At 42.1% G+C, this 72,089-nt stretch overlaps 1 protein-coding gene and 1 pseudogene across 2 annotated transcripts; both read right to left on the bottom strand.

Annotated features, from left to right (window-relative positions):
- Positions 1–11,012: 11,012 nt before the first annotated feature.
- Positions 11,013–11,130, bottom strand: LOC126164109 (5S ribosomal RNA; annotated as a pseudogene).
- A 15,592-nt stretch (positions 11,131–26,722) lies between these two features.
- LOC126146479 (uncharacterized) lies at positions 26,723–62,526 on the bottom strand. Of its 2 annotated transcripts, XM_049915624.1 has the most exons (4): positions 62,452–62,526; positions 62,278–62,357; positions 36,130–36,216; positions 26,723–27,075 (listed from the first exon to the last, which is right to left on the bottom strand). In XM_049915624.1, the coding sequence occupies exons 1-4, from the start codon at positions 62,483–62,485 to the stop codon at positions 26,896–26,898; spliced, it is 381 nt and encodes a 126-aa protein (XP_049771581.1). In that variant the 5' UTR covers positions 62,486–62,526; the 3' UTR covers positions 26,723–26,895. The 2 variants fall into 2 exon arrangements, with proteins under 2 accessions (XP_049771581.1, XP_049771580.1); XM_049915623.1 differs by lacking the exon at positions 62,452–62,526 and having other exon boundaries at positions 62,278–62,440.
- Between the last annotated feature and the right edge of the window lie 9,563 nt (positions 62,527–72,089).

The raw sequence follows: 72,089 nt of genomic DNA, 5'->3' as shown, positions 1-72,089 counted from the left end.
TCCCCTTGCTTTCAGCCATTCGCAGTACCAGCACAGCAAGGCCGTTTTGGTTAATGTTGCAAGGCCAGGTCGGTCAATCATCCAGACTGTTGCCCCTGCAACTACTGAAAAGGCTGCTGCCCCTCTTCAGGAACCACACGTTTGTCTGGCCTCTCAACAGATACCCCTCCGTTGTGGTTGCACCTACGGTACGGCCATCTGTCTCGCTGAGGCACGCAAGCCTCCCCACCAACGGCAAGGTCCATGGTTCATGTGGAAGGCTCAAATCGTTATGTATGCTGAAAGCTGGCTACAGCCAGAGATAAGTTCACGCAAAATTTTGCAAAGGATCTAAGAGTACAAAGAAGAGGGAGACTAAAAACAGTTGGTGGTGGAGTGTTCATTGCTGTTAGAAGTAGTTTCTCTTGGAGTGGAACTGGAATATGGTAGATAGATCCTGTGAGTTAGTATGGATAGTAGTTACACTTAACAACGAAAAAATTAAGAATTGTTTCCTTTTACCAAGGCATCAACTCAGATGATTCAAACGCTAAACAGGTGAAGGAAAACTTGAGTCTCATTCCAAATAGGTTCTTTGCTCACACAGTTATAGGGCAGTGACTTCAATCTGTCATCGTTATGTTGGCGAAAATGCATGTTTAAAACCAGTGGAGGGCATAAAATATCTTCCAAAATTATGCTAAATGCTTTCCTCCAAAAATTATTTTGAACAATTAGTTCAAGAGCCACTCAAAGTGTAAATGATTGCGAAAACATATTTCATTTCTTAGCTACAAATAATCTCGAGGAAATAGGAAGCATCATGACAGATACAAGAATTACTGGCCAAAAGGTCTTTGTAGCGAGACTGAATACCATAATATCCAAACCTACCAAAACGTAAACACATCTACATGTACATATACACTCGGCGAACCTCTGAGAAGTACATGGCAGGGAGTATGTCCCACTGTACCAGTTACTAGGGCCTTTTCCCGGTTCATTCATGTGTGGAGTGCAGGAAGAATGAGTGTTTAAGTGCCTCTGTGTGTGCTGGAATTAATCTAATCTTGTCCTCCCGATCTCTGTGGGAGGATATCTGAGGGGCTGTGGTATGAGGGGCATTTAATAAGAAATGCAACACATTTTTTTAAATGCAGGTTGGTTTTATTCGGGATTCCAGTACATCATGTTATTCCCCACTCTTTTTGCTACAAAATTCTATTTTTTCAAAATAATCTCTGTTCAATGCAACAGCCTTACGCTCCCATTACTGGGAAGGCCTGTATGCCCACATGGTACCATTCTACTGGTCGACGTTGGAGCCAACGTCTTGCTGTGTCAATAACTTCCCCATCATCCACCTACTGCTTCCTGTGAAGTACATCCTTTATTGGGCCTCACTGATGGAATTCAGACAGTGTGAGACCCAGGAGTAGTACGGTAGAGGCGGTGTCAGCGCAATTTTGACATCAAATTGATATGAAAATTAATTAAATTGATCAATTTATCACCCCTGCCCCCTCCACCCCCGTCCCCGACCGCGCCACCACCGACCCCAACCTACCCTACTAGCGAAAATTTCGAATTATGGTGTCCCACCACAACCCCCACCCAGGAATTGGCGAGAAATTAAAATTGGTGATGCCCTTTCTGGGATTCTAACCCTGGTCTGCCTGGGCCAAAAGCCCAAGTGCACCCCTCTAACACAATTAAACCACCAGAGGCGCTTGGCATTGATAGGAAATTAAAAATGGCGGTGCCCTTTGCAAGGACTCAAACCCTCATTCTACTGGATGGAAAGCCCAAGTGCACCCCTCCCCCCACAACAAATGGAAACTGTCTAGATGCTGGAGAGGAAGGTTAGGTTAGCATACTTTATTTATTATGGTCGGGAAACTAACGCAAAGATCGGTACAATTACGTAATTAATCATAAACATTGGGCCTAATTACACAACCATATGCACAGAGCTACAGAAGGATGGCATAAAATCGCAGTACAACTCAAAAATTGATGATGCCATGCAACTGGTATTATCATGCTGGGGAAAAAAAAATACCACTCGAAACTAATGACACTCAAAACTCTACCCTAAACCTTCAAGCTGGCGGGAAAAAATCGGGGGTGTAGGTTATTATCTTTATTATTTATGGTGGGAAATACGTTCATCTGACGAGATGCCGGTGTTGGACAGAGAGGAATTTAAAAAGTGTGTTACCTGTAAGCACACAGTATCTATCGCTGTTTGGTGTCAGAGTTCGCTACAGACACCTGCTCAAAAATCATCCTACAGCCCAGGTAATCGAAGCCGACACACACTATCACAACTGATGGAGAAAAATGAGTCACAATTCTAATTACACTTCGAAATTGCCATGAAAAAAACAGTACTCGTAATGGACGGACCATAATGCAGCACATGTACTGGGGAAAATCGTCATCCTAAAAGACTACAAAGGGAGCCATAGTTGAACGTCTGTTCTCCTCGATAGCCGTCCACAAACTGCCGAAAATCGAGGCCCTCTTCCTCCCTTCCTCCATCCCCCCCCCCCCCCCCCCCCCCCCATCCACCTACGGTGAGGGAGAGAGGCTTCATTGAAACGGCCAGATGCTCCGCTGAGAGCCTCGCGCCTCCTGCTACCAAACCTCTAAGGCCGCTGGCCGCACCAGGTGTTTCGCTACCTTCGGCAGTCCCTCGCGATATACGGGGCATGCCTTGAGGCAGCGCCCCTTAGCACAAAAGGGAAATTTAGTAGCATAAACCCGCCCGTCTGGATGGTGGCTCAGATGGTCCGCAGCAGTCAACTTTCCACCATCTGGTCGCCGTATTAAAGCGAAGCTCCTCGGCTAACACAATAGCGTGTATATTCAACTAAACAATAGGAGGGCCGCCTCAAGTGCAACTTGTTCATCTGAAGTATAGTGACACAGTCGCCTCTAATGGTTAGGGAGCGCACATGCGGCGCCGACCTAACGCAGAGTAGGCAGGCTCCCAACGTCTCCAATAGGACTCTCGTTCTGCGATGGAAAACACTTTAACTTCAACTATTTTGGTGCGAATTACGATCACCGCACAATGTTTTCGTTATCTCGAAAACGTCCTCAGAGTACAGAAAAAGCGAGAAATAAACTCGAAAGAAGAAAAAATAATAATCTATATTAAGCAATTCCTTTCGCCTTGTTGAACAAATTACACGACCTGAGAGCATCTCTTGCGTTCAGTGTCTGTAAATAAACTGTAATGCAAGAAATAACATTAGAGAATACAGTTCTTCATGCCATTGGCTCACATGTCGGAAAAAAAAACACACATTCATTTTATGTTTCACATCAGCAAGCTATAATTCAAGAGAACATAGCTGTTGTGTACACTATGACAGGTCCCCTTTTACCAATGTAATGCTGTATCATATTAGCATTTACTAAACAAATCGTGAGAGCCTGTCTCGCCCTGTGCAGATGGTTCTTGCCTGCAAAGGGACTTCTGGCTGAAGGTGTCTACTCCTCCTGCTTAGGGTCGGACAGAAGGGCACCAGTTCGCAAAATATGTTACCTGGCCCAGGCATCAGTCCACTGTGAAAGTCAGCCAGATGGATGAAAGTGGGTGGACGAAGCTATTTAAGAGAGACTGAGCTTTTGTGTAAACAGTGGAAAGATTAGATTGCTGCATAAACGAGGGACTGTGGTCCCATCTGGGTAGACGGCCACACTGTGAGAGCAATGCTTACCTACCCTAAAGTCTTTCATTTTCATACAAGAGAGATTTGGAGGCGGTGATTGGCCCCTCTCAGTATATGCAAAGGAGAAGCTTGATCCCCAGTGTGGGAACCCCACGCCAACAGAACAGTGAAGAGAGGAGATTCAATGAGCAGAGCATTGTTCCATTGGTTTGTACAATGTGGGAGTAGTTTTGTTCTGCTAATTCACTTCTTGTACTGAGGCTTGATGGAAAGTGGTGGTGATTCTTGGATGGAATCATCATCTGTTTCTCCCCTGGTGGAGAAATTCATGTCTGTCCCTAGTGGGTAAGACTTACGGTCTGTATCTTATGGTGGAGAAAGAGCACATGGCAGTTTCCAACTGTACGAACAGTGGAACTGCATATCATCACAGTCATATCATGTGTCATGAGAGTGAACTTATTCATCCTGATTCAGCTGCCTGATGTTTGGCAATTCCAGCATGCACCGTTGTGCCTGTGAGTCAAATTGGTTTAGCCAGACCAGTGTACAAGCGCATCTCACACTGAAATCTGCCGGGATGTCAGGGCTATGATAGGGAAATGTCCCACACACTGATAATTAGAACGCTGAAGCTCTTAATTTGCATATTTCCATGGACGCGTCAGACTTTACAGCAGCTGCACTGCACTGCTTCTCACACACAGTGCGTCGTTTTCTGCCACCACCTGAATCATGGTGAAAGGAAACTACTGCTACACTGGTGTAGAGTTGTCAATGATATTCACAGCTTCCTGTCCTCAGGTGAACCATAGTTTGTGGTATAGTTGATTCCATTTGAACAGAGTTGGGTGTCACAGTGGATTCATGTACACAAAGTCAGATTGTGTTTTAGGAGGGATTATTTCAGGGGAGAATTTATATAGCTTCCATCCAAATGTATGCTTTGCCTATCAAACACCATTCCTTAACTGATTTACGTTTGTAATTTTTATACGACATTTATCAGCTGGTTCTACAGGAAGTTGTAGTTACTAAAGGTATACTAAAACTTATTTTGTGAACTTAAATATGCCACTGTTTTCGTTCATACTTCCTAAACTATTCACTGTTTTTATTTTATTGTGGTGTTACATGAGAACATCAGAAATTAAAGTTTCAACAGTATTAAATTAGTTAATTTGACTGCTTATTTAACTTCTGAAAGTGATTACATGCATAGAGCAAGAAAAGTACCATGTGTAAATTCACTAATTCGTATAAAATACTCATGTGAATAGCACATATTTTGAAGTTTCTGCTAAGATAATTTTTTTTGTCTAAAGACAATAACATTTAGCTTTACTCAGACATATATTATTGATTAACACAAGTGATGGGATGCAATTGGTGTCCCTTGGCCAGGATCTCGAATCGTGGTACTTTTGTGAGATGCTTAGCGTGTTATCTTATGTAACAGGCACAAATAGTTCAAATGGCTCTGAGCACTGTGCGACTTAACATCTGAGGTCATCAGTCCCCTAGAACTTACAACTACTTAAACCTAACTAACCTAAGGACATCACACACATCCATGCCTGAGCAGGATTCGAACCTGCGACCGTAGCAGTCGCGTGGTTCCGAACTGAAGGGCCTAGAACCGCTCAGCCACCGCGGTCAGCATGTAAAAGGCACATGTTTTTCTTTTTTTTTTCAGAGTGAGACTATGGTGCACCGAGAAATTCGTACTCAGGTTTGGCACTGTGCATTGTATCTCAGAATGTTGTAGTCATTTTATTTTTAGTGTCATTTATTTTTCTTTATTTGTTTCTTATTTTATGGAAGTGACTTCTGCATCACCTGTTGTCTGATGATGGGTCATTGCTAACAGAGTTATGCATCCTTTTGTGGAAGGTATTTGATTGTCGGAATATGTACGACATTTTAGAGAAAGTTATGTTTCATAGAATTAGGCATAAAAGTGTGCATTATTTAAAAGAAGATCAGAGTAGAGGTGTGGTGCATGATCCATTAGAATTGGAAACTGGCAGAAGAAGCAATTGATTTGAATGGTTTTGAGAAGCAAAGCTCTTTTGTACAGTGAGAAAGGCTGCAAGCTAATGTCATCCAAAATGGAACATGAGCCAGACATTGAGGCAGAAAAAGATAGAATGATGGAAGACATCCATTTAAATCAGTCTGCAAATAGGGCGCAAATATCAAAAGCAGAATACTAAATGACAACACTCAGTTCACTCAAGAAATGAAAGTGAAAATGATGCCAAGGTGGCAGGTCTTGTAGGTTCTGTAAATACATGAAAGAGATACAGTTGAGGAAAGTAACAGTCTGATTTCACGGGCAAGGTGTCGTAGTTGAGTCGTGTGTGTCTAGTCCTGGGTACGTTACTGGAAGTATGTAATCGATCATTCAGTTTATGCAAGAGGCAGGAAGAGATGATGGCAGGGAGACCAAAGACAGAGAATCCTCATTAATGAAATCAGAGAAACTGAGAAGTGACAAGAGGAGGAGGAAAATAGACAGGATGAAGTCACACAAGAAATTAAGGAAATTCGAAGGAGGTTAATGGGTTTGTCAGAAATGTAAATCAGTCAGGAATGAAGGTAAGGGTGTAATATCAGAGGTTGAAGGCATTAGGAAAATGTCAGATAAGAAGTGAGAAGTAGCGGTAGAGTCCAAATGTGAGGCTAGGACAGCCAGATAAGTAGCATGAGATGCACAAAAAAATGCCAAAATTGCACGAGATCAAGTAGTGCTGGCAAAGGTTGAAGTGAGTGCAATCAGTCATTCCTGCACTTAAAAAATAGGGACAGTGATTAGTTGAAAAGACAAAGGATTACATGTTAGAAATCAAAGATGATATAACACATCTCACTACCCTAGAAAGAGCCGACGCATGAGATAAGACAAATGTGCAAACGGGTCACTTGTGTAGGAATCCAGCCCGAAGCAACAGCATGTCGCTGTGAGTTCATTGGTCATCAGGAATGTCAAATACAAAATTTTGTAACTCAGTCTGTAGCCACATTCCCAGCACAGGCCAATATATGGCAAAAATGCCCATGTAATGGTGTACAGCTCTCGGTGGACCACGCATAGTCAGTGGCACGTAGCGCACAAAGTAATCAGCCGTGCCATGGTTGCGTGCTACTCAGACATAAAGAAACATTACCATGTGACTCTGATGACACGAAACGAGGGTACAACTGCATTCAGGGATCAGTTCACCATGAAATCTTGGGCACACATGTGCCAGAAGTTTGAGAAGTCCAGTGGCGCAAAATGATCAATATTTTGACTTAAAACATTTTCTCTCAGTTCAGAATTTTCAGGATTACACGGACAACTGCAACTCATTACATTCCATGTCATTGAGTGGTCAGTATGATAGGGTACTACCCAAGTCATGGTCACTAGTATATGAACTGGATTTTGCCTGTGGATACCTGGAAAGTTCAAAAGCTGAGCACATGCATAGCTCTGCAGCAAATTCCTGCAGCTATGGTGAATTCAGAGAGACTTAACTAAAGACTTATTGGTCTCAGGACACCCAAGAAAGGATTAAACAGGAGTTTATGTCAGGTGAAGATTATGAAGAATCACGGTGCTGCAGTTCAGTACAGTTTTTCAAAACACTTGTCAACATGAATCGTTATCTGGACCAACTGTATAGTGATAAGGAGATAATGCAACACTGCTTCATGGAACTGCCATTGAGGTATGCTTTTCCTATCAAACACCATTCCTTAACTGATTTCTGTTTGTCATTTTTGTGGAACATTTATCAGCTGATTCTCCAGAAAGTTGTAGTTACTAAAGGTATATTTACAACTTGTCATTATTTTGTGAACTTAAATATGCCACTGTTCTCATTAATATTCCCTCAACTATTCACTGTTTTTATTTTTTGTGGTGCTACAAGGGTACACCAGAAATTTAAGTTTCTGCATTATTAAATTAGTTAATTTGATTATTAATTTAACTTCTGAAAGTGATTACATGCATAGGGCAAGAAAAGTGCCATGATTAAATTCACTAATTCATGTAGAATATTACTGGTAGTGCCCACTTCAGTGTATATATGAGGGCTATCCACAAAGTAGGCCTACATTACGTTTTCGTTTGTGTCCGTTAGGGACGGGGCTAGTGTGGCCATCTTGGTGTCATGGCATTCCACCGCTCAGTCGGCATCCTTCCGTGCTAGTGAGAGGTTCGTGCTGTACTCCGCTGAGTTACTGTGACAGTTTGAAATGTCAGCGTTAATTGAAAATGCCGCGAAGTGTCAAGTGCGTGCTGTAATAAGGTTTTTGACTGCAAAAAACTGTACACCGATAGAAATCTATCGGCAGCTTTGTGAAGTGTATGGGGACAACATAATCACTGAAGGTGGAGTGCGTCAATGGGTCATAAAATTTAAAAATGGCCGAACTAAGGTTCACGATGAAGAGCGAAGTGGAAGACCCATCATAGTGACTGCCGAACTTGTCGAAAAAGTCGATGCCGCGGTCCGTGAAAACCGTAATTTCACAATAACAGAACTCTCTGAGTTTTCCACAAATTTCACGAAGTTTGTTGCACGAAATCATTACCAAAAAGCTTGGTTACCACAAGTTTTGTGCAAGATGGATACCAAAAATCTTGACAGAGATTCACAAAAATCAGCAAATGGCTGCAGCGTTAACGTTTTTTAGGCTTACGAGAAAGATGGCGACTCATTATTCGATCGCATCGTTACTGGTGACAAAACATGGGTTAAGCATGTGAACTGTGAGACAAAATTGCAGTCAATGCAGTGGGGGCACACAAATTCCCCCCAAAAACCCAAGAAATGCATGCAGACAATGTCGGCAAGGAAGGTGATGGCGACTGTCTTTTGGGACAGAAAAGGTGTGATTTTTGTGGATTTCCTGGAAAGAGGCACTACAATAAAGTCTCAAAGGTATTGCCAAACTCTGCACAACCTCAGAAGAGCAATACAACAACGCCCGGGCCCGCACGGCAAATGCCACTCGTGAAGTTCTCGAATCTTTTAAGTGGGAGTTGTTTCCTCATCCGCCGTACAGTCCCGACCTGGTACCGAGTGACTTCCACTTATTCCCAGCAATGAAGAAGTGGTTGGCTATGCAGCATTTTGATGATGACGCACAGCTTCAAGAAGAGGTAACCACGTGGTTGAAAGCGCAGGCGGCCGAATTTTACGACGAAGGAATTTCCAAGCTCGTCCATCGCTACGATAAGTTCCTTAATTTAAATGGCAACTATGTAGAAAAGTAGTATTTAAGTGTGGCTTTCATCTGTATATAATAAAAAAAAATTCCAATACTTTATTTATTTTTAATTCCAAAACGTAATGTACTTTGTGGATAGCCCTCGTACATGGTGCTGATGTACCGAATGGCATCATCTGGAATGCTGCATTATATTTTCATATGAGCTGTAAGAATTGTCTCAGCTGTGGCTTGTCCCTTTGTGTCAATGCATGTAATTTGGCTGGTGTGGGTGCAGGGTGTGGCAGTTTAACCTTACCATCCCTATATCACATGCTAGATGGTTCACTAGAAACCACTTTACACAAGCAATGCGAACATAATGCTGACATTTCGTCCACACAAACAAATGGTACCTCTGCATATATCTCACAGGGTACATAACAGTAGGCCAGCATGGATAGGTGTTAATATGCCTCTGCCTGATGATGTCTCATGTTTTTGAGAAGTGTCTCACATTGTAGTGGAGTCCATGTACTAGCAAGTGTGAGACACACTGTCTTAACTGTTTAAGCCTTGCAGCACTGTCGCCAGCAGAATCTAATACTCTGCATGTTGCTGCAGTTGTTAGAATCTGTGCATGAGGTGGTTTTACGTCTTCAGGATGTTCCTGCGTACACAATAAATATATATATTATATATTCCACAGGGGAACACTTAATCTACTGGCATATGCTTCCATCTCAGTAAGTTGCACACATGTATATCATGTGTGTTGCAGTAGAGGAGTTTGAAGTGTGTTCAGGTCCAGTGTCAGGAGGTAACAATGTCGTTCAGTGACATCGCACAGTGTACTGTGCCATGCTTGCCAAACATTTAATAAATGTAGCATTTGTACATACTTACAAGGGGAGATGGAAACACACAGTTATTTCATATTGGATGAATATATTGGGACATACCTGTACTAAGAGCCTGGCATATATCCAGTGACCTCACAACATGACGAACATTCCAGTTGTGTAATCGCAAAGTACGTAGTGGGCTTACAGTGATGCACTGATGATCATCACCTTGAAAATGATACATTGTTGTCTGCAGAAGGAAGGGAATGGAGGGGGTACGCAATACAGCTGTGTATGGCAGGTTAGCTACTTGACTGCCCATAATGGGCTGGCATGTAGCTTGCCCTGTAGAGCAGGTCGATAAGGCACATCGATACTATTCCCATGCAACACATCTGTTGTGCAGTGCAGTCTATACAGTGTGGGCTTAAAAAACCTTGTCTGTATCTCCAACAATATTAAAGCTAGATGTTATAAACCTCCCCTCCCTCGCCCTTGTTGCTGGTCCTAACAGGGCAAGGATTTCCTGTGACAAACTTATTCCACTTCAGTCCAGGGCCCTGGGAGCAGTTTCAAACATACATATTCTCAGCTTTACATATCTTATGATAGATATAGATATAGCTGAACATCCCAGCTTCACCCAGTTATTTGTTGCTTCCTCTTCCACATGCCTCCTCACAACCTGTCCCTTTCCCCCTACCTCCCTACACAAGCGCCATCTGCCTGCTCATATTCTTTTTCTGTCAATCCCCCCCCCCCCCTTGCCCAAAAACCACAGCTGCACTTGTGTGATTGTAATCCGCCCCAACCATCCTTGTGCCCCACACTCCACCAATCAGTAGCGATTGGTGGAAATCGATACAGACATGGAATGAAGACATAATGACTGATATGTAGGGATACATTGATTCACAATAGTACAGTATTATATACAATAGCTGGCTTACTATTCCTAGGTGTTGTGATATGTAAATTGCTGGGTGAGCTAACTCTGCTGCATGCCACATGCAAATAGCCACACGAGAAACAGGCTATTGTAAGGTTGGTAAGTCATTCATACACGGTTTGCCCCCATGTTTTATTTATAGTGATTTAGCACTCTTGTCATCAGGCCACAAGTGGCCCATTGGGACCATCTGATCGCCGTGTCATCCTCAGCTGAGGATGCGGATAGGAGGGGTGTGTGGTCAGCACACCGCTCTCCTGGTCGTTACAATGGTTTTCTTTAACCGGAGCTGCTACTATTCGGTCGAGTAGCTCCTCAATTGGATCACGAGACTGAGTGCACCCCGAAAAATGGCAACAGCACATGGCAGCCCGGACGGTCACCCATCCAAGTGCCAGCCATGCCCAACAGCGCTTAACTTCGGTGATCTGATGGAAACCAGTGTATCAACTGCGGCAAGGCCGTTGCCCTTATATATAGTGATGACAAATGCCAATTTTACAGTGATCTACAGTCTAAAAAATGGTACTAGGACATTTGATGGCATTAGGGATATGCGAGGTATGTGTATCGTACATATATTGAATCACCAGCAAGCCTACCTATTATGACAGTTGCTCCTGTTACATTTAGTAATATCTTCATCATGCATAGTCATGTTCCATTGCACACATTTTGTGCACTCTGATTTCACAGTAACACAATGCATATGGCTGCCTTCAGTGTAAAATGGTATGACGGCAGACAAGGTGGTGTCAGCGACTGCAAGCATTCAATCAGTAATTGTACCATACCGTCAACATGGTGTGTAATCACAAAGCATATAGCATGCTTGCTTTAATGTACTGATGATCTGTGCCCTGGAGCTAAACACTGATGGCTGGGGGGGAAGGAAACACATCAATGTATTGTGGGTTGCCTATCTGAGTGCCAATGAGAGATCTAATAAAGATTTTGCACGTTTGTATCTCTGTAAATATTAGAGCTAGAGCTTTATAAACCCCCCTATATTCGTCCTCTTGGGGCAAGGAGTTTGTGTGTCAGATTTGGCCCATTGCAGTCAAGGGGATAGGAGAAGTTCTTACACATACATAAATTTTTTCATCTTTATATAGCTTTAGACTAGCATTTCCTCCATATCATCACCCATATACATGTCCTTCCTGCCCTTCCCCCTGTCCATCTCCTGCCCCTCCTCTCTATACCTCCCTCTCCCCTTAATCATTTCCTCCTCCTCCCTTCAACTCACTAAGCTGCTCCTCCCACCACTCTGTATCCTTCTACTCCCTCCTCCTCCTTTGCCTCCTCTTGCTGTCCCTCCCCTCCCTCTCCCTGATCTCCTGCTTCCCCTCTCTCGCTCCGTCCCCTCTAGCCCCCTCCCTTTCCCCCTAACCTACCACCTCCTGCCCCCCTCTCTCTGTCCATTCCCTGTTCAATTCATCTCAAACGTCCCCCAACCATGCCAATCTGCAGATTTAGCACCTGAAAAACAGATTGAAACCGATAACAGTGGCTAACGGGCAAAAATTCTAACAATCAAGGAAGTAAGGAGCCACTAGGATCGGGCAAGTGCTGGTAGAAGTAACACAACACCTTATTTCTAATGCATTTATTAAAACTAGCTAAAACATAATATACAATCTGCCAAGATAATGAATATAGGGAGAAGCAAACCTTAAGAAACTAGATCATCAACAATTTAACATTGTACCATGCAACAGTACTGTGTATGCCTTAAGGGCTACAACTGCAAAGAAAGCCTGAAGGGCCAATTTATTAAGAATACATATAACGTGTTGAGCCTGAAGGGCCACCAAAATAGTTAACTAGACTTTAGTTAAAGAACAGATTTACCAACAGTTTAGGCAAGGCAGTGTGAAACAATAAAGAGGCCTGAAGGGCCGTGCAACTTCCAAGTAAGGGGCCTGAAGGGCCAAATTAACAAGATACGAAAATCTTAAAAATATCAACTGGAAAATAAGTGCTTATTAACAACTCGACCTTGAGGGCCAGGTAATAAATGAAATTAGTCAAACAAATTCTGCAATAAGTAAGTAATGCCCAGGAATTTCAGTAAGCCGGCCTTAAGGGCCCCAGTACACTAACAAGGGAGGTTAAGTATTAAAACTGGATTTCAAAGCCTTAAGGGCTGTAGAGCTTTCAAAAGGGTACCTGAAGGGCCACTTCATCAAGGTACTTAATAAACAGCTCAGCCTGAAGGGCTGGTCGATGGTTAAGGTTAGGCAAGTTCTCAAAAATAGAAGGCAAATGAACAAATTTATCAGTAATCGAGCCTTAAGGGCCACAGTACATTTAGAATCCACATTAAGCATTAAGATCTATCATACAGCGAAGCAATTCCCTAAAACTTAGCAACCTTAAATAAATCAATTGATCCTATCAAGCTTAAAACCTAGGGACAACAATACATGCATATACTTCTAAAAGGTAAACTTGCATAAAATCTAAATTTAAAGTGCAAACAATTGCACACCAACATGGCCAGCAAATTTCCGAAAGTTTAACCACAGTTACTGAGTGTGAAATACAAGCAGCTGCAAGGCTACCAATCAGTCATCGTGCCCCAATATCATGATTTACAATCGTCAGATAGTACGAAACAGGAAAAATACAAGGCGAGCCCCAAAGAGGAATTAAATGATGCCCTTCAATTACAAATCATTAAACCGCAGTGTAAAGCTGCCACATTTCACAAACTGGCGTAAAAGCCACCGGCTCAATCGACACTGTTCATATAGGCAAACATACAAATCAAATTTTCTAACCCTGTAAAATTTTCAGTCTAAAGGGGGCTGATAATAACATATGGTATTAAAACAATCTTTAAGATAAACACATGCACCAACAACTTTTAAGGTGTGCACAGCCACGTACTTCACAAATTTCTTTTCTTTCTCTCACATACATAGAACATGAAGGCTTGGAACTGCCTACCAAATTGGTCACAAGAATCAATAGATAGCCACCAATATATCAGTACCTAATTAGACAGTCTCCTAGTGTGACATGACAGAGCAACAGTTCACATTCACAGCCTTTGATTCAACATGTTCTACTATCCTCGTTGTACAGCATCGACCATGCCCGGAGTGCCTACTGCAAATTTTGACCAAGCAATTCACGCTCACGTCAACGCCTAACCGAGGAACCAGCCCAGCAGTACAAGAACAACCTACACACTCTAAGTCAAACTCCGCAAACACAGTGCAGAACTAACATTCAACCTTTTCTTTCATAGGTTCAGAACTGGCGAGCTAAACTGGTGGACGGAAAACACACAATGTCGGCGGCAGCAACATAAAGGAAGTCACAAACACCACCCTAATACAAAGCAATAGCAAGTCAAAAGCCCAACGGCAATAGCGAAATATACTCAAGTTCAGTCCCGGAAGAAAACCTGCCGCCCTCAGTGCTCAAAACATTCCCAGAGCAACTGTCCTTGGCGACTCCCATTATTCTCCAGAACAGCAACATCACAGCTCCTTATTTCAATTCTCTTCCAACCAGAACAAGCATTATCGGAGCTAACGGTTTCTCCAAGTTAGACACGCTATGCCGTAGAACCTCACGGTGGAATGAGCCGACCAACACCACACAAACCACCGCAAGTAAGACAAACAAGCACTTCTGGAGCCGATGGCATACTGCCACCCACTGACCTAGCGGGCGAGGCATGAGACGAGGAGAACAGACGGCGCCGCCACGCAGAAAAGCGCCGGCGGGAAGCCAAGGTGTAACTAGGGCGCGTGTTTAAACGAGACTGACAGAAGCACGTCTCACAGATCAGTAAGGCAAACCTATACTACAACCACAACATGCCTGTCATGCAAAGGAGGCTACACGCTAGTAGTGGAAAACCATTTGTTGCTACAAAGCATGTCTGACATACAGTGAAGCCTAAATTGCAGGGGCTGAGAAACAACACTTTTTGCCTCTATATCTGCTCCTATTGGAGCTGGGAGGTTATGAACCCTACAGTACTGATACTTGTGAGACTTGATATTTTTCTGCTAAATTTTGTTGAAATCGATCCAGGGCTTTGGGAAGATATCCCAGACATACAAAGATGAATCTCACATAATTCGCACATCTCTTTGTCCTTTTCCTCCTCTACACTCTTTCTGCCCATCACCTTCTCCCCTCCCTGTCTGCCCAACTCATCCTCCCACCTCTCTCTGTCCATTCCCTCCTCTCTCCCTGTCCATTTCCTCCTCCCCCTCCCTCCATCTTCACATCTCCTTGTCCTGTCCTCTCTCCCTATCCATCTCCTCTGCCCGCTCCACCCCCCTCTCTCCCCTCATCTGTCCATCTCACCATTTCTCAGGCATGCCCACACACACACACACACACACACACACACACACACACACACACACACACACACACACACAAAACAACAAAAGGTTTTTTTTCACTCAAAAACAAGTTCACTCGAGCAATATCAACCCGATACTCCAACTCGTTCCACACTCTCTGTAGCATATCAGGCGTAACAGTTTGGATAGCTGCTGTTATTTCTCGTTTCAAATCATCAATGGTGGCTGGGAGAGGTGGCCAAAACACCATATCCTTAACATACCCCCATAAGAAAAAATCGCAGGGGGTAAGATCAAGGCTTCTTGGAGGCCAGTGATGAAGTGCTCTGTCACGGGCTGCCTGGTGGCCGATCCATCGCCTTGGGTAGTTGACGTTCAGGTAGTTACGGACAGATAAGTGCCAATGTGGTGGCGCTCCATCCTGCTGAAATATGAATTGTTGTGCTTCTTGTTCGAGCTGAGGGAAGAGCCAATTCTCTAACATCTCCAGATACTGTAGGCCAGTTACAGTAGCACCTTCGAAGAAAAAGGGACCAAAAACTTTATTGGCTGAAATGGCACAGAAAACGTTCACCTTAGGCGAGTCACGTTCATACTGAGTTGTTTCCCGCAGATTCTCAGTGCCCCATATACAGACACTGTGACGGTTGACTTTCCCGTTAGTGTGGAAAGTTGCTTCATCACTAAACACAATCTTTGAAACGAAAGATTCATCTGTTTCCATTTGAGCAAGGATAAAATCACAGAAATCGATTCTTTTAATCTTATCAGCTGCAGACAGTGCTTGAACCAATTTCAGACGATAAGGTTTCATAACTAACCTTTTTCGTAGGACTCTCCATTCAGTTGATTGTGGAATTTGCAGCTCTCTGCTAGCTCTGCGAGTCGATTTTCCTGGGCTGCGAACAAATGCTTGCTGGATGCGTGCTACATTTCCATCACTCGTTCTCGGCCGTCCAGAACTTTTCCCTTTGCACAAACACCCATTCTCTGTAAACTGTTTATACCAACGTTTAATACACCACCTATCAGGAGGTTTAACACCATACTTCGTTCGAAATGCATGCTGAACAACTGTCGTCGATTCACTTCTGCCGTACTCAATAACACAAAAAGCTTTCTGTTGAGCGGTCGCCATCTTAGCATCAACTGACGCTGACGCCTAGTCAACAGCGCCTCAAGCGAACAAATGTACAACTAAATGAAACTTTATAGCTCCCTTAATTCGCCGACAGATAGTGGTTAGCTCTGCCTTTTGTCATTGCAGAGTTTTAAATTCCTAAAGTTGTGGTATTCTTTTTGAATCACCCTGTAAATTGTTGAGGCTCACATTAATGTACTCGTATATGGCTGTACACTACTATTACCTCCACTATGAACAAGACCGACTCCCTCATGTCAACCCTAAAATCAGTTTCATACTATGCTTCATGTTTGTGCAAAATACAGAGGAATTTTAACCAAAACCATTGGTGGCTTGCCAATATGGGTTAGATACTGCATCCAGTCTTTCTTACTGTGCTGCTTAGTGCTACTTTGTGTATCAATCTAATTATCACACTTGTTCTGCACTTCTGGCAATTTAACCTTTACAGCTCGTTCCACTGGCTTCCCTTTCTCTTCACACTAAATGTACATGTTTTCCTTTTACATTCATACTGCAAGATTACACTCTTATTCTCCCTGGGAATCCAGTTCGCTGGAATCTGGGCTATTGATGGTTCATGCTGATGCTCAGCTCTCTGCCTCAAAACAATGAAAGTCGCACACAGCAGAGTTAGAGCCACTGTGTCACTTGGTATTGCAGCAATATAAAATCACTGTCATGCATCAGTGTCCTACGAACTGCTCTGTGTGTTGCATTAACTACTCGGGAATTGATCCAGGGGATGGATTAGGTCAGATTCTAGAGTTTGAGTTAGTAATGTTATATTAGGTGCTGGCAATAATTCCAAAGGTACATCTGGCCAAATACAACTGTGGTTGTGAGATGTTCACTTGCATGATCCCCATAATTGTGGCTGGTAGATGGAATGCCAGTGCTGTTCTATCACATGTAGTGTTGTTAATTAATAACCTGTTTGCCAAAAGTTCAATCTGGCTGGCTTCAGTGGACTACACCTGCTTTAACAACTTGCCACTACTGCTGCATCATCATAGGTGGAATAAATCCAATGACAACATGCTTAGTGGAAATACAGTCAGGTCCCAGGACATGCGTCAGACAATATAGTTCCTTCTGTCGCGCTAGTAACAATTGCACCGCACATGTGCCCAACCTGGTTTGTATTACCATGGTCAGACATACCATTACTTCCCCCCTTCAACAATGTATCTCTTCCTCCATCATCACTGCACACCTGCTATCATCTTCAGAAATTAATAATATCCTGTAGATCCTCATCTGCATGAAACTCCCAAGAATTCCCAGCTTCACTGGGTATGTATGAATGATGTAACACAAACTGTGCATGTGTTCCTTTACCGGAAATGAAATTAGAGTACATAATCCTGATTGGTCAGTTTCCACTTCTGTTTGTATTATGTGGTAGTAGAAGGGTAGGTTTCATCTACCAGGTTCTATGTTTAAGCTTAATTCAGGCAGTAGCTGGTTCCATACTTTCTGTAGCCCTGAAAAGTACTGTTCAGGTGACAAAATTTAATACTGCTATGATTTAAATTCCTTCCAGTCTTGCCCTTGATGTATTGCAACCTAAGGACAGAGACAAATATCACCCTTTCTCTTTCCTCAGAAGGCTGCTCCCACTAATAGGCCCATTCAAATACAATAAAGAAACACACAAAAAATCTTTACAGCAACATAACTTATTCACTACAATTGCATACATACACAAACACAAAAAAAGAAATCCTTGACAGACATATTCTTGACCTTAATGAATACAGTACCTCACACTTGGGCTCAGCCACATCTTCTCTCATCCTGTGACTCCTCCTCCTAGCTTGCATCTCTGGATCCACTCATGGTACTCACGGAGTCAACTCCAGACTATCCCATGAAAAGTCATAGATGTCCAACATGTACTGTTGTCATTCTTGTTGGCAGCAGAAGGTTCACGGTGTCTGGTGAAGTAGTCTCCTCAACCTGATAGGGCCCTTGTGATAAACTTCTTTGTCTTCCCTTTTGGCGTGCAAGGAACTGGATATCACCCACTGCCCTACTTCATAGGCAGTAAACTTACTGTATGTTTGACTGATTTCTCCTGTTTGTTTAATACCTTTGTATTCGCCTTCTGTATTTCTTTCCATACTTCTCATACTGTTTCTACAAATTCAACACAAAATTTGTGCCCTGATCCGTAACTAAGGTATAAGGTACTCCAAATTTAAATATGGTATCCAACTGTACTGTAATGGCCTGCTTACAAGAATATCCACCATTCCTAAGAACCTCAAAAAGTGATCTATGATTTATTCCCAGTGGATGTCCTATTGAAAGGTTCTAAAATATCAAGTCCTCTCGTTTTAACAGGTTTAAGCATCTCTATATCTGTTGTTACAAATGATGGCAATCGAGTTTAGACTTTTTCTGTGCACCTATGTGCACATTCTCCAACAGCCAATAAGCATTCAGTAGTCTTCTCAGTGCTCTCCTGTGAAAGTCGTAGCCAATGCATTAATTAAACATAATCATAGCAAATTAATAGTGAATTTTTAACTCATTTGTTGTGAGCTGTCACGGTGATGATAATCAATAAAATCTGCACAAGCAAGTGAGAGACAATTTTTAGTTTACAAACTTTCTTCAAGCACAGAGTGTGTTTGCGCACTTACCACAACTGTTGCTTCTAACTGGCAACAATGCAATACCTATCTGTGTTTTGAGCTGCGCGAACCACCACCATTTGTGGATTAAACTATAGTAATCTACAAACTGACATGGCCCATAGTAACACAAACCCACTAAAAAGAAGACCTTTAATGAAGAAACAGTTCACACGCCACAATACATTGTACTAGTGCCCCTAGATGGCACTACAGCATGGCTTCATTGCCAGCAAAATTTTGAGGTAACAGCCACTCTGACACAAATGTTACATGCCAGCACCACTTCCTGATGCTAATGTTATGACCAGGGGTCATGTCGTAATCAGAAAGATGGGTGACATTGACATGTGAGGGTGAGGGTGAGGGTGGGTAGCTTAGTTCACACCTCTGAGCATGCGTTATACAGTGTGACCTGTAAATACATTCATTGGTTGAGCAGAATTCACAAAAGTTTAGCTTCCAAATATGCAGGCATTGGGAGGGCGCATGTGCTGCGAAAGAATGAAGACACTCTGTCAGCATGTCGTGATGTTGCTGCCACAGGTCAGTGCCTCAGTTGTGCGCAGTGTTGGAAGCAATGGCACGTGAGTGGGTGCCAGATGGATGACAGTGACACAGATCAGCCACCACCTCAGCACTCTTTGTGATCTCTCCATCTTGGCACATGTGGAGTCTCTCTACTGTGGTACAGGATGCCAGTACTCAAGCAGAGAGGACACGGTCACCCACCATGGATTGACCAAGACTGTAGCAGATGTTCACAAGTCAGCCAGGAAGCTGCGTGGCTGAGCTTGGACTTGTAGGTGCAAAGATGGCAGCTTGTAGATCACGCGTGATGACCCAGATGATTGGGGGCCTGGCTGCTCACCAGTCTCCTCATCCATGATGACCCAGTAGGCAGCAATGGCAGACCATGGCTGTGGTAAGCATCAGGTTTCGCTGCCTCGGTGCTGAAGTCAACAAGCACGTGGCAGACTGATCTATATCGAACAGCTCAGCTCATGATTTCACTGAAACTCATTAGACAGTCATTCTCTCTGGTTCTTCGAGACAGGCAGAACTGCAGAGTGACAGAATATGTCTTGTGCTCTGAAAACTGTGTTATTTGTAGGAACCAAGCCCCCAACCTATGACACAGTGGTTCTGAGTACATGAGTGTATTTGTCCCCATTTACTAAACTGGTTGGCACTCCAGGCCTTGCTGTGGTAATTTCAGTAATGATTTTAAGTCACCTAGCTTGGTCCTTTTGTTACTCTGAGACAGTCAGCAGTTACGCAGTGCCTTGCTAAGCAGTCCACAGTCCACAGGTGTTTGCATTTCACCTGTTCTGATGTCTGCTGCATTGGTGGTATGCCATGTTGATACACTACGTGATTAAAAATATACTGGCACCCCCAAAAAACACATTTTTCATATTAGGTGCATTGTGCTGCCACCTACTGCAAGGTACTCCATATCAGCGACTTCAGTAGTCATTAGACATCTTGAGAGAAATGGGTCACACTGCAGATTTCACAGACTTTGAACATTGTCAGGTGATTGGGTGTCACTTGTGTCATACATCTGTACGTGAGAGATCTACACTCCTAAACATCCCTAGGTTCACTGTTTCCGATTTGATAGTGGAGTGGAATCATGACACAGGAATTCCAAACTGCATCAGGATCTACTGCAAGTACCATGACAATTAGGCGGGAGGTGAGAAAACTTGGATTTCGTGGTCAAGCAGCTGCTCATAAGCCACACATAGCACTGGTAAATGCCAAACGATGCCTCGCTTGGAGTAAGGAGCGTAAACATTGGGCGATTGAACAGTGGAAAAACGTTGTGAGCAGTGACAAATCATGGTACACAATGTGGTGATCTGATAACAGGGTGTGGTATGGCAAATGCCCGGTGAATGTCATCAGCCAGCATGTGTAGTGCCAACAGTAAAATTCGGAGACTGTGGTGTTGTGGTGTGTCTACATCTACATTTATACTCCGCAAGCCACCCAACAGTGTGTGGCGGAGGGCACTTTACGTGCCACTGTCATTACCTCTCTTTCCTGTTCCAGTCGCGTATGGTTCGCGGAAAAAACGACTGCCAGAAAGCATCCGTGTGCACTCAAATCTCTCTAATTTTACATTCGTAATCTCCTCGGGAGGTATAAGTAGGGGGAAGCAATATATTCGGTACCTCATCCAGAAACGCACCCTCTCGAAACCTGGACAGCGAGCTACACCGCGATGCAGAGTGCCCCTCTTGCAGAGTCTGCCACTCGAGTTTGCCAAACATCTCCGTAATGCTATCACGCTTACCAAATAAACCTGTGATGATACGCACCGCTCTTCTTTGGATCTTCTCTATCTCCTCTGTCAACTCGACCTGGTACGGATCCCACACTGATGAACAATACTCAAGTATAGGTCGCACAAGTGTTTTGTAAGCCACCTCCTTTGTTGATGGACTACATTTTCTAAGGACTCTCCCAATGAATCTCAACCTGGTACCCGCCTTACCAACAATTAATTTTATATGATCACCCCACTTCAAATCGTTCCGTACGCACACTCCCAGATATTTTACAGAAGTAACTGCTACCAGTGTTTGTTCCGCTACCATATAATCATACAATAAAGGAACCTTCTTTCTACGTATTCGCAATACATTACATTTGTCTATGTTAAGGGTCAGTTGCCACTCCCTGCACCAAGTGCCTATCCGCTGCAGATCTTCCTGCATTTCGCTGCAATTTTCTAATGCTGCAACTTCTCTGTAAACTACAGCACCATCTGCGAAAAGCTGCATCAAACTTCCGACACTATCTACTAGGTCATTTACATATTTTGTGAAAAGCAATGGTCCCATAACACTCCCCTGTGGCATGCCAGAGGTTACTTTAATGTCTGTAGATGTCTCTCCATTAAGAACAACATGCTGTGTTCTGTTTGCTAAAAACTCTTCAATCCAGCCACACAGCTGATCATATATTCTGTAGGCTCTTACTTTGTTTATCAGACGACATCAGACTGTATCGAACGCCTTCCGGAAGTCAAGGGAAATGGCACCTACCTGCGAGCCTGTATCTAATATTTTCTGGGTCTCATGAACAAATAAAGCGAGTCGGGTCTCACACGATCGCTGTTTCCAGAATCCATGTTGAGTCCTACAGAGTAGATTCTGGGTTTCCAGAAATGACATGATATGCGAGCAAAAAACATGTTCTAAAATTCTACAACAGATTGATGTTAGAGATATAGGCCTATAGCTTTGCGCATCTGCTCGACGAGCCTTCTTGAAAACTGGAACTACCTGTGCTCTTTTCCAATCATTTGGAACCTTCCGTTCCTCTAGACACTTGCGGTACACGGCTGATAGAAGGGGGGCAAGTTCTTTCGCATACTCTGTGTAGAAATTAAATTGCTATCCCGTCAGGTCCAGTGGACTTTACTCTGTTGAGTGATTTCAGTTGCTTTTCTATTCCTTGGACACTTATTTCAATGTCAGCCATTTTTTCATTCATGCGAAGATTTAGAGAAGGAACTGCAGTGCGGTCTTCCTCTGTGAAACAGCTTTGGAGAAGGGTGTTTAGTATTTCAACTTTATGCATGTCATCCTCTGTTTCAATGCCATCATCATCCCAGTGTCTGGATATGCTGTTTCGATCCACTTACTGATTTAATGTAACACCAGAACTTCCGAGGATTTTCTGTCAAGTTGGTACGTAGAATTTTACTTTCGAATTTACTGAATGCTTCATGCATAGCCCTCCTTACGCTAACTTTGACATCGTTTAGCTTCTGTTTGTCTGAGAGGTTTTGGCTGTGTTTAAATTTGCAGTGAAGCTCTCTTTGCTTTCACAGTAGTTTCCTAACTTTGTTGTTGAACCATGGTGGGTTTTTCCCGTCCCTCACAGTTTTACTCGGCACGTACCTGTCTAAAACGCATTTTATGATTGCCTTGAACTTTTTCCATAAACACTCAACACTGTCAGTGTCAGGTCAGAAATTTTCGTTTTGATCTGTTAGGTTGTCTGAAATCTGCCCCCCTATTACTCTTGCTAAACAGATAAACCTTCCTCCCTTTTTTTATATATTCCTATTTACTTTGTGTGGTCGCGTTTTTCAAGGAGGGGGCTTGCACCCATTGTTTTGCATGGCACTATCACAGCACAGGCCTACATTGATGTTTTAAGCACCTCCTTGCTTTTAACTGTTGAAGAGCAATTCAGAGATGGCGACTGCATCTTTCAACATGATCGAGCACTTGTTCATAATGCACCGTCTGTGGCGGAGTGGTTACACGACGATAACATCCCTGTAATGGACTGGCCTGCACAGAGTCATGACCTGAATCCTATAAAACAACTTTGGGATATTTTGGAATGCCGACTTCGTGCCAGGCATCACCGACCGACATCAATACCTCTCCTCAGTGCAGCATTCCGTGAAGAATGGGCTGCCATTCCCAAGAAACCTTCCAGGACCTGATTGAAAGTATGCCTGCGAGAGTGAAAGCTGTAATCAAGGCTAAGGGTGGGCCAATCCGGTACTGAATTCCAGCATTATCGATGGGTGGCACCACAAACTTTTAAGTCATTATCAGCCAGGTGTCCAGGTACTTTTGATTACATAGTGTATCACAATTGGCACATCAGTTCAGTTCTAAACTACTTCATTCCCAGCTCACCTGGAGGAACTCTAATAAAAATTTTGCACCCACACAATAAAATTATTCTGCTCTGCAGCAACATGTTTGCATACCATTACACCTGTTAATTAAGAAATGTAAAGGAAAAAATTAATGATTGTATACATACTTATGTATAAATTTTTTTCATGTACGAGGTGCATTCAAGTTCTAAGGCCTCCAATTTTTTTTTTCTCCGGACTGGAAAGAGACAGAAACATGCGCATTGTTTTAAAATGAGGCCCCATTCATTGTCAATACGTCCCAGAGATGGCAGCACCGTACGGCAGATGGAATTTTACCGCCAGCGGCGAGAATGAGAACTGTTTTAAATACTTAAAATGGCGACGTTTTCCTTACTTGAACAGCGTGCAATCATTCGTTTTCTGAATTTGCGTGATGTGAAACCAATTGAAATTCATTGACAGTTGAAGGAGACATGTGGTGATGGAGTTATGGATGTGTCGAAAGTGCGTTCGTGGACACGACAGTTTAATGAAGGCAGAACATCGTGTGACAACAAACTGAAACAACCTCGGGTTCGCACAAGCCGGTCTGACAACATGATCGAGAAAGTGGAGAGAATTGTTTTGGGGGATCGCCGAATGACTGTTGAACAGATCGCCTCCAGAGTTGGCATTTCTGTGGGTTCTGTGCACACAATCCTGCATGACGACCTGAAAATGCAAATAGTGTCATCCAGGTGGGTGCCACGAATGCTGACGGACGACCACATGGCTGCCCATGTGGCATGTTGCCAAGCAATGTTGACGCACAACGACAGCATGAATGGGACTTTCCTTTCATTGGTTGTGACAATGGATGAGACGTGGATGCCATTTTTCAATCCAGAAACAAAGCGCCAGTCAGCTCAATGCAAGCACACAGATTCACCGCCACCAAAAAAATTTCGGGTAACCGCCAGTGCTGAAAAAATGGTGTCCATATTCTGGGACAGCGAGGGCGTAATCCTTACCCATTGTGTTCCAAAGGGCACTACGGTAACAGGTGCATCCTACGAAAATGTTTTGAAGAACAAATTCCTTCCTGCACTGCAACAAAAACGTCTGGGAAGGGCTGCGCGTGTGCTGTTTCACCAAGACAATGCACCCGCACATCGAGCTAACGTTACGCAACAGTTTTTTAGTGATAACTTTGAAGTGATTCCTCATGCTCCCTACTCGCCTGCCCTGGCTCCTAGTGACTTTTGGCTTTTTCCAACAATGAAAGACACACTCCGTGGCCGCACATTCACCAGCCGTGCTGCTATTGCCTCAACGATTTTCCAGTGGTCAAAACAGACTCCTAAAGAAGCCTTCACCGCTGCCATGGAATCATGGCGTCAGCGTTGTGAAAAATGTGTACGTCTGCAGGGCGATTACGTCGAGAAGTAACGCCAGTTTCATCGATTTCGGGTGAGTAGTTAATTAGAAAAAAAATCTGTGGCCTTAGAACTTGAATGCACCTCGTATTAAAGGTATTTCGTTTTTCCTCGGGTGCAGTATTACACCTCTCTTGTCAGTGACTTCACTAATTCACATTCCACTCTAGGTGTGTGGTTTTCCATTTTTTTTGCTGTAACTTGGTTTCATAATTTTAAGTTATAGCTGAAAGAATAAATTGCTCACTAGAACTGTTTGAACCTCGAATTCCTGGATGATTAACAGGAATAACAAAAATCTAAATAGGGACGTCTAGACTTCCTCGAATTCCTGGATGATTAACAGGAATAACAAAAATCTAAATAGGGACGTCTAGACTTGAATTTGCAACTGGAAATGGTGTTTTGAAGGTAACACAATACAACAAATAATGACATGGTGTGTAAAGAAGACATTAAGTGAATGATAGAAATAGAGTCAACCTTGATATAAAGTACAGAAAGAGAACAGCTAGAATGACATTCATGGTAACAGAACACCTGAAATAATGAGAGCATGAAGACCTCTTAGGAAGGCAGAAAGGGGATACTGTATTTTATGGACTGTAAGATGTACTTTTTTCTTCAAAAAATTGCCTCCAAAACTGAGGTGCATCTTATACTCTACATTAATATCAAAATGTCCTGTGTTTGATTTAAAATTCCCACTAGTCTTAAAAACAGCCATATTTTGATGCCATGGGAAACCTATCTGTACCTGCCAACACTGGATTCAACAAGCAGCACCAATGCTATTTTCTGTATATTCCTCCTGTCTTAACATTACACGCAAATATGATAATTTATATTAATTGGCTATATAAGTGACTGTACATAGGTGGGTACATTAGAATGTCAATGGCAAGTCTCGAACTAACAATATCCGAAATGCAATTACAACATAACTTGTCATAAAACTGGGCAATCCAGTAGAGATAGAGTTTGTCATCTGTGAAGAGATGAAGGCTTGCAATCTGTGCTGAAGCATTTGTCTAATCAGAGTACTACTACTGGAGTGAACTGAAGAGAGGACACCTTGATATGCTGTACAATTAGCCAGGTACAATTGTCAATGATTAAATCATTAACGATTTTCCGGCTTGAACTGCATATGATATGTAACAGTGACCTAAGGCAGTACAGAATCATATATTTGTTGATTATTGTCATTCAACTGCTTCTATAGTGTGGCAGGCACATTCAAACTTGGGCACAACCAAACTGAAGAGATGAGTAAATACCAGTTAGTGTGCTTAGTCTACTAACAAGCCTATTACGCCCAGATATAGCTTTGACTTAACACCAAGGGCTCCTGAGCAAGGAATGAATTTACACACTATTCATGATGCTGGAAATGGAAAGAACGCGAAAGGAGTCCAGAAGAGAGGAGGAGGGAGTAAGAGAGCACAGTGCCACACAACACTGCTCCATTGTCCATTGTTATACTGCACTGGTCATTCAAAGAGTGATCCTCTCCCCACAAGTGTTTTTGCTGTTATACTTATCATTTACATGCCGTACACTAATTGGAAGTTCTGCAAGTTCACTTAATTTGCATGCCTCTTTCCTGGCATTTCAATTTATACAAACAATTGTGCGTACGACGTTTTACCATCACATCAGCTTGCCTAACAGGAGAAATTACAAAATGGATGGATTTCTTAAAAGACTGTACCTATGTTAAGCTACAGTGAAATTTATGAAACATGTGAAATAGTGCAGAGGTTAAGACAACTGGATTAATATACATTTTATTTTACATGGATACTTAGTACTTAGATTTAGACCCTAAATATCATTTAAGGAGGAGGCTGCTTTTGTAACGCACAAAAAACATTTTTTAAAAGCCCATCATATATAATATTTATTCGAATACAAAGAGTTACATGGATGGCACTTATGACTACAGTGGCAGCAGCAGCAGCAGCAGTAACACTGAATGAAGTAGTCATTTACATCACTCTTCGCAAAAGGAACAGTTTGTTGACATTGTGAGGGCAGCAACAATGTCTTCACTATTCATTCTTCTTAATGCCTACTATTCTTTCAATATCAAGAACTTTTCTCTTTACTTTCTGACTGATAGCTAAAACACTGTCTTTGATCTTATTTTGTGCAACATCTAAGTTGTGTTTACGTGTAGCTAAATCAGTTCTCTCCTTTTTCAGTTGAGATATTTCGGCAAATGTTCTCACCTGTGGATTACAAAATAAGAATGGCTTTTAATAATACTGCACTTAAAAAACAGAACACAACAAAAATTAAAACATGAAAATACGTAAAAAAATAAAACATATGTAATGAAACATAAAAACTAGACTATTAGCACCACATCCAAATTTTAAAAAATCATTTGTGTGTTCATCCCTTCTAATTTGAGCTTTCTTCACTGAGTGGTAACACTAGCAAGCATCAAAGCAAAGTGCAGATAATTCATATCTAGCTTCCAGAGGCAAATAGCAAGTACAAAGTCTGTTTCTAGACAAAGTTCTTTATTACCACCACGTCACTTTTTCACTCCTCCGGGTTAGTTTCTGCGGGGAGGGGGGACAAAGCAACCTTCTGTCTGATGCCATTCAGCACTCATTGACCAATTCTAAATTTACCGAAGCAAATAGAGGTAAGTTAAAACAATTCCATACATCAATTAGAATACAGTATTTAACATCATTTTCTTATGCGTCTATGGAAACATGAAAAAAATAATACAATTCCTACTTAGTGTCTACCAGCCTCCTGCCCACCCTTTCTAAGAAAAGTAGTTTTTACTCTATTCATCCTTATTAGGTGACCAAAATAAATTAATATATGACAACAATTGCAGCACACTGATCCACTGATATTTAACCCAGCTCTTACTTATAGAATCTATTGGACATTGATTTCCTTTTCTTTTTTCAGTAGTGGTTCAGAGGTGAGCGCCCACTCTTACAGCCAACAGTAGTGACATAACACTTGGGGGGGTTGGGGGGGGGGGAGGGTGAGGGTATTCTTGTATCAATGACGAGGTAATTTGGTTAATAAAGTATCAGATGTATAAATAAAAAAAGGCAAAAGGCAGCATCTGAAACCTGAAACAAACAGCTCCATTGGGGTGTTTGCATTGTGTATCCTGTGTTGTAAAGAATACAGTAGGAGTATCTTCATTAATCCATTGTGCTGAGAGCTATTTGTTCATTACAAACATTGACCTTGCTTCAAACATAATAAAGATATGAAAAATCTACTTCTCAAGCATCAGCAGAATGATATAAAGATAAAAGGAACTAACACAGGCACTAGCTTATAATATAACACTTTAATTTGTCCAGAAAAAGTAGATAAAGGTTACAAGAGTGGCCTTTTAAGTAAAGAGAAAAAATGTAGAAACATTTTTATTGCTTCTCAAGATATTGCACTTTAAAAATTATTGAGTAAGGTTGAGTGAAGTGGTCAGGGTGTGAAAAGTTGCCCTGAACAGTGCTGCTGCCTGCCCAGAATTGGTCAAACTACTACTAATACACACAATCCTAGTTGTCAGTGAGTTTGATAGAATATGGATGTTCCATAATTTTTTAGCTAAAACTTTTCTGATTTTCAGTTGCTTGATGTATGGGAAGTCATTAGTATTGTTGCATCCTAGAATCATATTCCAGGTAGATATTAAAATTTGCTAACATTTTCCCTGTACAGTGCCAGAGCCAGAGAGGAAATCAAGACAGGTAAATGCACAATGCCTACATGAGAAAGCTAACCCGGAAGAACAACCAATATTAACCTGGAAGAACAACCAATATTGCATGTAGTACGGGCACAGCACCAAGTCAATTGCCTGCATTTCACCTGAGCCACACGACCAAGATGCCGATGCATCAGAATGAACAATCTCAATGAGAAGAGAACATAACGTCATTCTAGTGACCATGCACGATGAAGCAACAATGCCTAAGTCTGATGCAATAATGGCTTTGCAGCACACTGACACTGTAGAAATAAACAGGCTGAAGGCCTGAAAGAAAGAGTTGTGACACTGCAGCATGATGCAGAGTGCTGACAAGCTCAGAAAACTGGGGCACATTCTGTCATCGGTGCTGAAGGGTAATGTCAGTGGCATAGCCCAACAAGTACAAATATCCTGACTTGTACAGCTAGAACCTCAGTCTTGCAGCTAACCAGTTCAGAAGTGGGCACTGTGATGCTCCATCCACAGCCTACTGAAACGACTACTACCTATAATGCCACCACCAACTATAGCTGATGGGGTCTGCTGTCAAGAGCTGCTGCAACCTCATCCTGACTTTCACTGATGGAAAGACTTTGGTGCCTTCCAACGTTACGCCGCTGCAGGCCTCACTGTTGTTCCCTGGTGAGCTGATCTACCACCATGGTAGGGCTTTGTAACCATTATAGAAAAATTTGTAATGGATTCTGCCCAGATAGCCATGCCTTTGAACCATTTATTAAGAAAAGGAGCAAACTCTGAATGGCCTACTGACTGCCTGACAGCATCTGACACCTTGAAATAGGCACTGTCATCGGATTCAGTTTTACTATTTACCAACTTTGAAAATGAATTCATTCTGACCTGTGATGCAAGCACTGTGACAGTGGGATGCATTCTCAGCCAGAGTATCGATAAAAAGAAACGTCCAGTAGCATACCCATCCAGACAACTGAACGAAACTAAGAGAAATTATTCCACTACAGAGAAGAAAATGTTAGCAGTTACCTATGGCAATTCTTACTTCGATTGTTATTTGAAAGATCTAAAGATCTAAAGTTTGAAAGTAGTGATGGATCACAATGTATTAAAGTGGTAGTTAGGTTTCAAAGGTCCTCCCAATAGGTTAACAAGATGGGCACTGAAGTTAAATGAATGTGATAAAAGGAAGGTGCACAAACCAGGACAAAGCATATATATTAAAACTTGTTGGTCTTTTACCTGGAGAGCGCGACAGCCAGAGTGGAAGTCAAGGAAGGCAAGTGTACAATACCTCCGTTGGAACGCTACTGCAGAAGAACAGCTGATATTGTTTATAGTATGGGCACACTGCAGAGTCAATTGACACACTAACATCAGTCTGGTGACCATGCACAACGAAGCAACAATAATTGGATACAATAATGGCTTTACAGCATACTGTTGCTGCAAAAATAAATATCTTCATTGGTGTTGCCCGACAGGTAAAAATTCCTGGACTTGTACAGTTAGATCCTCAGTATTGCAGCCAATCAATTGTGAGATTGAACGTGTTTCTACTTGGATGACTACAACCTAAGATGCCTCTGCCAACCAGATCTGAATGGCTCTGCTGCTGCCTCATCCTGACCTTCACTGATGGGAAGACTTTGGTGCCTTCCAGCGTCATGCCCTGATGGTTTCTGTCAAGCTGATCAACCACCATCGTTCCTGGGAAGTTCAGTAATTGTTGCCACACTGACTGCAGCTATTATCAGACTCCAGCGTCATGGACCATTCTTTTGCAGAGAGGCCATGACATGATTCTTCATGACTACAACTACACACTGCAGAGCTGATGGGCATCTTTCCTGGCCATTGTCTCTGCATGCACTAGAATGTCGTGGAAATCTATTAGCAGAGCTGCTGTGTTTGCAGTGTTACAGGTGACAATCTTTCATGACATAGCAACTACTGTGTGAGCTGCTGCTGCCGTGCTGACACTGTGGGGTGAGCTCGTGTCAGCAAATATTGGCTGGTTCACCTGGCTATCAGCAATTTGTGGAAGATAATGCTTTACTTGGCAGTAATGTTTTAGTAATGCCTTTGAGCATCTAACATATCCTCACCACTGTGTTACACATGACTATCACCATGACTAAAGGCTCTTGTACTGGTCATCTGTAATATTATTCTTAGCTCACCTATACTTAAAGAAATACTTTTTTTTTTTTTTTTTTTAAACACCATCTTTTGGCCTACAAATTTTGTTCCTTGTCATTTCTTTCTGTTTGATAGTTTCATCTGTGAAATACTAATGCTGAGGTGGCATCTGATAGGCAAAAGGGGCTACACTCCTAGCCAGGAAAAGGGCCCGAGGTGTTTACTCCAATAAGAGTTAGCTATTTCCAAACCTTCCACAATACTACCGATCAGACTGGTTTCTATATCTGTTTTACACACAAAGCTACTTTTCATCACTAAATCCCTTTGTAACAACTTTGAATTAATGTTATTTAAAACCATCTCTCTTCTGTTGTATTTGATTTAATAAACAATCTGATTAAAAATTGTGTGCTGCAGCCATCTGATATTGTTTCAGATACCAGACCACCAAGATGCCTAGACTTATGTCTGGAAATCAGAACAACAAACATGGGATCCTGTTACAATGGAACTGGCTGCATTCTCTTCTTAGGATGGAAAAGTGATCGCTATGTAAACCTTCACAAAAATGCATTTAGAGTGCCTTTATATTATTTTCTTTTTAACTGAAGAATATTTGATTTGATACCTTCTAATCCATAAATTCAAACTGTGCAAGTGAAATATTATGTCCATAACCATGGTTTGGTGAAAATTCAATTTCCCTAAGAATGGCCACTTTACTTCACCTTCCCCTACAATTCTACATGCATTTGAACCCAGGACTGGGCTGGGGATGTTGTCTGAATCAAGAGTGCACCGCTTATCTTGGACAGTGCTGTCACTTCCCCAAACTTATTCTCAAGATGTTCAACATAAAACTGAGGATTCATAGGTAGAAAGGAGTCCCCCTCCATTCTGCTACATACTAAATACTGAGGCGAATATGGCTCTCTACTTTCAGTAGCCCTATGTTCCTCCCATGGTGTAGCAGTGGAGGGAAATGATTTAGAGTCATATCTGTCAGCATTGCTCTCGATCTCGCCCTTCTTGGAGACTGCTGGCACCGTACAGTCACCAGCAAGAGATGACTTAGTCCGCTTCATTGCAGGTCATCCACCCTCATGCCACCCACTCCGATCAGGGGCTCTCTGACAGGCACCACCCAGCTACAGCAAAGGCCACCTGGCATGAAGGCTGTTGCCAGGAGTCCTGATGCTCCAGGAAGACAAGTATCTACTCCTTGGCATACATGGGGAGTTTACAGCTCAGGCATCAGCACTGCGATCCCTGTGTTGTCAGGGGGCACATAACGGCCTCACCACAACAGACTGGCTACCATGCTGGATACTGGGTGCAGAGAAATCCAATGCTGTCATGGGGGGCAAAAGCGGACAGGAGACAACAGAAGAAGATGACATACCCCAGAAAGTGTTCTTGCCAAAATAGTTGAATTGCAGGTGAAGATGCATCATCATGACAAGAGGTCCAGAAGATTGAATCTAAGGGCACTATCGATAACTTGTGCACCACATAAGGCATCCTTCCCCTTATGGCCCGCTTTTCTGTAGAATTTGGAAAGTGGCAGGTCAAACCACAAAATGGGACCAGAACTTATAGGACCAAAAAGTGTGAGACTCCGTTTAGTCACCTCTTGTAACAAGCAGGGATACCTAGGGCCTATTCTAACTCCCGGACCTGCAGGAGGAGGGGGGAGTACTTTGATAGATAAGTCAATGTAGTTCCTGGCCAGGCTAGTAATAAATTTGGGGTATTAATGCAAGTCTTTTAAGCAAAGCTGGATGTGCTAAGTACGTAAATATTCAAACAATGCTATTTTACTGACATGAGAATGACTGCGAAATCTTCAAGCTACAAAATCCTGTAATTCCATGTAATGTTGTGAAATAAACCACCACAATATCAATACCAGTTGTTACAAAATCTTGCATCATTTCATTCATGAACGAGTGAAAAATATTGAATCAGTGCTTACATAAGTAGACATTTGTAATAACAGTAAAAGTAAAATGTAATTTGGAAATCCTGTGGGGACATGGTCTTGTGACTCTACTAAAACTTTAATGATTTATTAATTTACTGATTGTGTCAATCCAATAATAGGTTTCTAGATTAAGGTTATTGCAGTATAATTTATTTTCTTGTATAATAGGAATTTGTAGGTTTGATTTATTAAATGGTGACAACTGGTATGGGTCAGTACTATCCCCACAGAGTGATAAACTGATATGGTGCTTGTACAAAGAGAACTTAACATCGTTTTGAATATTCTGAATGATAATGTCTGCTAGCTGTCAGATTCATCCACTACAACCCCACCAGAGTGACACCATTCCAGAAATCCAGCAGGACCTCTAGTATCTCTTCAAATCCTTAGGGACAACCCAGAACTTCTCCCAAGAGTTAAGAGTCAGTGTCTCTCTCTGTCTCCCCACCCTCCAACCCCTCTCACCCCAACCACTCCCTGCACTCCTACCCTCTCCATGCTCCCTCAGGTCCATAAACACAACCACTTAGGACATGCCATTTAGGCCGGTTACAGTCCCCCATTCAGAGAATATCTGCTCTCTTAGATCAACACCTTAAGCCTATTAGCTGCAATCTACTCTCCTCTATAAAAGATACCAACCATTCCTCCACCGGCTCTCCAAAGTTTCTGCTCCTTTACCACACGGTGCCCTGATCACCACTGTTGATGCCACCTGCCTTCCACTAATGTCCCTAATAACCACGGCCTAGCTACTATTGAACATTACTTTTCCCAACACCCAATTGATTCCAAATCTACAGCCTCCTTACTGGTCACCATGACAAACTATATCCTTACCCAAATTACTTTTCCTTTGAAGGCATCACCTACAAACAAATCCAGGGTACAGCAAGGGGCCTCCACATGGCACCATCCTTTGCCAACCTATTCATGGGCCATCTAAAGGAATGCTTTCAAACCACCAAGAACACCAAACCCCACACCTGGTTCAGATTTATTGATGATTTCTTTGTGACCTGGATTAAGAGTGAGGACACACCATCCACAGTCCTCCAGAACCTCACCACCTTCTCACCCATTCACTACACCTAATCCTCCTCAACCCAACAAGCCACCTTCCTTGATGTTGATCTCCACCTCAAAGATGCTACATCAGTACCTCCACCCATATCAAACCTACCAAACCACAAGCAACACCTCCACATCAATAGCTGCCTCCCATTCCATACCAAGAAGTCCCTTCCATACAGCCCATCCAACCATGGCCGTTCCATCTGTAGTGACAAGCAATCCTTCTCCAAATATATCAAGGATCTCACTGAGGCCTACGCAGACTGTAATTATGCTCCCAACCTCGTACAGAAACATATCTCCCATGCCTTATTTCTCTGGTCACCCACCACTTTACGAATCTCACCTTCCAGCCACAGAGGAGCATTCCCCACCTGACTCAGTACCATCCAGGAATGGAGCATCTGAACCACATTCTTCACTAGGGTTTTGACTACCTCTTGTCGTGCCCTTAAATGAGAAATGTCCAACCCACTAACCTCCCCACCCCAGCCACAGTGGTATTCCATCACCCACCAAAACTACACAATATCCTTGTCTATTCCTACACAACAACCCCTGCTCCGAACATCTAGCCTCATGTCTCCTATCCCTGTAACAGACCTAGATGCAACACCTGTCCCATACACCCTCTCACCACCATCTACGCAGTCTGGTCACAAGCATCACATATCCTATCAAAGCCAGGGTTACCTGTGAAACCAGTCACATGTTCTACGAGCTAAGCTGCAACCACTGTGCATCGTTCTATGTGAGATTGACAACCAAAAAGCTGTCTGTCCGCTTGAATGGCCACGGACAAACTGTGGCTGAGAAACAGTTGGACCAACCCATGTCTAAGCAAGCTGCCCAACACAATGTTCTTCATTTTAATGACTGCTTCACACCCTGTGCCATCTGAATCCTTCCTACCAACACCAGCTTTTCTGAATTGCGCACATGGGAACTCTTCCTGCAATATATCCTGCATTCACTTAACCTTTCTGGCCTCAACTTCTATTAGTCATTGTCCTTCACCCACTTATCCCCTTTCCTTCTCCCAGTCCACAGCCTTCTATTCTGCAAGTGCACCAACAGTGTTTACTTCTCTCCTCCTCCACTCCACTCCCTCCCCTCTCCTCCCCCGCTCTCCATCTAACCTCCTGACTGCACCTAACTGCCCTACCCTCTCTCTACCTCGTCCCTATATGCTCCCATGAACAGCACTTTACCATCCCCCACCCACACCCTGCCCCCCCCCCCTTGCCATCCCTGCCCCAGCCTCTTCCTTACCCCCACAACCCAGACTGCCTCTTCCATCACGTGCAGTCGCTTGCAGTCCGGCCCGGCAGCCAGAGACACTGGTCATGTGCATGTGAGCTGCATTTGTGTGAATGTGTTGTCTATTTCAGAAGAAAGCCTTCTAGCTGCAAAAGTTTACACGTTTAGTAGTCTTTTTTTTGTGCCTATCTGTGACCCTCATCTACACTATATGGTGAGTAGTATAATATTGACATTTCATTGAGTAACATCATCTAGTTACAGGTACATTCAAAACCTGTTTCCGCAGCTCTGTCCAAGTTGTACCAGTGTCCAAATAGCTTCTAGTCTAGGTACTTTATGATTTTGCAACACTATGAATTTAACATTTTTGTAACTACCAAACATCAATTAAATATTTTAGGCAAAAGTGTAAAATAAATCAGTTATATAAATACAATACGGTGCTGTCATTGAAAAGTGAATATAACTTTTTTCGTAGTGTAAGCAGATGATTGTGGTTTGGTCACTGAAAGGCTAACAGAACTTTGTATTGTGATAAGTGGAGGATTGTAAGAGAGCAGGTGCGACAGATCCCAGAAAGTAGAACTGGCTGCATACAGTGCACCTTAAGTTTCCGTGTAGAGAAGAGATAATGATTTGGTATCACACTATATATATAATTGCTGTATAATCTAGCATACACCAAACAATATCCAAAATATCAGAAGTACATTCCCTGTACAGAAAAAACAACCACGACCTTATCACAATCCATTTGGCTTATAGCTCAATATAAATATTACAAAAAAATTATGTTTGCAGACTTAAGGTGGCTCATCCTAACTACATACCAAACATTACCATCTACATCTAAATCTAAATCTACATGGATACTCCACAAGTCACACTTAAGTGCCTGGCAGAGGGTTCATCAAACCACCTGCACAATAATTCTCTATTATTCCAATTAGAAATTCTTAACAAAGAGCACTACATGGGGATCTGCATTCACAATACAATTAATCAGTGAAACAGTAAGCTTAAGATTAAGATTTAATGCACTAAATAACACTAATTGTCAGCACAGAAGACTGCACTTGTTATATATTGAGGTACACTTACATTTACATCACATGTGCCAAGACGCGGTCTTGCAATTTCTGCCAATCTCCACTCCACAGCAGCTATCGTGTTATTTGCCTTCTGTGCCTACAATTTAATGGAATTATGAATAAAACATATGATTGACGGTTGCGAAACTAGACATATTTTTCTCGGGGTATCCAACAGGCATCACACAACATAAGTAGTCAAAGTAGATGTTGATGTGAAACATAAGTATTACTTTAACAGTGGGTAAGTTTTTAAAGTATAAACCAATGCAAAAATTATTGTGTAGTAGTCGTACACTGCCTTACAAAATATGCATCCTGACTAAAGGATGAGTAACAGCACGACAAGTACTTTTTTTATGCTCAATAGCATCAACTAGTCGGTGACACGTGACCTTCTATGTAGCTGCCAGGTTGCTTTTTGCCTGTATTAAAGAACACATTGTGCCACATGACAAATAAACACAAAGATAGTTACTATTCACCATATAGCGGAGCTGCTGAGTCACAGATAGGCACAGCAAAAAGACTGTCCCTGGATTTTCCACTGTCAAACAATAAGACAGAGAGACAGAGGGTGGCCTAATTAGGGACCCATCCCTATTTAGGCCACCTCCTCTATGTCTAACTGTCTTATTGTGGGAGGTGGGGGTTGGAGGGAGTGGGGTGGGGGTGTCAGCCTAAACAGGGACAAGTGGGTGGCCTAAGCAGGTTGGTTGGAGGGAGGGGGGGTTATGGGACTAAATGGCGATTCAAAAGTTACAAGCGTAAGGTAATGCTTTCTGCTAAAAGTGGGTGGATCTGATCAGAGGGGTCAACCTATGAAGCGAGAAAGCAAAAACACACACAATAGGGTAGGCCAAATCTAAAAACCAGAAAACAGAGGAATAAGAGCAATCTTTGCAAGGCGGAGTGGTCATGAGCACTACTGCCAGAAAACACGAAGAGAGGCCCCAACCACAACCACCCTGCCCCTACAACATGAGTAAGGCAAAACCTTATAACTGAAAATGAACACTACTTTCATGTAGGAAACAGGTCCAATTCAAGCATCCATGAATTGTCTGCTAATATAAAGACAAGAAATCTGGAAAGCTATACTTGGTACAAAGGCCTAGAGACATTCCACCAATATATGGGATACTGCCAGCATGGCTCCACAGCCACACTGTGGGGTCTGGTATGACCAATGTGTAGATGGCATAAGACAGTGGAATTCTTCCAAGAGGAGCTGGGAGAGGGAGACCCATGGCAAATACACAAGGAAGGGAGTTATTCTGCATCTGGTTCACACTATAGATTTAAAATATAGAGATGGAGGTCAAGCCCCTAAGGAGGACCAAAAAAGAAAAGCCAACAAGGAGGAGGAAAAGCAAGCAAACCAAAACCTTCAGACAAAACAAAGTCAGGAGGACAGCCGGGTGAACATAAATAACACCTAGAGAGGGAAAGAAAGGGGCAAAGGGAAAGGATTAAGGACAGGGAGGAAGAAGGAAGGGGAAGATAAAGCAACCCAGAACAAGAAAGGCTGCAATAGCTCAGGGACCTGTGCATGCCACACATGTACCCACAAAAGAGCTGTGACCCCTCTGGCAGTGGCCTAAGCAGGGGCAGGAGGCAGGAGGGGGGTGGGCGAAGTGTGGGAGGGGAGAATGGGATGCAGGGAACTGGAGAAAGGGTAGGGATGAGGATTGGGCAATGATGGGAGCTGGGAGAGGTAAATAGGCATAATCAAGCAGAGAATCAAAAATAAAATGAAACCAGATAAAAAAGGCCCATCTGATAAATCTAAATATATATTTGGAAAGCCACAGTACTAAGTATAGAGGAGGGTCTTCATATTAACCCTATATTGCATGACTTTTTTTTAGGAAACCAGTTTCAATGAAAGAAACATCTGGGGAGGCAGGGCCTAACGCGCAAAAATTATGATCCAGGTTGAACATAACAATTTTGAATAAATTTTGATTAACTCAATAACTTAGGTTTGTTGCCATCCAAAAATATTGATTAGTTATTAATCATTTTGTCGCAGAGAAATGGAAACATAATCTGTGCTAATACTAAGCATCATGTTACATACCTTACAAAACTAACTAGATGTGATCTTAGTGGCATAAATAATTCTCTATTTCAGCTGCTTTCGTGTTTGTTTATGTACACTCTATTTACAGCAAAGATGATCAACTCTGGATTGTTTCTGCCAACATAATTATGCTAAACACAACCTAGCTCACTGTAGCTAGACTGTGTGTGTTGCCAGATGGCATCATCATGCATAAGCGAGTGGTTTCCTTGAAATTGTATGTAAATTTACAGTTTGTTATCAAATGTCAACAAAATGCAAGAGAGATTTAATTTCAATAACTTTCTGTCCTGTTCCAATCACACATTGTGTAAGAGAAAAATGACTCTCTCTGTGTCTCAGAGTGTGACCTATAACTTCTTGCTTGGTTCTCATGATCCCTGCAGGATCTGTGTGATGGTGGCAGCAAAATAGTCTAAAGTCTTCTTTGACTACACATTTTTTAAATCTACCATGTTTTCATATAAACTGCATCACCTTTCTTCCAAAGATTTCTCTTTAAGTTCCCTGATAATTTGTCACAGTTTCTTAGACTACACTGATCTCTCTGATCTTATAAGTATCTCTATGAATTCATTTGATATCTGTTGTCACATCTACTTGACGAGGACTCTGAACACTGGAACAATACTCTAAAAAGATAAAAACAGCATCTTCTATGTTATTTCCTTTACAGTTGCACTACACATACACACACAAAAGAAATGATAAACGAAATTCTTAAAAGTACCGTTGACTAGTATTATGTGAATGGTCTCATCCTCAATTTTAAAAAGACACAACATATTCAGTTCTGCACATCTAGGGGTATTACACAAGTGATAAGTGTAGCACACAACGAGGAAATGATATATTGGTTTGGAAACATCGAAATTCTTAGGTATCCATATTGATGAGAATTTAAACTGGAAAAAGCACATTTCAGAACTCCTAAAACAACATAGTTCAGCCATATTTGTGCTTAGAATCATTGATAACCTTAGGTAGAGACAAATCACTAAGCTGACATATGGAATGATGCTCTGGGGTACCTCATTTTTAAGGAAAAAAGTCTTCATTGAATAAAAATGTACCATAAGAATATGTGGTGATCACCTACAATCATCTTGTAGATATCTGTTTAAGGAGTTGGGCATTCTGACTACTGCTTCACAGTGTATTTATTCCTTCATGAAGGTTGTTATAAATAGTCCACTACAGTTGAAAAAGAACAATGATGCACACAATTACAATATCAGAAGGAACAATGACGTTTATTACTCCACATTTAGGTTGTCTTTAGGACAGAAAGGGTGCAAAATGCTGCAACAACAATTTTTGATCACTTGCCTAGTGATATAAAATGTCTGACTGATAGCAAAGTAAAGTGTGAAAAACTGAGAACGTTTCTGCTGTACAACTCCTATTCTGTACAATAATTTCTATTACTGTAACTTATAAAAGGTGGTTGCTAGGACTTATTAACTCACAACATTTTTATATCTTTTTTTTCTTTTTGGAAAAACACCCTTAGAAATGACCAGAATATAGCCATAGGTACAAATTAATTTGCAATGTGGATGTAAAATGACTCATTCCACATCAGTAAGATCTATCATGCAAAGTGATCTATGGAACATTAAACTAACAAACCAGAACTGTTCCAATAAATCCAAGTTTTCCATTTGCCTTCCTTAATAGAAATGTTACGCGATCACCCCACTTCACAATGCTTGTTGGTACTGCCCATAAATATTGCTCAAGATCTTACTCATAATCTGATATTACTGAGTTCCCTCTATTATAAGTGATATCTTGCATCCATCTATATTTAGAGAGAGCTGCCATTCATTCAGTATACCAAGCAAAAATTTTGTCCAAATTTTCCTCCATTTCCTTACGACTGTCAGACGACAATCCTTTTCTACAGAAAACAGCATTGTCAGCAATAATCTTATAGTGCTGCTGGACCTATCTGATAAATTCTTCACATATAGTGAGGACATTATAGATACTATTACACTTCCTTCAGACGTATCCAGTCCTCCTTTTGTTTCTGAAGAACATTCAGCGTCCAGTATACCATACTGGGTTCTACTAGTCAATTTTCATTGAGACAATCACATATCTATGACAATACTTCATGTATCTATATCTTTGTTAGTAGTCAGTGATTGGGTATAGTGTCTAATGCTTTTCAGAACTTGACCAGATGAGCCAATAGCTGTGAAACAGCACTATTTTTTTCTCACTTAGTTTCAGTAGGGTGCCCGACATATAAAAGTTTATAGGACACATCACAACTGATTATATGACAGGGAAAATGTACTCAATGAAGCATGTCAACAGACAATTACTAAAACATAAAATATACTTGGCTTAAATGTACAAGCTGAAGAAGTGCCAGGATATGGCACAGCAAACTGCCAAAGGAGACAGTTATATTGACTGAAGGGAGATGCAACCAACAAAATTTGGCATTTATAATCTCTAATTACTCTATCACATGGTTAAGATTTTTCACCACAGCTGTATGGAAGTGACAAATGTACCACTTTGGTGCTATTTTTATCTATTATTTCACACTAAGCCTTAACATCATTTTACTGATATCAGATAGCACTAACAGCTGCCTATACACAGCGAAAGTTAAAATCCTGTTGATATTAAACAATGGCATAAGCAGGTTAACATCTCAAAAGTCAAAAGATTATGATAAATTACAGGATTTGCTAATAATGTAGTATTACACTTTGTTTCTGAATATCTTGCCTTTCCTGTGTTATGCCTGCCAATAAACAGTTATAGACTATTGCACCAGAATATTACACTGCATTTTGAACCCTAGACAGGGAAAACTATATAATTTGTATACTTATATTTCCAGGAAAGTGGATATAGGAGGCAGTTTGGCTCAATTATAGCCTCAGGTTTGTTGATGGTAAGTAATTCTCTTATGTCATAAACAGTGTGAAGGGAAAAAAAGGTTGTTTTTCTCTACAGGTGACCAATAGTTGTGACAATATTAAAGCATTTCCACTGCCTAGGATAAGTAGGATGGCTGGTTTTCAGATGTGGTGGTGGTGTAGCATGCAGGTAGAGTTAGGGTGGGGAAAGGAGGAGGCAGGGGGGGAGGGGTGGCGATCTGAGCCTGCTCCAGGCTGACACTGCAGGGAGAGGTTCACCCTCCATGCCCATCCCTTACACCAGCTCATAAAGATGGGGAGTTTTGCTTTATTGTCAGCGTGTGTGTGTGTGTGTGTGTGTGTGTGTGTGTGTGTGTGTGTGTGTGTGTGTGTAAGTCTCCAACTTTAGTACTCTGCTAATGTTGGCCAAAGTGGTGCATTCTTCAAGTGTATGGGCCACTGTCAATGGGGGGCACCTCGTTCAGAATGGGGTAGATTCATTTCTTTCAGAATAAATTCATGGGTGCAATGAGTAGTCTGTGTAGAAAAACTGAATTTCTCTGAGAGACACTCTGAGACATCCTCCATACAGTGATGGTCCTGTAAACGATCTTCATTTGTTGGGTGGTGTTCCCGTTCACTTTCTCTCTTCTCATCCTTTTATTTGTCATAGTCCTGATGGTCCTGACAGTGGCACGGTTTCTAGGTCTGTTTTTGTTTTGTTTTGTTTTAGGGCACAAAAACAACTTGGGTCATACGCACCCATGTCAAAACTATAGAACATTAAGACAGGGGGAAGTTATAAAACAACTACACGTCAATCCCAATCAACATAAGAGAAGACAGCTAAAAACAGGGACATGGAGAAAGGTCTATAGAATACACCATAGAGAAATGGAGGTCCACAACTTAAATTTGAATGGCCTTCTCCATATTGCTGCAATGGATGAAAAGTGAACCACGGTCGACAACCCGCCCATAATTTGCTATAACAGCTGATAACTCGGACAGCAGTCCCAAGCGGAAATGTAAATGATTAAAAAGTGGGCACTCCGTCAGGAAATGGCGGACAGTTAACACTTGGGTGCAATGTGTACAAAGTGGTGTGGGAGTGCCACTTTAACGACGATGGCTAAAAAGGCAGCGCCCAATACGCAACCTATTTAAAATGTCCACCTCGCGGCGGGAGGACCGAGAGGGGGTCGTCCAAACCGCTGGGAGAGGCTTAATTACCTGGAGTTTATTCCCTTGGAGGGAGGACCAGTGGTGATGCCAACATGACACCACCTTCTGGCAGGTGGCAACAAAGAGATCATCAGAGGGAATATAAGAATTAGTGGGCTGGGGCACGAGGAGTGCTGCTATGACAGCAGCATGAGCAGCGTCATTTCCTGTCAGACCGACAAGACCAGGAACCCACATATCAATTACAGTGGCTCCATCAACAGTGAGCAAGTGACGGTTTTCTTGGATCTGTTGCATTAAGGCTCTTCTTTTTTTCTTATTATAAATGGCTCTGAGCACTATGGCACTAAATATCTGAGGTCATCAGTACCCTGTTGCATTAAGGGATGGGCATTGTACAGTACACAGAAGCTTTGTAGGGTGCTGAGAGAGTCTGAGCAGATAACAATTGAAAATCTTGTGTCGCCGGATGCACTCAGTGGCCTGATACAGGGCAAAGAGTTTTGCTGTACATATGGAGCAGTGTGGTGGAAGCTGTACTGAAAAACGCCAATGACGAAGGCACACCAGACACCAAGGTCTGTCCGGGAACCATCAGTGTACACAAAGGTATAGTCGTGAAGTTCATGAAACTGAAGGTGATAGAGCAAGACTGGTTTAGTGTCCTCAGGAAGTGAATCAAGAACAATGTGAAAATGGGCTGCCACACTAAGCCAAGATGGTGAAGGTTTTACACCCACTGGAAAAGTTGCAGGGAGCGAGAAGTTAAACTGGTGAAGCAATAGCCAAAAGCGAACTCCTGGAGGTAACAGGGAAGAGGTATGCACCCCATACAGGTGATCAAAGGAGTCATCAAAGAAGGAGGCATAGGATGAGTGGCCATGCATGGCAGACAAACTGCATACATATCTGCTGAGGAGAAAGTCACAGCACTAGGACAGCAGTAATTCGGCAGCTTCTGTATACAGACTCTCAACCGGTCTAGTGCAAAAGACACCAGTGAATGGCAGACAGTATTGAGACACTGTAAGAGGGAAAGACGTGCAGATGCATAAACAAATCACCCATAGTCTAGTTTCAAACAGACAAGGGAGCGGTACAAACAGAAGAGAGTAGCTCGATCTGGATCCCAGGAAGTACCACTGAGGACATGTAGAACACAGAGACCATGTACAGTGGACTGCCAGGTAAAACACGTGGGAAGATCACGAGAGTTTCCTATCGAGCATGAGCCCCAGGAATTTTGTAGTTTCAACAAATGGAAGGGCAACAGGCCCAAGATGTAAAGATTATGGTAGAAACCAAGTGCGAGGCCAGAAATTCATACAAACGGTTTTGTCATTGGAGAAACGAAAGCCATTGTCGACGCTCCATGAGTAAAGACAATCGAAACGTCACTGAAGACATCGCTCAATGCGACAGGTCTGTGGAAAACTGCAATAGATGGCAAAATCGTCAACAAAAAGGGAGCCGGAGAGGCCTGATGGGAGACAGACCATTATAGAGTTAGTGGTGATAGCAAAGCGGATGAGGTACACTGCTTTCCTGGATAAAGGTGTCAGGTAAGGCAGAAACCACATGGACCTTGAAAACTCGGTCTGCTAAAAATTTCTCAAGGAACCGGGGCAGGCGGCCACATAAGCCCCATGTGTAAAGAGTACAGATGGTACCAGTCCTCCAGCAGGTGTCTTAGGCTTTCTATAAATCGAAAAACAGTCTAGGATTTCCGTGGAAAACCATTCATGACTTGGATCGACAAAGTGACTAGATGGTCAACTGCAGAATGGCACGCTCGAAATCCACACTTTGCTGTGGATAATAAATTGTGAGACTAAAGCCATCATACCAGCTGAGCATGAATCATACGTTCCATCACTTTGCAAACAGAGCTGGTGAGAGAGATGAGGCAGTAGCTAGAATGAAGGTGTTTGTCCCTACTTAGCTTAGGTATGTGTATGACAGTAGCTTTGTGCCAGCATCTGGAAAACGTTCCCTCTGCCCAGATGCAGTTGTATGTGTTAAGCAGAAAGTGTTGCCCACAAAAGAAAGGTGCTGCAGCATGTGAATGTGGACAGCGTCTGGACCTGGGGCGGAGGTTCGGGATGAAGTGAGAGCATGATCTAGCCCCCTCATAGTAAAGGAGGCATTGTAGCACTCACGATTCTGAGAAGAGAAGGATATCGTCTGAGCCTCCTCGGCTCATTTCCAATGGAGTAAGGCAGAGTGCTAGTGGGAAGAGTTCGAAATTTCTGCAAAATGGCAGCCCAAGGTGTCAGAGATAACAATAGGGGCCACAATGACATCATCTGCTACTGTCAGGCTGGAAATAGGGGAATGGATCTTGGTCCCAGAGAGCCATCAGAGGTTGACCCACATGCAGAGGAGGGACTGGAACTGTTAAAAGAACTAGCGAATGAAATCCAGCTAGCTTTTTTGGTATCCCAAATAACACGACAACACTGCGTACACATCTGTCCATAATTAATGCAGTTTGCCATAGTAGGATGATGGTTAAAAATGCAGAAGCACGTCTCCACGTGTGAATTGCATCACGGCATGCCTCAGTCCACCAAGGGACCGGACACGGTGCTGTAAAGAAGAAGTGCAGGGAATAGAACGTTCTGCAGCAGTAAGGATAAGGTTTCTGAAATAGTCCACCAGGTCATCACAACTCGGGAAACTGTGCACGTCGAATTTCACCAGGGAAGAGTAAAGCCACCAGTCAGCCTTAGTAATCTGCCATTTGGGTGGGCTCATAGAGGGGGTAGGTGTCAGCAAACGGATAGCACATGGGAAATGGTCACTCTAGTAGTGTCAGAAAGAATGGACCACTTGGGACGATGGTCTGGTTGGGCATAGCAGAAGGATAGGTCCAAATGGGAATAGGTGTGTGAGAAGGCAGAAAGGATTGTGGGTGCTCCTGTGTTTAAGGCAGAAGAGGTTAAGTTGATTAAGGAGGTCAGCTAAGAGGACACTTCTCTGACGGGTTCTGGGAGAATCCTAAAGGGGAAGGTGTGCTTTAAAGCCACAGAGCAGCTGAAATGGGTGAGGCAGCTGCCCAATAAGCTGGAAGTCTGCCCTGGTAATATCGAATGATGGAGGGGCATAAATGGTACAAAGGGAAAACATCAGGTGAGGAAGGAAAAGGCGAACTGCGAAAGCTTGAAGACTGTTAGCCAGGGACATGGGTTTACTATGAACATCATCCTGTATGAGCAGCACGACTTCCCCATGAGATGGAATGCCTAACTCATGGGGAAAGTCAAAATGGACCAGGAAGAAATGCAAAAGTTCAAAGCAGTCGTGAGGACACCATTTTAGTTTCCTGAAGGCAGAGTACAAGGGGGCACTGCGATTCTAGAAGCAGCTGTAAGTCCTCTTTGTTGGACTGAAGGTCGCAAACGTTCCATTTGAAGAGAGTCATAATGAGGAAAAAATAAGGGGTGTCACCTCGGCAGCTGCCGAGTGCCAGCCTGTGAAGTCTCGCTGCTACAGGGCACACAGCAGAAAAACAGTTGGCGGTTTGTACGGACGACACGAAGGCCGGCCAGGTGACATTGTCAGAGAGGATCTTCGAGTCAGCGAAGGAGAAAACCGTTTGCCTTTGTTGGACTTCTTCGAGCCTTTCTGGTTAACAGAGGAAAACTCGGGTGTTGGTTGGCTGGAGGGATGTAGGAAGTCTTCAGGGGAGTACTCCTTCTGTCCTTTTCAGCCTGCTGATTGTTTAGCTAGTGACTTCGCCCCTTGAGGTGAGAGTTTGATGGTTTGTTGTGCAGGTGGTCGAGGGCACGGTGATGCTAACTTGACACTGGGCAATTTCACAACCTCAGAGATGAATCTGAGGTTGCATGTCTATGTGGCCATGTCCTTCATGGAGTGAGACGTAGTGAGAACAGTACTATAAGTGCCAGATGGTAGAACACAGGGTTTGCAACTAGCCAATAACTTGCGAGTGACCATGTAATGAACTTTCTCTTTTACCCAGACAGCCCCTTCATCGAGATACATGGGACAATCTCAAGAGGAGACAGCATGGTCGCCATTGCAGTTAATACAGCGGGGAGGAGACGAACAATCGCCCTTGCTTGCATACCTACTGCAGGTTACACATCCTACTGCATGTCACACGACATTCGAGTGTGGCTGAAATGCTGACACTGGTAGTAGAGCATAGGGGTCAGAATTCACGGTCAAAATGTGCTAACTTCATAACCTGCTTTGATCTGGGATGGAAGCACCACTCCATCAAAAGTGTGGGCACTAAGGAGGAATCTACCTTTTTCTATGACCTGGTGGATGGCAATGACACCCTGATCAGAGAGGTATGTTTGGATTTCAGCCTCAGTCAGACTGTCAAGCAGCCTAGTGTAAATAACACCACGGGAAGAATGCAGAGTTCTATGGGCCTCGACACGAACAGGATAGCCATGAAGAAGCGAAGCAGTAAGCAGTTGTGCTTGAGAATCAGAAGTGCCATTCCATAAACGAGAGCAGGATTTCACGGGGCCAGCAATTGCATCAACAACTTCCTGAATAATAAACTGATTTACAGGACTGACTCTCTTCAGTACATGACACCATGAGGAACCGTGGTGCAACTGGAAGGGTCTTTGAATTGTTATCGTCATTCTGTTTATGTTTCATGGACGTTGATTGTGAAGATGATTGGCTCATTGCGAGAAAATCCCCTATGATTGCCAGTGCCTCCGATGGGGTGCTTCTTCCAACTTCGCAAGGGGGCCCACCTGCCTTAGGTGATTGTTCAAACCTCCAGAACATGTGACAGAAGGACCCATTGGCAGTTTGGGAAGGTAGCAGATCAGGCAATCACCCCTCCCTGGGCCTGGCATGTACCAGGGGGTACGTGTGAATCCCAACTGTCGACCGGGGGCTGGGAATTAGCGTTACCCAGTCACCATCACACGTCAGACGCATGGACCAGCCTTCAGGAGTGCAAAGCGAGGAACCTCAAACGCAGAAGCCGAGGAAGGATACGAGAAGGTAAACAAAGTAAGGAAAAGGAAACTAAAAACAGTGGTGAGACTATTCTCGTGTCAGTGATGGACAATGCGGAACATTCCCAATAACACCCGAGATATGTTCCTCAAGGTAGGGAAGAAAGAATATCAAGGGGATATACATGCAGTATGGAATGGAAAAGATGCTGCAAAGGCTGGGGCCCCATGGTAGTCAAGCACAAACCCGCCAAACAGAGGGGAGGCGCCTGGGGGTTCTAAGTCTATCAGTTCTGTTGTTGTTGTTGTTGTTGTTGTTGTTTGCTTGTCCTTTGATCAGGCAGTTCGTTTAATGTAATGCTCACACGGCTTGGTGTCTAAATGAATATGACATGTATGATTGTATCTTGAATCCCCACTAACTGCTACAACTTTGTGTGCAAGTACATTATGTGAGTAGTATTATTCAACAGTTTGTAACCAGCTCACTGCATCACAGCACATCAGGAAGCTCTTAGTCTCCTGAGTTTTTATGTTGCACAGGGATAAGTGATTATTGTTAAGTTCAGAGGTAAACACAGTATATACATTCAGTGGAGTTCGTTTTTCAGAGCCACTGCTGTAAATGGAAACAAAACTCCATCAGTCACTGATTCTGAAGCAATCAGTGTAGATAGATGGTAGTTCTGGTAGACACTGAGAACTGAGAAAAAATTGCTCCCAGAAGATAATTAGATAGGTGTTCTCCTTTGACCTACAAGACAGATCTAGAAACATTACGAGCCAGGTACCATGACAGTACAGCAGTATGATACTATCTTGTACATTCCAGCAGAGGAAGTTGGAGTCTGTTTCTCAGAATTTGCAGTCATACAAAAGCTGATGTGCCTAGTGTGGTTCAACTGATAAAAAGCACACACTGACAGTGGCGAAAAAGAACAGAGTGACATAGGTATCTGGAGAAATGATTGGTTGGTTGGATTGGAGAAGGGACCAAACTATGTGGTCATCAGTCCCTCCGACCTTGGAATAACTAAAACCGATAAAACCTCACACTATAAGAGGGAACGACAATGGCTATAAAATGACAAATTATTGACAGAGAAGGAAGGAAGAAGGCAGAAGAAGAGAGGAGGGAAAGAAAGTGACTAATGACAGGGGCATGAAGGAAGAAGCACAGGTAGACAAGATAGACACTCAAGATAAAACAGACCCCATAAAGAACGGAGTGGGAAAGCAGAGGGCGTGGGTGAACCACCAAGCCCAGTCGAAGTCAGTCCAATTGAGGCAAAGGGGGGAGCAAGGAGGCCTGCCATCCCCTCCACCCACCGATAGGGTTGAAGGTCAGACCCTTAAATCAAGTGATAAAAACTCCCATCACAAGGAAATCGTAAAACTAGACCAGCCACTGAGGCCTCATCAGCTAATGCCAAAGGTAGCAAGTCAGGAAAGCTGAAAGACCATCGCAGGGCAGCTAAGACGGGACAGTCCAGTAAGAGGTGAACCACAGTCAACATCGATCCTCACGACGGAGGAGATAACCGTGAGTAAGCCAAGTATAGCTGATGCGGAGCTGGCAAAGAACGACAGAGGCTTTTCGAGAGGCCCTTAAGGAGGACCGCCACATAGCTGTAGAATCCTTTATCACCCTGAGCTTGTTTGGCGAAGAAAGAGTGTGCCATTCTGCATTCAAAAGTCCCAAAACCTGACGGCGTAATTCCAAGGGACGCTCTATTTCCGGAATTCCAATAGCAAGAGATGGCCCGTTAGTAGCCAATTTAGCCAGTCGATCTGCAAGTTCAATGTCAGGGATCCCAACGTGGCCTGGGGTCCAAATGAAAACCACTGAGAATCCACATTGATCAAGGAGAGAAAGGGAGTCCTGGATAGCTACAACCAACAGGTGGCAAGGGAAGCACTGGCCGATAGCTTGCAAACTGCTCAAGGAGTCACTACAGATAGTGAAGGACAGTCCTGAGCAGAAGCGGACAGGGTCCAGTGCGCGCAAGATGGCTACCAATTCTGCAGTAAAAACCCTACAGCCATCTGGCAAGGAATGCAGTTCCGTGTGTCTCGCATAGGTGCAAGCATAACCAGTGTGACCAGCAACCATGGAGCCATCAGTATAAATCTCTTCTGAACTCTGGAATGAACTGAGGAGACAGTAGAATTGGTGGCGAAGGGCCTCCAGAGGGACAGAATCCTTTGAATTGATGGAGAGATCAAGACAGAGCTGTGGCCGAGAGATGTACCACAGAGGGGTACGTGCTCTAGCGGAGAAAAGAGGCAATAAAGGGAAGTGCTGTAGCTCAGAAAAAGAGCGACTGAATGCGGTCAGCCATGATAAGCCTACATTGTGACCACTGCCACGGGAGGTTGATGTCCGTGTCTGGATAAAGGAGACCATAATTAGGGTGCTTTGGGGTGCAGCAAATGCTGAGCACATAAGATATCAGCTGTTTTTGGCCCAAAACTCACAGCACTGGAATCTCTGCCTCTGCGAGAAGGCTAATCATGAGGCTAATCCAGAAGGCACCAGTCGCAAGTCGTACTCCACAATGGCGGATGGGGTCTAGTATCTGCAATGTCAAAGGTGACGCAGAACCATAGACAGGGCTCCTGTAGTCTAAACAAAACTGGACCAGTGCTTTGTACAATCACAGCAGAATAGAGAGGTCTGCACCCGAGGTGTTATTGCACAGACATCTAAGAACATTGGAGATGTAACCAGCACGTCCTCTTCAGCTGGTGAAGATGAGGGAGCCATGTCAACTGGGCATCGAAGACCAGACCCAAGAGGCGATGGGTGTCCACCAGCTCGAGGGACTGGCCATCGAGGAACAGGTCCGAATGGGGATGGACTGTATGGCGATGGCAGAAATGCATGAGACACAACTTGGCCACTGAAAACTGAAAGCCATGGGAGAGAGCCCAAGACTGCACCCAGTAGATTGCCCCCTGGAGACGGCGTTCTGCAACGACCACGACGGAGGAAGCAACGTAGATACAAAAATCGTCAGCATACAAAGAGGGGGGCACTGTCGGCCCGGCAGCCACCACTACTCCATTAATAGCAATGAGAAAGAGAGGGACATTCAGCACAGAACCCTGTAGAACCCCATGTTCTCGCTGATGGGAAGTGCTGTAGGAGGAACCAACTTGCACCTGGAAAGAGTGACAAGAAGGAAAGTTGCAGATAACAATGGGCAGAGCGCCACCAAGGCACCATTCATGAAGGCACCCGAGGAGGAAGTGATGGCTGAAACAGCTGTGGAAAGAATGGTGGCAGTCAAAAGTCTGTGTAGACTCATCAATACTACTGTGTAGTAGTACAGGGGGGATGGTAGTAGAGGAGAAGGCACCCCAATCAGCTTTAGAGAAGGCCTCACCTGGGAGGGTGATGGAATGAGATATACTGAAGGAAGGTCAAAACAATCGGGTAATGATTGCTGTCATATAAGTCATTGTGGACACCCCACTGAATGGAGGGAAGAAGGTCGGGACTATAGATGGATAGGTCAATGGCAGAGAAAGAGCCATGTGCCACACTAAAGTGTGTGGGAGCGCTGGTGTTTACGAGACAGAGGTCAAGCCCTGCCAGAACAGCTTCAACTGTCCTGCCCAGGGCGGTAGTTGTGTGACTAACCCAAAGAGGGTTGTAGGCATGTAAGTCCCCTAGAAGCAGGAAGAGAGAAGGGAGTTGTTGAAGAAGGATGGTTAGGGCAAGGGATGTGGGTGGCCTGTCAGGTGGGAGGTAGAGATTACAGATTGTGATTGGAGTGGCCAGATGGACCCTGACAGCAATTGCTTCCAGAGTGGTATGGAGGGGAACCCATTTACTAAAAATGTCCTTGCGGACCAAGGTATCAACACCACCAGAAGCCCACAAGAGGCCAATTAGGTTTTGACAGAAAGTGTGGAACCGACGAAGAGTGGGCGAGTAAGAATTGACAAAGTGGGTCTCCTGGAGAGCAATGCAAGCAGCACAGTAGAAGGAAATAAGAGGCTGCAACTCTGGGAGGTGACACAAATAGCCCTTACAATTCCACTGGAGGATTCTCAAACTGGAGTCCAAATGGGAAGTGAACGGACTGGAGCCAGTCACGCCGCTGAGTCGCCATCCGTCACCGATAGGGATGGGGTAATGTCCATCTAGATGGGGTCAGACTGTTGGCTGGAGAAGGGAAAAGTGGCACCTCAGTGGGTACTGGAAGGGGCTTGCTCTTGTTCTTGTGTTTCTGCTGCTTCTCTTGTGAAGGAAGAGAAGGGCAGACTGCAGCGAGGTTGGACATGGAATTACACCTGGCAATCTTGATGCCCACCAACCACGGATCGTGCAGCCGACATGGAGCTGCAGGTCGCCTATCAGGGGGGTGCCAAGAAGAGGAGTCCTAGGACGGAGCTCCAGTACCGGCGGTTTCCAAGGAGGGGAGCGCTTCTCCAGCATGGGAGGGGGAGCAGCACCAGAAGGGGTGGGTATTGGTACTAATGGGGATGGGGATGGAGAGGGGGAGTGGGAGAGTGAGGGCCAGGCGGAAGGTGTGGGGCTAATGGGGTGGGGCCCCTGGGGGGATCTGGAGAAATGTTACTGCATAACTTGCATATAGTTGTCACCAGATTCCTAGAGCTGTTGACAGGACTTGGGAAAAAACTCCAGTTGCCAACCTCACATTACTATGGTGGACAAAGTGAAGCACTGAAATATCAACTGAGCTGGAGATCCATTTGCAATGCACTCGTAGTTGAAGTGTGACAGGACAAGTGACTTGTAAAATCCAAGAACTGTTACTGCTGCTAAGGAACCACATTGCATGTAACTTCATGTAGGTCATTTTCAGTTGGCATACATGTGGTAACCATGTCAGTTTGTTATCAAGGAGAAGGTTCAGAAAATGGTCATGTTCAACCAGTTCCAGTAACTGATTATCCAGGTAGAGCTCAGGGTGGTGATGTCTGTTCTGAGCCTACAGAAATGCAATCTCTTGGGTTTATTTTGGAGAAAATTTGAAGCCAAGTTTTTGGGCCCAGTCTTGTGCCTTTCAAATAAGTCTCTGGAGCTGACATTTAGCATTGTACATTGATATGGCACAGAAGTATAGGCACAAGTCAATCACGTATAGTGCTGGCGAGACAATGGGGCCTACAGTGCATGCTAAACTATTGATTGTGATGGTGAAGAGTGGATCATCAAGACAGATCCTCGGGGAACTCTGCGGTGAAGCTTGCTACAACCTGGATATGGAAGTCATATAAATAAGAGGTTTTTGATAGACATCAGCAGATGGCCTAGGAAGCTCATCTGTAGAGTGCGGAAAGGAAAACATTGATTTAGGGCGACAAATGTGTGAAAGCACTTCTAACAATAGTGTCCACGTGTACCAGATGATCAGTGCTAGATAAGATTTCACTGAAGCAGCATTACAATGGGAATAGCTCAAGTGATTCAAGACATCATGTAAGTCACTGGTTTATCAGTCTTTCAAATAGTTTGCACAGTCCACTGTCAGGCTGCTTGTAGCTGTGAGGTAAGTTTGGGTCCTTTCCACGCTTCATAAAACTAATTGCTGTTACTTTCTTGCCACTGGGAGGGGATTTGCATACAGCTAAAATATTGAGGATGTGTGTTTCGCTTTCTTTTGTGGGTGTTTTATCATCTGAATGTGGATTGCACTAAGCTAGTGCACCGAGGTGCTGCTATTCACTGAATGGGTCATTGTACTACTCTACTTGTGTGCAAAATAATGTGTAGGTAGCTTCCGCCATGTATTTATGATATAAAAATATGGGATGAAAATTGCTGTCCATACAAGTTTCAGTTAAATGCAAAGCACAGTGTTCAGCAATGCCAAGAGGATTGGTAACAGTGCTGCAGTTGATGGAAGTTCTGGTGATCATTATGGGAAGCTCATGACTTCTATGTGAGCATGCTGAAATGTAATGCCTCTGAATTTTCTTTATGAAAACTCAAAGCTTTCTAAATAAAACAAATGTTATTAACATTGTACAGCTTTATTCATCATGTCTACACATTTGCAGTACCCTGCTGCTAGAGGGCTCTGAACTGCAGTGTGTAACATGGAGGTGTTTAACTTAACTATGTCAATAAATGAGAAACAGAGTGCTGTAATCAAGTTTCGAACATGAAGAGTTCGTCCACACATTGAGCACCCTCTTTTTCAGCATGACAATGTCAGACCACACATCCACACTATAATATGTGCAATGATCCGATGTCTTGGGTTCACTGTCATCAATAATCCTTCATGCAGCTCCAACCTGACCCCATCCAATTTTCATCTGTTTCCACAACTTAGAGAAGACCTTCAAGGACTTTACTCTGATAGTGATGAAGTGGTGCAAGCAGATGTGAGGTTGTGGTTCCATCAACAAAGTAAAACAAAACAGTGACAATATTGCCGTTTAAACTGGTCTCTTGTTGCCAGAAACATGTTCTTGACCAGGGTGACTAAGCTGAGAAATAAACATGAAGACATGAGGAATAAAGATGTAGAATGTCAAAATGTTTATTTCATTTAGAAAGCCTTAAGAGTTCCCACATAAAGAATTCATAGGGATTGATTTTTCAGCATGCCTTATTCATCTGACTGAGGTGGGCCCATATCTGGGAGGTCAGAGTAAGATGATCATTGATGACATCTATTGTTTCCAACATCCCTCTTCAAGTTTTTATTAGGTAATGTGACTTTGCTCATATTCTTTTAAAATTGATCCAGTTAGCTGTGGAGAGATGATGTCTATGACAGTGAAGTGCTCATATGCATTCCATGGTAGTGACTGCAATGTCTTATGACTACCATGGTACAAGTTTCCCGCCAGGAAGGGGGAGCCGAAAAGAAAGGAAACATCTCTTACACAGCATGAAAATAGATTTAGTAAATTCTGTGTTTATTATTAATTCCAGTTTGATGGTCGTTGAAGAGTTGTACTTTGGAGCTAAAGGCTGGTCAATTCGCCTTTTGAGTGCACAGCACAGTGGACACTTTACTGGTTGTAAATTGGGGAAGGAGTGGATGATTGGAAAACTATCACTGTCCCATAAGTCTTCATCAGTGTTCCAGTGGAATACAGGAATGACAACTGGACTGCAAATTAACTGGATATTACAACATGTGCTACGTGTAGTACTGAAGCAAGTTGATTCTCTGGTATAGAGGAAAGGAGAGATCAAATGAGTAATAAGCTGCTCACTTAGTTTGCCTCTGCTGGAGTTACTGCTAGGACACTTCATGTGGTGATAAGCACCGCAGTCTCCTACCCATAGGGATGGTGTAAGTAACTGATCCATGTCCATGAGGGTTTGCAGTTGAGTGTCCTTGCCTGGTGGTAAACTAAATATTGGAGATTTTTACCTTGCTAGATACTGGCACCCGTACCACAACCACTTTTATGCTAGCGGTTTCAGGTCAATTGTTCACTCAATACACCTGCGTGTATTTAGATACACATTTCCCTGGATGCTACATTTGTATCTGCACAGTTATTGCGGTTCACACTGTCATTTCTGATGAGAGGATGCTAGTCTTATGGGAAATTTGTTTTCTGTAGTGCAATGATTCTCATTAGATAGGTTGCAGACAGTTGGCAGAACCCTTCTAATGGGCAGAAATGGCTCTGCAGTTTTGCTGCAGCATTGTCATAAGTAGAATTTAAACTGTGATGCCTTTACTGCTGCCCTCACACCACCTAGGTAGGTGGGGCATAGTCAACATTTGAACAGTACGGTCCAAAATTATATCCCCAGTAAGCGTTTTGACTATTTAAGCTTCTGTTAAACTCATTGTTTAATTATTGAACTTTCTTCCCTGCACAGTTCATAAAGTCAATATTTTATTTGATATGATGAAGACGAAATGAAATCTGTATCCATTAATTACAATAATTGGTACTAGATGACACATATTTGGAAGTTTTATTACGTTCCACCAGATGTGTCTAGTTTGTCTTCCATCCACTTCTGTGTCTGAGAAATTTGGAAACTTGTGGTAAGGTCTCATGGGACCAAACTGCTGAGGTCATTGGTCCCTAAGCCTACATACTACCTAATCTAACTTAAACTAACTTACGCTATGGACAACACACAAACCCATGGCCGAGGGAAGATCCGACCCTCCAACGGGGGGAGCCGCATGGACTGTGACGAGACGCCTCAGACCGCATGGCTACCCCAAGTGCCATCAGAGAATTGTGTGCATTTTATGAAGAGTCAGGCGAAAAAATTCAGTAAGTATCTAGACAGTTTTAAATTTGTATCTATTGTGCTATAATAGCATAACTAATAACAACTTTGTGTTTCCATAGTTAATTATACAAATATTTGGTTTTACTGGTTATGAGAATGGAGAAATGTGTCCCCCCCCCCCCCCCCCAAGAGACAAAGGCTAATTTTGGGACTCAAGGCTGAAGGACTCTCAAATAGGGAAGCTGCTATGAAATTTCTCATAATTTATTAGAAAAACAAGCTGAAACTGGAAAGTCATGTTTGAGGTACTAATGTGGTCAGAAGAAAATCTGCACAGTCTCAGATCATGCATGGCAATGAAAATGACAGCACAGCAAGAAAGAAAACTGATTTCAAGGCAGATTGCTTTTAAGATTGAGCAGGGGCTCGGGGTTTTCAACTTCACAGCAAACAGTATTAAGATAACTTTTCTGATTCCAGTCTTACGAAGAAAAAATTTGCAAAGAAAGCCCATGTAACAAAACAGCATGTTGAAGAAAGAAAACGATTTCTCAATCTGTATCAACACTGGACATCTGAGGACTGGAAAAGTGTTTTTAGGATGGGAAGGAATTTAACATGTTGGCAATGACAGTAGTTTGAAAGTGTGGGTGGAACCGGGAGAGGAATCTAAGAAAGATCATGTTGTGGAAACAAAGTTCAGTTAAAGTATAATGCTGTGGTCAAAAGCTCCAATTACAAGAACAAACAACAGCTGGGAGGATGGTGTGCTGATAAAATGCCCCTCTGTACCGGCATCCAGTGACAATATCAGCCGAAGGTCACAGGGCCTTCAGGGCCTGTTCAGATGGAGTTTAGTTTTTAGTAATGCTGTAGCAGCAATGTGTTCTGAAGAAATGGGAAGAATTAAAGTCTGCATATCAAAACAAACTGTATCATTCTAGATTCCACTGAAGATGCCTTAAAGCAAAAGGTTAAACGTGTCTGGGACAAATAAAAGACATTCTAGCAAGAAAAAGGTGGTTTTTATTTACAAAACGAATATTTCTGTGCTTGCTGCAGATGATGGCCATGCAAACAAACTTGTAATGACAAAGTGTGTTTAAATATGGGGTGAACGTAAATGTTAGGCCGCACAACAGGTCAGTCTTCTACCTCAATCTTTATTTGACATTCACCTTCATTGGCTCCAGCAATCCAGTTACCACCTTTCAACCAAAACTAGACCTCAGGCTAAGCTGTAGATCAATGTGTCAACATAAGGATTTCTTTTGGGGAGGGGGGGGGGGGGGGGGGGCATGATGATAATCAAAATATACGAGACACACTAGTTCCAGAACAAAACATCAAAATGGGCAGTAATACTTATCATTTATACATCATCAATTAGCAGTTTCATCTGTAGCAAAGAAGCCCAGTCTGCAGTTCGGCAGGTGCCATTAAGATTTCACTGAGATGAAAACAAGAAACTGGATGCCAAAAAGCAATCATTCATTGTGTTGTGTGTAGATTCACAAACTGACACTAATGGCAGGAAATGGATGGCCGAGGTGCCTCCACAAGATAACAAACCACATCTAGCATTCACAATTGTTAAAATTCTAATATCATTGTTTGGTATAACTTCTATATTCTGAAAGTGTTTCACCAATTATGAAGTACACGTATAACTGTTTCACTCTCACTAGGATACAACAAACAAAACAATACCAACAAGACTAAAGATCACTGTATATTGATCAACATTCAGGACAGTACCACATTATTATCAATGCAGATAATGTTTCAGTTTTGTCACCTGGCCCCATTTATAGTAAACAGTCAATAACACAACACACATCCTTAGTACCAGCCATGTAAGCCTACCTGCTTAAACAACAATCCACAACAGTATGCAGTACCATAAAGTGACTGGACGGTGGGTGCAAAACTGTCTTGTGTATTCGCAGATGCTTCACCAAATGGCACAGGCGGAGAACCATTTTCTTGATTGATACAGAGATGGAGGGTGATGCACACTGCAATAACTGTGAATGATTGGGTAAGTTTCAAAATATGAAGTGGGAAACTTGAGATCAGTGCATCACTGTAAGTGTTAAGTTCACAACTGCAAGCGAAAGATGCCTACACTACTTTCCAGCATAGTGTCCAATCATACACATTTCTTAGTGGGGGAAGGAGGGAGGGGGAAGAAATAATGAAAGAAAACAACTGTGAAATCCTTTGTGCCAAGTTTTGGCCTGCCATCAAAACCAAGGATCCAAGACATGTGAGTCAACTTGTCATTATTTTTCACAAGATTGTGTGTGTCCAGATTGAGTTTAGTGAACCACTGTAGCTATTCAAAAATTTTCCTTTGAGAAATTCTAGCATACCCAGACCTGGGAACCTGTTGCTTCCATACTTTAAGGGACCTGAAAAGTAATCAAGGAACATAACACTTGCAATGGATAGAAATGTTTTTAGGTAAATGTGAATTGATTCCAAACATATAAAAATATCAAGAATCATACTCTAATGGAACATGGTGTATATATTTCTTTTGCATCCTATGAATTGCTAAAAATTTAGTTAATAAATAACTTTTCATGAAACTTTGTTTGCCGTGATTGTACTGTTCAAGCAGTGTCAACAATTATGCTCCCTTGAACATGTGAATGATAACTCTTGTTTATAGTTTCACTCCTTGTTCTCTTACAAAATTATCAATCTTTAAGAACAGTACAGGAGGGAAAAATTATGAATTTATTCAGCACAAGCAAGCAGTAAGAACATAGTATAAAACAGGAAAATGTAAATCTTGCAACAGCAAGATCACAGACAACTGAAGTCTTGAATTCACTTTTCAGTACTTCAACTACTTAAATTTTTAAGTAACATGCTCCATCGACCATAATAATAATTTTTCACAATGATGTGGAATGTGGTAGCTTACAAATGCAGCACATTTTCTCAGTGAAAAATGTGGCAACACACTGACAATTTACATGATGGTCTTCGAAATTACTCAAACTACCTGTAATGTTTACTACTTGAAACTTAACATTAATGCATTATCTTTCTCTCCTATCCTGCTACATACATATGTATTGGAAGATACAAAACATGTTTTTTTTTTTAATTCCAAAACTCCAACAGGTTTATTTACATCCAAACCAGATTATGCACCAGAATGCCAATGTCAGTGAAGGTGATGGCAAATGTTACATCTTCATGTTAGTCCATGTCTTATGCCAACATTTGTGATGTCAAAGCAGATTTTATAGAAAGTACAGTATGCTCTTCATTAGTAAGGTCAACATAATCCAGGATGAGAAAGCACCAGTTCACATTAAAAGTTTTTTTCTGGTGTAAGTCGTACCTTCCCCCCCCCCCCTCCCCCCGACCCATGAATCAGTGCAATAACAACAGAGGGATATCTGTTGAGAGGCCAGACAAACATGTGATTCCTGAAGAGGGGCAGCAACCTTCTCAGCAGATGCACAGGCAACTGTCTGGATGACTGACTGATATGGCCTTCTAGTGTCGACCGAAGCGTCCGATCCCACGCGTCGGCTTTGACCCGTGACGTAAGGGTGTTGTGTGTGACGTCATGACGGCGCGGTGTTTGGTTTGAGTGTGACTGTCTCCAGTTCTGTTTTATCTTATTTTATTTACTTTTCTGATCTGTTCGTTCTATCTGGTGAGTTTTTTTTAATTTAAAAACGCTTATTACTTATTTTAATTATCTGTTTCCTCCAATTTCTGTTTTAGTTTATTATATTTATCTTTCTGATCTGTTCGTTCTATCCCGTGAGATTTTTTTTTAAAAAAAGACAAAAAACACTAATCAGCTACTGAAGCATCTTTGTCTTCTATGGGTTGCAGGGGTTATGACCCCTGGGGAGGTGGGTGGGTATTCATGCATGGCTGTCTTCATTTACACGTTGTAGCTACGCAAGGTGTCTAAATTTGTTTATATTTAGTTTGCTCCCCCCCCCCCCCCCCCCCCACCCAAAACACCCCATTTCCCGCGCTTGTCCCGTTAGTGTCATTAGGCTTCTTGTGGAAAGTGTGTGTGTGTGTGTGTTTTTGTTTCCGCCATATTTGTGACGTCATGGGTCAAAGCAGACGGGCGGAATCGGACGCTTCCGTATTTCCGCCTTTTACCATCAAACAAAACGGCCTGGCTTTGCTGGTACTGTGAACAGCTGAAAGCAAGGGGAAACTACAACCATAATTTTTCCCAAGGGCAAGCAGCTCTACTGTATGGTTACATGATGATGGCGTGCTCTTGGGTAAAATACTCTGGAGGTAAAAATAATCCGCCATTAGAATCTCCAGACGGGGACTACTCAGGAGGATTTCGTCATCAGGAGAAACAAAACCGGAATTCTATGGATCAGAGAGTGGAATTTTAGATCCCTTAATCCAGCAGGTAGGTTAGAAAACTGAAAAAGGAATATGGATATGTTGACATCAAATATAGTGGGAACGAATGAAGTTTGGTGGCAGGAGAAATATGACTTCATGTCACGTGAATACGGGGTTACAAATACAAAATCAAACATGGGTAATGAAGGCGCGAGTTTAATAATTAATAAGAAAACAAGAATGCAGGTAAGCTAGTATGAACTCCATACTGGAATGTATTATCGCAACCAAGTCAGACGCAAAGCCCATGCCTACCACAGTAGTGCAAATTTATAAGCCAACTATCTCGGCAGATGAAGAGACTGAGGAAATGTATTATGAGAGAAAAAATTTTATTTAGATAGTTGAAAAAAACAAAAATTTATTGTAATGGGGGACCAGAATTCAACAGGAGAAAAGGAAGAGATGGAAAGATACTAGGTGAATATGGACCGGGGGGGGGGGGGGGGGGGTGAAAGAGCAAGCCATCTTGTAGAATTCTGCACAAAGCATAATTTAATCATTGTTAACTCTTGGTTTAAGAACCATACAAGAAGGCTATATACATGGAAGAAACCTGGAAGCACCGGAAGGTTTCATATTGATTATATAATGCTTAGACATAGATTTACGAACCAGATTTTAAATTTCCAGGGACAGATGTGAATTCTGATCACTATATAACCTACTGGTTAGGAGCTGCAGATTACAACTGAAGAAACTGGAAAAATGTACAAAATGAGGGAGACAGGACCTGGATAAGCTGAAAGAACAAGAGGTTGCTGACAGTTTTAGAGTGTGCATTAGGCAATAGCTGACTAGAGATGGGGACAGGAATACAAAAGATGAATGGGTAGCTGTAAGAGATGGAATAGTGAGGGAAGCAGAGGATACAATAGGTAAAAAACAAAGCCTAATAGAAATCCTTGGATAACACCAGATACCAAATATCACTGATGAAAGGAGAAAATTTAAAAATACAGCAAATGAAGCAGGCAGAATGGAATACTTATGTTTAAAAAATGAAATTGACAGAAAGTGCAAAATGGCTAAGTGGGAAAAGTTAAGGACTAATTTAAGGATTTAGAAGCATATTTTACAAGGGGAAAGACAGATATGCCTACAGGAAGATTAAGAGACCTTTGAGGAAAAGAATGATTATCAAGAGCTCAGACAGAAAACCAGTCCTAAGCAAAGCAGGGAAAGTTGAAAGGAGGAAGGGGTATAGAGAGGATGTATTAACAAGAGATGAACTTGAAGGTAATATTATAGGAAGGGAAGTAGACAACAATGAAGATGAGATGGGAGATATGTTAAGTGAGAAGAATATGACAGAGCTCTGAAAGATCTAAGTCAAAACAAGGCTCCTGGGATAGAAGATATTCCATCAGAACTACTGATAGCCATGGGGGAGCCAACTAGTGTGCATGATGTACGAGACTTCAAGAAGAATGTAGTAATTCCAATTCCAAAGAAAGCTGTCACTGACAGTTTAATAAGTCATCATTGCAAAATACTAACATGAATTCTTTAAAAAAGAATGGAATAACTGGTGGAAGCCGATGCGGGAAGATCAGTTTGGATTCTGGAAATGTAGGTCTTAGGCTACCTTAGGAGATACGTTAAGGAAAGAGAAACCTAAGTTTATAGCATTTGTATACTTACAGAAACTATTGACTACATTGGTTGGAACACTCTTTGAAATCCCGAAGATAGCACGGTTCGAATACAGGGAGCATAAGACTATTTACAACTTTTACAGAAACCAGACGACAGTTATACGATTCAAGAGGTATGAAAGGGAAGAAGTGGTAGAGAAGGGAGTAAGACAGGGTTGTGACCTATTTACGCTGTTATTCAACCAGAACATTGAGCAAGTGGTAAAACAAAGCAAAGCACAATTTGGAATGGGAATTAAAATTCAGGGGAAAGAAATAAAAACTTTAAGGTTTGCGGGTGAAATTGTAATTCTGCCAGACACATCTGAAAGGTCAACAACAAGAAGTCGTTTGCAAACAATAATGTCCTCTGGCCATCTGAAAGGTCAAATTTAAATATTTTGGGATTCTGTGATTGATTTTGTAGATGAAAACTCTGTTGGCATTTTATACCTGGTCGTTATCAAACAGTTATTCTAAGCAAATAGTACGAAAGTGCTTCCAGCTAATTAGAAATTGAGCTGTACACAAGCCGTTCACGGTCAAACAATTTGTAATATAATCATTTAAAATTATAAATAATAATAAATATACCACTGGATAGGGATTTTTTTTTATAACTATAGATAATTCTTGCACAACTGTAGTGTAGTCTTTCGAGCATCTATTTATTAGACCTTCCATAACAAAAATTCAATTAAATTAAAAAAAAAATATGTTGCTGAACGTGAATCCTATTGCTCGCGATGGAGCTTACCTGTCGCCCAAAACTTTAAATTTACAACTGAGATACTTGCCTCATTTTCGAAATCCTGCACTACTCTCTCCAGCCCGGTAACCATCCCGCCACTTATTCGAATTCTTGTCCGAATCCTGGCTAAGAACAAAACAAGAAAGACCTGTTGATTGCCAAATAGGGGTATCCGTAGATTTCGCGCCAGTAATTGGCGCATCTAGAACTTCTCACAAACCTGTTGCTTTGGTATTTATTTTTTTATTTTGCATCCAACATCAACTGATTGCAAAAAAAGTTTTTTTTGTTCCGGTCTTCTGATAAGTCAGAGACTTACTTACTAGAGTTACATATTATTGCCTGGCACTTTTATCTACACAGCTTTTTCTAAATTTAATTGAGAGGACAATGTTACATATATGGACTATACATGAAAAATTGTTATTACAATGCTTAGATTAAGGAATCTACAGTTTGTGCCATAGTTTTCAGTAGTGGTGGGAAGGAAATCGCGTATCTGTTAGAAATCACAGTGACTGAGAAGTCACAGATATCACAGTAGCAACTTTACAGAATCTAATTGCGATTTCAGTCACAGTTAGCAGTCGCAAGTAGTATTTCATATTCAAAGACGTGAGCCATCTATTGCTCGAATTTAGCACTGCTTTCTGCGATTTCAGTGACAAGTCGCAACTAAGAGTCGCAAGTAGCAACTAAAAAGCGCGGTTAACAGTGCCATCTGTTGGCCAAAGTTCGTACTACGTCCATCTCTGCGATATGGTATCGGGTCTAACTGCGATTTCCGTAACAAGTCGCAACTAAGAGTCGCAAGTAGCAACTAGAAAGCGCGGTTAACAGTGCCATCTGTTGGCCAAAGTTCGTACTACGTCCATCTCTGCGATACGGTATCGGGTCTAACTGCGATTTCCGTGACAAGTCGCAACTAAGAGTCGCAAGTAGCAACTAGAAAGCGCGGTTAACAGTGCCATCTGTTGGCCAAAGTTCGTACTACGTCCATCTCTGCGATGCGGTATCAAGTCTAACTGCGATTTCCGTGACAAGTCGCAACTAAGAGTCGCAAGTAGCAACTAAAAAGCGCAGTTAGCACTGCCATCTGTTGAGCAAAGTTCATACTACGCTATTCGCTATCGAGTCAAATTGCGATTTCTGTGACAAATCGCAACTAAGAGTCGCAAGTAGCAACTAAAAAGCGCAGTTAACATACTTTTCCTAGTGTCATCTGTTGACCGACGTACGTACTTCGTTATGAGAGCCTTGTGCCTCACGTGATAGATGTGCTGTGTGTGCATATGAAGGGCTTATTTCAATAGTGGTACAAGTCCACTTTTGTTCATTTTGAGATACAGAGTCGTAAAGTTAAATGAGCGCTGACAAATCTGCATTTGAGATACCAGAAATATTCAAGCATATGGCTTCTTGCTAGAGATGAACCTTTATTTATGTTTGTTTGGATCACTAATTTCAGAAGCATTATAGACAGAAAAGTGGAGCTAATGGACTTGTACCACTATTGAAATAAGCCCTTCATATTATATGACGACATGCACATTCAGCATCAGTTATGGTTGGTCAAATACTGCTGTGACTCTGAATGTATTATATTAATAAGAAGCAACATTGCCTTTTTCTCCCGAAAATATCAAGTAACGTAACAAATGTGTTTGATTCTGCTTCCAATATGACAGTTTTGGTTAATACTCCACATGCCTACAGGACTTTGCAATGTTAACACAGCACAACTCAGACATCTGTATAAGTGTAGAGAAATGAAAACAGTCATATGAATGCCTCACTTTTGTTCCGATACAGTTCAAGACTCGGGAGAAAAGTTTTACACCTGGTGTTCTACATGGCAACTTCACACACAAGAACTTTTTGCCGACACTACTACCACCTACATAAGTAGGACGGCTTAAACATGTGGAAAATGAGATTTTTATAATTCACTCACTGTATTTGACATTTATTATTCCTTTAAAATCGCACAACAACTTCAATAAAACACAGTTTAATCATTCACACACTTATTTCACAATTATTTCACTTTTAAACTGCACATCGTCTAAGAGCTGTCTTGAATCTTCAAGAGTCTCTCTCAAAAACAGCCTTGATGTGGATAGATACGTACAGCAACCAGTAATCAGAGTCAGAACTGTGTCTGCAAAAACACAAGGATTATTAAACAATTTTTGCTGTCATTAATTACTAGTAATATAATTGACAGAGTAGAATGCTAATATTTGCTATAATGAATATCACATTTGCAAGAACGATCTCACTGAAGTAATTAAGTCCATCGAAACGCTTAGAAACTAACCTCTTGTGTGACGAAAACGGTCTAAAGACGCTGTGGCAATTTCTTCAGATCTGTTGACAATGATATTTTGAGTTATCACTTTACTGAGTGACTGAAATGTAGTTCAGGTACCTGTGAACATAACAATATGTTAGAATTCATTTTCTAAATACGAACTATTACGGTACTGTACGGCTACTTACATATTAATTACACTATTAATATTTTCACAGTTGTTTCTTTAATACAAAATTAAAGCCAACGGAAGAAAAAACGTAAAACATACTTGCCAATGACAGGTTTGTTGAGATGCAATTTTCTGTGTTGACAGATGTAACTTTTTCATACGGTGGTAAGTCGCAGGAATCACAGAAATCGCAGAAGTAGCAGAAGTCACAGAAATCGCAGAAGTAGCAGAAATCGCAGAAGTAGCAGAAATCGCGGAAGTAGCAGAAATCGCAGAAATAGCAGTGGCGGAGGGATACACGACCTATGTTCCTTAACTGCGACTCTTAACTGCGACAAATCACAGTTAAGAATAACAGATACTGAAAAGTAGCATTCACAGAAATCACTGATATCGGAAAATCGCAGTTTAGCCCATCACTAGTTTTCAGATTTGAGATTCAAATATTTACAGTCTGTGACACAGCGTAAGACCTGAGATTACATATATTTTTAGATAGATGGTCTTCCATCACACGAGTGTACTAAATCTAGAAACTCATCTATTGAATACACAGGATTGTTAGGAGTCATAATTTTAATTTCTTTTTTAGTTTTGTAATGGGCTATTTGGAAATATTAGGATGGAAGCAATTCAATAGTTTCATGCCTGCATAGCGAGGGCTTCTCTCATAAAGTGTTGTTCTATGAGAGATGATGTGGGGTCTCTCTCTACCTCTAGTGTTGTGATCGTATATTTCTTTATTAAGTGGTCTGTTACTGTTTACTACCATAATGGTTACCTTCAGTACACGCAGGTTATGAACAGTTAGTATTTTAAATTCTTTAAACAAGTTTCTGCAGGACTCCCTGGCACATTTCTTTCCCATAATTCTAAGTGCCTTCTTTTGTAAGATAAGTACGCTTTTCATATTACCTTTACTGCTGGATCCCCATACCTCTATCCCATAGCTTAAATGGGATTCATATAGTGCAAAATATATTTGCCTCAGAGTGGTGATATTACAAAAAGGTGTCAGTTTTCTGAGGACATATATGGTAGTGCGTAGCTTTTTGCAAATATCATTTACATGGTCAGACAAGTTTAAATCTGCATCAAGTGTCCAAGCAAGAAATTTGGTCAAGTATTGTTTTTTAATGTATTCATCACGCATTAAAAATTGGTATTCATGAGTTTTTTGCTTCCCAAGATCAAATCCAATATAGACAGATTTATTTGTGTTTAATTTTAGTCTGTTTTCATTAAAATATTGCAGAATTAAGCCTGCTGCAGTATTGGATTCCACTTCGAGCTGCGAATAGCTTGGATTGTGGCATATTAACGTGGTATCATCTGCATATAAGATAGCTGTTGCATGGTTTGTTATGGACTGAATATCATTAACATAAATAATAAAAAGAAGTGGTACTAATATTAACCCCTGTGGAATACCAAATTTATGTCAGTGGTGTTTGATTTATATGCTCCCTCCATAGTGCTAATAGACATGAACTGCTTCCTATTTGTCAAGTAGGACATCATCAGATTATGGGCTGTGCCTTGAATCCCATAGTTCCACAGTTTGTCCAACAATACAGTCATATCAACACAGTCAAATGCTTTTTGTAAGCCTAGAAAGATGCCACATACATGTTCTTTATTATCTATTGCTTTAGTGACACCTTCCATTAAGTTAGATGATGCTGTAATGGTGGACAACCCCTTGGCAACACATACTGCCACTTATAGATAACTTTTTTGCATACCAGGAAGTTCCAGATTCTTCAGTATATTACTTTCTCAAAGATTTTGGGTATTATTGGAAGAACAGAAATGGCTCGAAAGTTTTCTACTAGATTTCTGTTTTCTTTTTTAAAAATAGGTACAACTCGAGCAATTTTCAAATATCTGGAAATAGACCATCTACTATATGAGAGTTGATAACTGTTGATAAAGATGATGCAGTTTTATGTATACATTTCTTAAGAGTGACCAGACTAAGAATATCGTATCCTGCTGCATGGGAATTCTTTAAGCTACTTACTATTTCTTCTTTAGCTTGTTGGTGTCAAAACTATACTTCCTGACACTGGTGTTCCTCTGAATTTGTATTTATGACTTTTTAAGCTGACTGTTTATGCTGTAGCCAACAGAAGCCAAGTAATTGTTAAATAGATCTGATATCCTATTCTGATCCATTTCTATTGTGCTGTTTATCAGCAAGTTATTTTCAGTTGTATGTTTCCCAGATTAACCTGTTTCTCTATTTACTAGTGACCATGATATTTTGGAGATATTATTTGAGTTTTGAATGACACTTTCAAAATGTTCCTGCTTTTCCGAAATTAGGAGATCTACATTGTATTTCAGATGATTCTTGAACTCTTCTTTTAATTTTTTATTGCTCAAGTCATTTAACATAGCATACCCATACTACATTAGTTTTTCTCTAGCCTCAGTGACTGAACTTAATATCCAGTTTTGGGTTACAGGATGTAACTGAATTCTCTTTTTTATTAATGGGCAAGCTTGGTTGAGAATGTAGTATAGTTCACTTGAGAATTTGCCGTATCTATGATGTGTCGTTAGAATACTACTCCAATCCACATTCCTTAGTATATGGTTCAAATGAGTTATATCTTGGTCTGTATTCATCCTAATATATCTATAACAACTGTGTGTAGGAACCTTTTTTATGTGCACACTAAGTTCTACTGAATGGTGGTCTGACAAAGCTCTTATAATAACAGAAGATCTGAGATCGTAAAGATGAATACCAGTGAATATGTTATCTATTGCCGACTGGCATGTTTCAGTCTCCCTGGTTGCAGTGTTTCAGGCATCATTTTATTCAAGCAGAGTATACTTGAATAGTCTACTGTGTAACTTATTTGCTAACACATTTATGTTGAAATCTCCTATTATTACTAACTTTTTCAGGTGTGATATAAAAACATTACCTATCAAGTCACAAAACTTTGTTAAGAAAACCTCGAAGTTTCTGCCTGGCAGCCTATATAAACATATAACATAAATTTCATCATTTGGTACCTTTATACATGCTGCACATAATTCAATTGTTTCTTCTTATGAATATTTACTTACATTTACAGAATCCAAATCAAATGTGCTTTTTACACACATTGACACACTCCCCCTCTGATAGAAGATCTGCAAAATTTATCAGCTAGTACCATGTTTAGAGGTTTAAAAAGTTCTAATTTGGCATCAGATAACCTGTGTTCACTAATGCCAAGTACGTCAGGCATAGTTTCATTTACAAACACGTCTAATTGTTCATATTTCTTGCTCAAGCCCTTGTTTGGTATCAGGCTGCTACCGTGCCATAGCCATTAAGTGAGGCAATTGCTCCCAAACTGAAGGCCCAGACCGCAGGGATGAATGTGACCAAATGCCCAGTAATTAGAAAGATATGAGAGACAACAGTAGCATTGTAAATCAAAATAAAATTCTTAAATGAAGGAACTTTCGTAGTTTTCTGTATCACATTGGTTTCCATCAAAAGACACAAGTACACATCCTTGTTTAAAAATGCGTTGTTCCTTTTTGACAATTTCGAGCGAAAATACAACTTTTGGCTCAAGATAATTACATTAAACTTATGAGGTACTACAGATAGAGATTATTTTATAGTTTTGTATGTTTTCCACTTTCAATTCTATCTTAATTTTTCAGAACATGTGTGTCTGTTTTTTGCACTTATTTTTATGTGGTACAATGTCTGTCTCCCTTTCCACAATATGTAGTATTTTTCTCCAGCCTTGCTAGGACTTGAATACCTGTGTGCTTCATTATAACATTAACCTAACATTTCATTCTCACACTAGTTGGTACGAGGGACTCTATTTCAAAATGATTCTGTAGGAAACATTTTGCAAGAGTAGTGCAAACACCACCAGACGATATATGTAAAGCGTCTATATGCCATAAGTCTTCAATCTATCTCTGCATCATACTTTTATATTTTCGTTTTAATCTACACTCCTGGAAATTGAAATAAGAACACCGTGAATTCATTGTCCCAGGAAGGGGAAACTTTATTGACACATTCCTGGGGTCAGATACATCACATGATCACACTGACAGAACCACAGGCACATAGACACAGGCAACAGAGCATGCACAATGTCGGCACTAGTACAGTGTATATCCACCTTTTGCAGCAATGCAGGCTGCTATTCTCCCATGGCGACGATCGTAGAGATGCTGGATGTAGTCCTGTGGAACGGCTTTCCATGCCATTTCCACCTGGCGCCTCAGTTGGACCAGCGTTCGTGCTGGATGTGCAGACCGCGTGAGACGACGCTTCATCCAGTCCCAAACATGCTCAATGGGGGACAGATCCGGAGATCTTGCTGGCCAGGGTAGTTGACTTACACCTTCTAGAGCACGTTGGGTGGCACGGGATACATGCGGACGTGCATTGTCCTGTTGGAACAGCAAGTTCCCTTGCCGGTCTAGGAATGGTAGAACGATGGGTTCAATGACGGTTTGGATGTACCGTGCACTATTCAGTGTCCCCTCGACGATCACCAGTGGTGTACGGCCAGTGTAGGAGATCGCTCCCCACACCATGATGCCGGGTGTTGGCCCTGTGTGCCTTGGTCGTATGCAGTCCTGATTGTGGCGCTCACCTGCACGGCGCCAAACACGCATACGACCATCATTGGCACCAAGGCAGAAGCGACTCTCATCGCTGAAGACGACACGTTTCCATTCGTCCCTCCATTCACGCCTGTCGCGACACCACTGGAGGCGGGCTGCACAATGTTGGGGCGTGAGCGGAAGACGGCCTAACGGTGTGCGGGACCGTAGCCCAGCTTCATGGAGACGGTTGCGAATGGTCCTCGCAGATACTCCAGGAGCAACAGTATCCCTAATTTGCTGGGAAGTGGCGGTGCGGTCCCCTACGGCACTGCGTAGGATCCTACGGTCTTGGCGTGCATCCGTGCGTCGCTGCGGTCCGGTCCCAGGTCGACGGGCACGTGCACCTTCCGCCGACCACTGGCGACAACATCGATGTACTGTGGAGACCTCACGCCCCACGTGTTGAGCAATTCGGCGGTATGTCCACCCGGCCTCCCGCATGCCCACTATACGCCCTCGCTCAAAGTCCGCCAACTGCACATACGGTTCACGTCCACGCTGTCGCGGCATGCTACCAGTGTTAAAGACTGCGATGGAGCTCCGTATGCCACGGCAAACTGGCTGACACTGACGGCGGCGGTGCACAAATGCTGCGCAGCTAGCGCCATTCGACGGCCAACACCGCGGTTCCTGGTGTGTCCGCTGTGCCGTGCGTGTGATCATTGCTTGTACAGCCCTCTCGCAGTGTCCGGAGCAAGTATGGTGGGTCTGACACACCGGTGTCAATGTGTTCTTTTTTCCATTTCCAGGAGTGTATATATATATATATATATATATATATATATATATATATATATATATTCTCTTGCATTTTTGTTCTTCTTCTTCTTTTACCATGTTAAGAAAGTTATTTCGACATTTCCTATGGTATCTTATCCTTTTGTTAGCTAACACGTCCTGTATGTTTTGTCATAATGATTTCTTTTACTATTACTTATAATGTTTATATCTTAGTGTTGACATAACTCTGCATCTTGATATAACATTATATTCTTTCGTTCCCTGATAGGGAAATATGGTTGTTATGTGTTAATATTTATTTTGAAATTGAGTTTGACACTTGTGTAGCTTCGTGTTCCTAGATGGTTGCACTGCGAGTTAGCGGTTGCACTTGAGCAAGGTCAATGTCACTTCCCTAGTACTGGCGTAAACATGCATTGTTGAGCACGCACAACTGATTTGTACACAGCACCCGTTTGGATTTTGCTTCACATTACGCTGTGATTTACACTTCCCTCTTGTTGAATGTTTGTTTTTGTTAACAAAACAAGAAAATTTCTTGAGTCTATACACATTTCATTCAAAGGATACTTATTAATTTTTTTTAAACTATAACATTTACTTTTAAGATTATTTTATACGTGTCTCTACAGGATGGAAAACACCAAAACGACAAGGAAAACTTTCAATATTATAACAAAGAATGCCAGAGAGAGGTCTAGAGGGATCAGTAGAAATTCACTATAAAAATCTCAAAAGCTGCAGAGGGTGCCAGAACCAGATCGCAAACGCGAAAATTCAAAGAAAATCGCTCTTGCCTGGCAAAGTAACTGGATGGAAGAACACAAGAAGAAACACTCTGAGAGGATGAAAAGATTTTGTGAATCAAAGAAGAAAAAACTCCCAGAAATGAAATTGTGAATTCAAGTTCAATCACTTTCCAAAAATAAAATGGGGTTAATCGTTATAATAATAATGAAAATCATGACATTACTTATACATACTTTCTTCTCTGACAACAAAACTGCTGTGATAAAGTGTCAGTATTCGTTAAAAGCTTTTAAATCTTTGTGGGGGTGGAGACCTTTGTCTTGCCCCATTTCTTCATATACTAAACTGTAAGTTCCAGGATAAGGTATTTTTGTAATAATATAAAGTCCTGAGTATAGTAATTGCCATTTTTGTTTAACTTACCGATCTTTGTCGATTTGGGATGTGTCCTCAAGAGTACTCATTGCCCTTCAAAAACATGTGTAACTCGTTTTAGCTTTTTACTGTATATTCTTTTTCTGTATTCTCCTCTATTCTCTAGTGTAATTACTATTTGTTTGATTTTATCCTGCAATGTTAGCTCTGTAGTAGGTAATTTTGGGATGAGTGATTCCCATTCGTTATTTTGCTTTGTGTTAAACACAAGTTCATTATGAGTGAAACCTGTGGAGGAGTAGGGGAGATCGTTCACTATTTGCATAAATGGAGCAATGTTTTCAACCCATCGTGAATGCTTATTATGAGCGTATGTCCTTATAAATCTATTGAATTCCTTAAACACTCTTTCCACGGGACTTGCTTCTGGCTGGAAAAAAATTTTGTGTTTAATGCCCTGGGTGTTCATGAATTGTTAACATTTTCTTCCCACAAAATAGGCTGTGTTGTCTGTCAATATGACTTTGGGTTTCCCTTCTCTTTGTAAATATTCCTTTTCAATTCTCCTTATGATGCTACTGGCTGTAGTGGTTTTGATAGCATAAAGTTTGATGTATTTTGTGAAAATATCATAAGAAGCCACCTTTTGCTTTGGGATGTTGTCCTGCGATATCTAGAAAAACCATTTCCAGTGGGGCTTTGGATAGTATGGGGTGTAGTTCTGTAAACTTTGACATATTGGATGGTTTTGTTCTTTGGCAAATACCACACTTTCTTAATATTTGTGAAACACGTCGTGTAAATTAGGAAAATAACAAAGTTTGGAAATCTTGTCTGTACATTTTGTTACTCCGTAGTG

This window comes from Schistocerca cancellata, chromosome 2, assembly GCF_023864275.1.
Source record: "Schistocerca cancellata isolate TAMUIC-IGC-003103 chromosome 2, iqSchCanc2.1, whole genome shotgun sequence".
Classification (NCBI taxonomy): Eukaryota; Metazoa; Arthropoda; class Insecta; order Orthoptera; family Acrididae; genus Schistocerca; species Schistocerca cancellata.
This window is presented reverse-complemented; position numbering and strand designations above follow the sequence as displayed.

What these genes read in the sequence shown, in the direction of transcription:
- LOC126146479 (XM_049915623.1), bottom strand. Translation starts at nt 62,433, where the DNA reads ATGCGCCAATTACTGGCGCGAAATCTACGGATACCCCTATTTGGCAAT. An exon ending in TGCAGGATTTCGAAAATGAG is followed by an intron (nt 36,217 to 62,277) that starts GCAAGTATCTCA and finishes ATTAAATTGTAG; the next exon opens with GCACAGAAGGCAAATAACAC. An exon ending in TTGGCACATGTGATGTAAAT is followed by an intron (nt 27,076 to 36,129) that starts GTAAGTGTACCT and finishes TGTAATCCACAG; the next exon opens with GTGAGAACATTTGCCGAAAT.